The sequence below is a fragment of the Borostomias antarcticus genome (genome assembly GCF_949987555.1).
Source record: "Borostomias antarcticus genome assembly, chromosome: 6".
In the NCBI taxonomy this organism is placed as follows: domain Eukaryota; kingdom Metazoa; phylum Chordata; class Actinopteri; order Stomiiformes; family Stomiidae; genus Borostomias; species Borostomias antarcticus.
Window position 1 is genome coordinate 509,254 of NC_140239.1, and position 72,089 is coordinate 581,342.

Here is a 72,089-nt window from a genome sequence, read left to right on the forward strand (position 1 = left end):
TTGTGGCGTGTGTATGTGTGCGTGTGTGTGTGTGTGTGTGTGTGTGTGTGTGTGTATGTGTGTGTATGTGTGTGTATGTGTGTGTGTGTGTGTATGTGTGTGTATGTGTGTGTGTGGTGGTAATTATTATATCCCAGGCTAAGTAAATAGGGGTGAAGGTTGTCCCACATTCAGTGGGCTTGTGTTTGTAGTGGATTCTGACAGGCCTGCTGTGTTGGTTCTGTGTGTGTTCACCGTGCGCGCGGTCAGTGGGAGGCCATGTTCTGAGCTGGCAGAGCAGCTCGGTGGATAGAAAGAGGAGGTGGATAGACAGGCAGCCCTGGTTGGTGGACAGCGCCCGTCACACACCCACGCCAGCACTCACACTCAGATCTCTGTCGGTTAACGGCCAGTGAATTTTTACATGTGATGTATTTATAGGATACTTTTATGAGTGCCCAGTGCGGCCTTGTAACTCATTTATTTTACAGTAGGCATGTACACCTACTGAGTAGAATCGCTAGTGCAGTCCTCTCCGGTTACTCATCTCCTGTCTCATAGCCAGGCCTTCCTCACCTCTAGTCTCATAGCCAGGCCTTCCTCACACTCCTGCTCTCACAGACAGACCTTCCTCACACTCCTGCTCTCATAGCCAGGCCTTCCTCACCTCTAGTCTCATAGCCAGGCCTTCCTCACCTCTAGTCTCATAGCCAGGCCTTCCTCACACTCCTGCTCTCACAGACAGACCTTCCTCACACTCCTGCTCTCATAGCCAGGCCTTCCTCACCTCTAGTCTCATAGCCAGGCCTTCCTCACCTCTAGTCTCATAGCCAGGCCTTCCTCACCTCTAGTCTCATAGCCAGGCCTTCCTCACCTCTAGTCTCATAGCCAGGCCTTCCTCACCTCTAGTCTCATAGCCAGGCCTTCCTCACCTCTAGTCTCATAGCCAGGCCTTCCTCACACTCCTGCTCTCATAGCCAGACCTTCCTCACACTCCTGCTCTCATAGCCAGGCCTTCCTCACCTCTAGTCTCATAGCCAGGCCTTCCTCACACTCCTGCTCTCATAGCCAGGCCTTCCTCACACTCCTGCTCTCATAGCCAGACCTTCCTCACACTCTGTGTAGCAGCGTTAGAGGTCTGGCAACACCTGATTATCATTGTGAGATTGGGGGAAAAAACATTGTATTTCTTTAAGCCAATCACAATCGTCTTGGGCGGCGCTAAGCTTGCTTTTTTCCAACAGGGCCCATGTAAAATAGCATTTGCTGGCGGGTTGGGTTGGGTTAGGGCCGCGATGCTGGCGGATTGGGTTGGGTTGGGGTTGGGTTGGATTAGGGCTGCGGTGCTGGCGTGTTGGGTTGGGTTGGGTTAGGGCCGTGGTGCTGGCAGGTTGGGTTGGGTTAGGGCGGTGGTGCTGGCGTGTTGGGTTGGGTTGGGTTGGGGCCGTGGTGGTGCTGGCAGGTTGGGTTGGGTTGGGTTAGGGCCATGGTGGTTCTGGCAGGTTGGGTTGGGTTGGGTTGGGGCCGTGGTGGTTCTGGCGTGTTGGGTTGGGTTGGGTTGGGTTGGGTTGGGTTAGGGCCATGGTGGTTCTGGCAGGTTGGGTTGGGTTGGGTTGGGTTAGGGCCATGGTGGTTCTGGCAGGTTGGGTTGGGTTGGGTTGGGTTAGGGCCATGGTGGTTCTGGCAGGTTGGGTTGGGTTGGGTTGGGTTGGGTTGGTTTGGGGTCGTGGTGCTGGCAGGTTGGGTTGGGTTAGGGCTACTGTGGTGCTGGCGTGTTGGGTTGGGTTGGGTTGGGTTGGGTTAGGGCCAGGGTGGTTCTGGCAGGTTGGGTTGGGTTGGGTTGGGTTGGGTTAGGGCTACTGTGGTTCTGGCAGGTTGGGTTGGGTTGGGTTGGGTTAGGGCCATGGTGGTTCTGGCAGGTTGGGTTGGGTTGGGTTGGGGCCGTGGTGGTTCTGGCAGGTTGGGTTGGGTTGGGTTGGGTTGGGGCCGTGGTGGTTCTGGCAGGTTGGGTTGGGTTAGGGCCGCTGTTTGCCCAGCAGTCCCGTCTCGTAAACAGAGAGGGATTTTGCAAGCAGCTGCAGAAATTCCAGGCTTGTGTGATTAAAATGTAACACCCACATTGAGCAGGGAGGGAGGGTGTTTGAACAAGTCGGGCTGCTCTTCTGTTTTAATGAAAGAGAGAAGCCATTTTGCAAAGAAAGCAAGCACACTTTAATGGCACATCGTGCCCCCATCGAGCCCACTTTTATTGGGCACTCTATTATTTCTTTATTTTGTGTGTGTGTGGGGGGGGGGGGGCTGGAATTATAGACGCTCCCCCCCAAAGAGAAGAACATACAAGAGAAAGAGTTCCCTACATACCTCCACCATCACAGCTCAGAAGGGCAAGGAAGAGCTGGAGTCTTGAGCAAACATAGCATTAAAACAAAACACCATGAGAGCTAGTATCCTCCCCCTCTCCTCTCCTCTCCTCTCCTCTCCTCTCCTCTCCTCTCCTCTCCTCTCCTCTCCTCTCCTCTCCTCTCCTCTCCTCTCCTCTCCTCTCCTCTCCTCTTTTCTCCTCTTTTCTCCTCTCCTCTCCTCTTTTCTCCTCCCCTCTCCTCTCCACCCCCAAACTTCAGATCTGAGTCCCTTTCTCTCTTTTCTTTATTTCTATATATGTTTTAGTTTTTTTACAGCCCCAGCCTTCCCCTCTGTGCGTGTGGCTCCATCATATAACAGTAACGGTGCACAGTGAAAGAATCCAGGAATGCTATTAAAGCATTTCCAGTGACGGAGCACATTTGTGAGTGAAGTGCAGCTGTCGGATGTTGCTATGTGGCTCCTGTCTTGGGGAAGGGCCCCGGGTGGGGGGGGGGCTATGGGGGGGGGCCCTAGGAGGGGGGCACTATAGCTGAGCACGGGGGCCCTGCATCAATGAAGCTGGGGAGGAAGGGGTGTGTGTGTGTGTGAGCGTGTGCATGTGTGTGTGTGTGTGTGCGTGAGGGGGGGGGGGGGGGTGTTTGGAGAAATCAAGCTCTTTGCCATATGGAGAATTTTACCTCATGCATGTGTTCTAACTTCACAGGGATACTACATGCTGGGGGTTATTGGATTTCCAGCCCCCAGAATGCAACACTGTGTAATCATGGGGGGGTGGGGTGAAGGGGCGGGGTCTTGTTGCAGCTAGTAAAGAGAGGAAATAGCATTCCTTGTGTTGACACAGGAGTTGCAGTGTGCTAGCATGTGTCTCTCTCAGAGCCGGAGTCCCTTGTTGTTTTTTGGGCTCACGTTAAGGGGGGAACAGGGAAGGAGAATTGTGGATGTTATTGGAGACAAGGTCTGGGACAGGGTCTGGGGGACAGGGTCTGGGGGACAGGGTCTGGGACAGGGTCTGGACAGGGTCTGGGGGACAGGGTCTGGGGGACAGGGTCTGGGCGCTGGTTTATAAATACAGCTCATACTTCCAGCTCACAATGCTCTGACTCAGTCAGGGCTTCTCCCAGACACTGGTCACACTGGTTCACTTAGCGATACTGTTTGACATCAGAAACAGCTTGTGAAAACACAGAGAATTTGAGACTGTGTGTGTGTGTGTGTGTGTGTGTGTGTGTGTGTGTGTGTGTGTGTGTGTGTGTGTGTGTGTGTTTGTTTGCATGCAAACATTTGTGTGTAAGTGTGTGTGTGTGTTTGCCTTCCTGGTAGTAATCCTGAGCGCTGTTCTTCCTTTCTGTGATTTCACAATCGCCTCGTTTCCCTCTTCTCTTCTCACGGCCGTGTTTTCCCTTCTCCCCCACCCCCCTCCACATTAAATTAGGTCACTTGTGTTAGGCTAGTGTCCTTGGCTAGTGTTAGGCTAGTGTCCTTGGCTAGTGTTAGGCTAGTGTCCTTGGCTAGTGTTAGGCTAGTGTCCTTGGCTAGTGTTAGGCTAGTGTCCTTGGCTAGTGTTGGGCTAGTGTCCTTGGCTAGTGTTAGGCTAGTGTCCTAAGGTTTCCACCAGCGTATCTGTGCAGCTCGAAACACTGAACATTGTCTTCACACGCTGAACGTCTCGGGGGAACTCCCACCGTCTTTGTTTTGCGCTCAGAAAGATAACTGGGAAAGAAGAGTGTGAGGGGAGGAGCACAGAAATGGCTTCATTGAGGCCTGGAGAGTGAAATCATACACCAGGAGCTATAAACCCCCCTCTTCCCTTCTCCCTCCCCTCATCCCTCCAACTACCCCCCCCCTTCCCTTCTCCCTCCCCTCATCCCCCTACAACTACCCCCCCCCCCTTCCCTTCTCCCTCCCCTCATCCCCCTCCAACTACCCCCCCCCCCCTCTTCCCTTCTCCCTCCCCTCATCCCCCCTCCAACTACCCCCCCCCCTTCCCTTCTCCCTCCCCTCATCCCCCTCCAACTACCCCCCCCCTCTTCCCTTCTCCCTCCCTCATCCCCCTCCAACTACCCCCCCCCCCTTCCCTTCTCCCTCCCCTCATCCCCCTCCAACTACCCCCCCCCCCCCCCCTCTTCCCTTCTCCCTCCCCTCATCCCCCTCCAACTACCCCCCCCCCCTCTTCCCTTCTCCCTCCCCCTCATCCCCCTCCAACTACCCCCCCCCCCCCTCTCCCTTCTCCCTCCCCTCATCCCCCTCCCCCGGGGCTCAGTACGAGGCCTGTTATGGGAGAGAAGTCCGTCTGGGAAGCTCCTCTCATACAGTAGCTGTTGGCTAAACAAGGCAAGTCAGCGGGAGAGAGAGAGGCTCATCTAACGGATCTCCTCTGAGACCAGCAGTGGGCCAGGGTGGATCTGAGACCAGGTGGATCTGAGACCAGCAGTGGGCCAGGGTGGATCTGAGACCAGCAGTGGCCAGGGTGGATCTGAGACCAGCAGTGGGCCAGGGTGGATCTGAGACCAGCAGTGGGCCAGGGTGGATCTGAGACCAGGTGGATCTGAGACCAGCAGTGGGCCAGGGTGGATCTGAGACCAGGTGGATCTCAGACCAGGTGGATCTGAGCCCAGGTGGATCTCAGACCAGGTGGATCTCAGACCAGGTGGATCTCAGACCAGGTGGATCTCAGACCAGGTGGATCTCTACTGGTGGGTCTATAGTAGCCCTGGTCCAGACCTTTATTGACCGTAATGGTGGGTCTATAGTAGCCCCGGTCCAGACCTTTGACCTTTGACCTTTGACTCTGCCCACTCCACCGAGTTGACAGAGTCTTGTTCCGGCACTGCCACATGAAACACGGTTTCTCTGGTTAAAAAATGACCGGTCCAATGAGGGCCTCAGGGCAACTGACCATTAGCCAGTCGGCGCCACGGGCAGGACTAATGGCGTTGTCACGGCGTTAGTCACTGGTCTCTAGTGTCGTTGGTCTCTAGTGATTGGTTGGGGAGAATCAAATCTCCTCCCCCACGGGAATCGGTCAGAGTGGAGGCAGCGTCAGACGGAAGATCACTATGGAGCAACGCGCTGACGATCCTGCCTGATCTCAGGTCTGTGGTCCCATTCAGCAACGCGCTGCCGATCCTGCCTGATCTCAGGTCTGTGGTCCCATTCAGCAACGCGCTGACGATCCTGCCTGATCTCAGGTCTGTGGTCCCATTCAGCAACGCGCTGACGATCCTGCCTGATCTCAGGTCTGTGGTCCCATTCAGCAACGCGCTGACGATCCTGCCTGATCTCAGGTCTGTGGTCCCATTCAGCAACGCGCTGACGATCCTGCCTGATCTCAGGTCTGTGGTCCCATTCAGCAGCGGCCCGGCGCTGAGAGCACAATCCTGCGGCTTTGCTTCCCATTATGTGAGGATGCCAGATCAGTGTTTTAATTAAAAGGGCCCTTTAGTGAAAGGTGGCCATTTTGTTGCAACAAAGCAAAGTCCAAAGTATATTCTACAGCTGCGCTTTATCAACATGGGGCCTATATGTCACCGTACACACTGGAAGAGCAGCGAGGAGAGCAGGAATAATGACAGAGCAGTGGCCTTTAAAACAAACACCCAAACAACAGCCGGTTGGAACCAATGTCGGTTACAGGCTACCAAGAAAAACATGTCATTTGTTATGTATATTCTTTTTTTTTCACAAATTCCATTCTATAGCTGTTTTCTGTATCAGTAAATGTGTGCATGCATGTGTGTGTGTGTGTGTGTGTGTGTGTGTGCGCATGTGTGTAAGAGCACGCGATTGTGTTTCCGTTTGGTAATAGTTTGGCGGCGCGCCGGCGCTCACACGCTGCCAGGGAGGGAGATCCCAGGATTGTTGGGTGTGCGCCAGGCTGGAGGCTGGAATGACACCAGGTCTAGTTTCCCACATTTCCTGAGTTCCTGCCAAAACTCTACGCAACTTCTTGGTGTTTTTTTTCTCTCTCTCCCTCACGCGTTCCTAAGCCTTGTCCTGGTCTCTCACTCACTCGCTTGTTTTGTGAGAGAGGCCTGGAAGAAATATTGCAGAGTTTCGTTTCTTTAGAGACTGTACATTCTCTCACTGAGACTTTCACTGGAATAGTATTAAATCTCGTCACGCAACTGTCACAAGATATTAAGGGGGACATTCCTAATCGCTGTACCCACAGATTTGAATCTACTTATTAAAAAGGAAGAAAAAAGGACAGTTATAATTAAAGCTCCAATTAAAAAGCTCAGATTTCTTACTCTGTATGCACACAATTAAGGTCCACCCTGTGCAAAAATGCACCACTAAGATCTGCCTTCAAAAGAATATCTCCTGCGTGTTTACAAAAGATACCAGCGTCTACTGCCCACTAATGAAGGAGATATAGTAAAGGCTCTTTGGTTAGGATCAGATGAAAACGTCTTGGTCTTAGAGGGTCTCTGTATTTAACCCCCATAACACCACATCTTGTTCTTATTTCAGAGATGCATTTACGGCCTTTAAATGTGGTTTTGTTTTGCAACTTTGAACATGCTTAGTATTCCGGCTCCGCTCTGTCTGACTGGCCGCCATAAGCATCCTTTTATTGTCCTGTGACCATTAGAGCCAATGACTGCATACAAATGACCCCACGCTAGCGCCACGTCCTGAGGACTCTGCACGCACACGGGGGAACTCCATACTAATACACTGGGTCTCTCTAAAAATGAAACATGAAAATGACCTTATATATTAAATTGTGAGCTATATATATATATATAGTACTGTACACAGATATTGATATAGTGTGTGTGAAATGTCTTTCTATGGTAAATTAAAAACCTGGAATTATCCACATGAAATTACACACACTATCAAGACTGATATGAGTATTAATATGAGTATTAATAAATTAGTGCTAGGTACATCCCTTCACACCCAGATGGTCATATAGCTGTGGGACATGCTCCCTGCCTGCTCCGAGCCCTGGAGGGGCAGGGTTAGGGTTAGGGTAAACCCTGGGTGGACAGCAGCTCTCTGGGTCTGGGAGAGCAGCGCCGGGTTCTCTGGGTCTGGGAGACGACCCGGTTTCCTCTTCATCCCTCTCTATCAAGATCATTTGTTTTTCTTCCTATTGGAATTGCATTTCCATGCATTGGGTTCTTTAATGCATGTGCTAATGCAGCCTCTAATGTACACATGACTTTTAGGGGCTGTCTCTAAATGATCAGTCATAAATAAAGGATGACATCCATCCATGCACACTTAGAAAATATAGATCTGAGTCCACTTTGTAGCCGGTCCCTAGTGAATTAGAATAATCCAATACTATCTAGGATCAATTTATGTGTGTGAATACAATGTTATGGCAGTTGGAATTACAGATGGATGGGTCATTGAAGAGAAGGGCGTTTTGCTGATGTGCTGTGTCTCCTCCACCAATACACAACTGGGCTACCGTGAATACAAACTACTGTAAAGACCACGCAGTTCATTCTTCAATACTGGTTTCTACCAAGCGGGTATTTTAGTTATACTAAACAGCTCGTGGGCTTTAAGAATAATTTGCTCCATTCAAAATCAGTCCATCCAATCTCACTCTAACAACATATTTGGTTATTTACCAGTTCAATAATCAGTATTTTATGTAGAACTATACTATACTATACTATACTATATACTTGTACTTCTATATAATTTGTCAGCCTAATATTTAAGTGAGAACATCCAGAGAAAGCACACAGCCTATGCAGATGAAGTGCTTTTCTAGTGGTCTAAGAGCTTCTATCAGACTGGGTATTCTGGGTTAAGGGACATATGAAAGCAGCTCTCTTGTGAAAGGGTCATGGCCAACATATGGGAGCCACATGGGAACTCAGAGAGACCAAATGGTGTCAACCATGCATCAGGAGACCATGGTGAGGGGGAGGGAGGGGGGGGCTCTGAGTTAGTGGACAGAACTCTGTCATGTTCCCATCATATCTACTTAGACAATAGTTTTAGTTGTCTCAAATGTAGGATTTAGGCAGCGAGTGTGTTCTATCACAAGCATATTTCTAAGAGAAGTAACTATGCCTGGTCTATTCTAGGACTGTAGGACTGTTCTAGGACTGTAGGACTGTCTAGGCTTGTAGGACTGTTCTAGTTCTAGGACTGTAGGACTGTTCTAGGACTGTAGGACTGTCTAGGCTTGTAGGACTGTTCTAGTTCTAGGACTGTAGGACTGTTCTAGGACTGTAGGACTGTCTAGGCTTGTAGGACTGTTCTAGGACTGTAGGACTGTTCTAGGCCTGTAGGACTGTTCTAGGGCTGTAGGACTGTTCTAGGCCTGTAGGACTGTTCTAGGACTGTAGGACTGTTCTAGGCCTGTAGGACTGTTCTAGGACTGTAGGACTGTTCTAGGACTGTAGGCCTGGACATGTAGCTCCAGGATAGTTTAGTGGTCACTATGACAGCAGGACACTCAACAAGCTCATTTGCTCCCATAGCCTACTTACTTTTGTGTAAAGGTGTTTTGGTTGTGTAAGTTTCAATCCCACACTACAAGGTGGTTATAGGTAGTAGTGTTTTAGTAGGTCTAGTAATACCAGGCTCTAATGCTAAATATTACCAAAACCAGCCTTACCTGTTTGAATTGCTCCTCGTAAGTCCATTCGTGGTGCTGAGACTGTGTGTGCGAGGCCATCCCACCCGGGGACTCTGGCTGCCGGGGCGCGCCGAAGGCTGTTGGGACCCGGGACAGCAGATGACCCGGGGTGCTCTTTGGAGAGTGTCCCGCGCTGGGATGCATCGAGTGGCGGGGCTGGTAGTGGCTCAAAGCACCCTCAATGTCCTCATCATCGTCATCATCACCATCATCATCATCGTCCACGACCCCCTCATTTTCCATGTCATCTCCCTCAAGGTCTCGGTCGTTATCATCCATGCCTCTGTTACCGTCTTCATCGTCCATGTCCGAGTCCTCGCGTCTCTCCGAGTGCCTGCGCGCGTCGAGGAGAGGGAGAGCGATCTGCCGCTCCGAGGAGGAGTTCGCAACTCCCGCGGCAAACGCGCCGCGCACCGCCGCCTGGTAGTGACGGAAAGCGAGGGCTTGTTGGTGTATCTGTGACTCCACCATGGAGCGGATATCCTTCTCCTTCTCCGCCTGCCGGAGCTTCTCTTCCAGCGCCAGGCGAGCCGCCTGTTGTCGCTGGAGGTTCTCCATGACCGCTTCGAGCTTCATTCCGCCGCCGCTGGGCTGGTGGGGCTGCGCGCCGGGGAAGGGGCTGTGGGTCGAGGCGGAGGAGAGGAGGGGAAGGCTGCTCGCAGAGGAGAACGCGGCTTGCTGTGGAGAACGACGAGACGCAAGGAAAGCATGTCAAAACTACCAACGAAAAGACGTTCCCAAAACTTTGCCACGAAAATATCGTATTATAACGCATGACCAAGCAGCTAAAGGCTAATTAATGATGTGGCCATTGCATGAGATCTCAGAAAACGTGGCTTCTCAGATGTACAGTAGATAGCTCAAAATAGAGCAGATAAGCTGAAAATGAATAAACTTAGTGATTTATCATAAGTAAGCTCAGAGCGTTTCAACTTGCCCAGTGCGCGCTATAGCGCATGGATTTGCCTAGACTACATTAATAGACCGAACATGTGAAAAAGTTGTAGAATGTGAAATAAGCGTGAATTATAGATACATAACCTCATTAAACGGAATAAACTTAAGAGCGCAATAACGTTATTAAAGCAGTTGATGAATTCAGAATGACAATGGAAATCCAAATGAAAGATTGGATACTTACCAAAGCAGATTTAGTTGCTATGCTGGTGTTATCAACCATGCTTCTCCCGTCAGATGGACCAAAATATCAAACAGTTCACAAGTATCTCCTTTCTATGTCAGATCTGGGAATATTCCTGATTCAACATCGAGATTTGCTTGTCAACTGCGAAGGAATAAACTCGTTTAAAATGTATTGGCGGTGATCTTGAAGCCCTGAAGCTTTTGGCAACAAGTGGCAACTGTAGGAGAATGACCTCTTCAGCGAGATCAGCCTTCTGCTCCCATTTGCTAACAACACGTCAATAGCCTGATAGATACGGAGGGCAGGGTCGAATGACAACCAAGGAAATACAGTTGAACATCCAGATAGGACGCGGGGCTGCAGATGACCAAATGTTGGACGTGATCCAAGACTATGTCGCCAACGTTCAGATAGCTTATAGGCTGTCACACTACATGTTGTACATTTAATTAATTGCAGTTGCAGTATTGTAGTCTATTGTAGTTGTACTAGTCATGGTGACACAGATGACTGCTGCGTAGTAGGCGAGTTGATGTTGTCAGTATGTTGGGAAATCAGCCCTCGGTGAAAAGCCTAATAGTGATGTTATTCCCTCGGTGAATATCCTAATAGTGATGTTAATGAGCAGCCTATATGTTTAATGAGTAGCATGTTGACGGATTAGTTCAGCAAACTGCGCAAACGGTTCTTCTCGCGCATGCATGGTCGAAGAACATCCCAACATCGCCTACGGTAATAATCCTGTAATAATGTAGCCTATTTATGGTCTTAATTGTAATAACGGATTTCTATTTCTAGGCCTTTCTGTTATCATAAACTACTGTAGCCTAAACATATTAATATAAACGCATCTATTCCGACGCAATGTGTTAGTTTCCGAGGGCAACATTTAGTTCAGAGGGAAATGGTATTTCATATGTCACTTAAATCACTCATGCTCTTAAATTGATCATCACTTTTACAGACCAGAAAAATAAATGAAAGGAGATACATACAGTATAAAGAAGATAATTTTAAACGAGAGATATGGTACCATTAACAGCTCATTATGGTCTAGATCATTTGGGCCTACAGTAGGCTATACAAGTCTTTCATATCCATGGTGGGAATAGCCTACATTTGAAATGACGCCCATTTAGGCAACTCTATTTAATTCTGCAGGGCCTTTCTATCCCTGTCTCCTGATATGAGCCCGGAGACGCAGAAACGTGAGGCTGCTGCGCGTCCCTGGATACCGGGTCCATGAAGGAATGAAGAGATGGCGTCACTGGGATGAAGTGATGTGTTTACGCAGCCGAGCACCATTTCTGTCACTGTGTTGATACTGCAGGCCTACTCTACTGACACAACCCTGCAGGCGGAACTCATATGAAGAGCAAAGATATGGATGAACATAATACAGGATTACAGTCTAATCCCATTTGGTTGATATGCAGAATTATCAAAATAAATGAAACTAGGCTTGGAATGGGAGAGACGCTCGAGTTGAACTGAAGACATTTATAGGACCTGAAAGACAGGATCAACTTTGAGATGGTCAGTTAGATGGAACATTTATAGGACCTGAAAGACAGGATCAACTTTGAGATGGTCAGTTAGTTAGAAACACTGCCAGTCATAAACTGAGCTAATGCCATCGCAGTATAAATGATCTACACTATCCCATATTTACTATGTTGCACAAGATACAGAGGAAATTACTTGAGTTAATGTGTGTAACTCACATCCGCAATCCTTGATGTATAGTATAATTTTCATAATAAAATGGCTCATGTTCCACAAACCATGAATTTATTCAGACCTCATTATCCAGTGAGCTCCTTTGAGAGACTAAATTAGTTTCCATCAGGCACATCTGAAAATCAAAGGAACTGCACTTTAAGATCTCTCTCTCTCTCTCATGCAATATCAAACAAACTATGAATTCAAGAATGAATTGGCTGTTGTTTTGCCCAAGTACAATTTCAGTGTTTTCTGAGTGGACATGTCGAAATTCTGCACTTAAGGTGGTCGTCAGTTTTGAAACACACACTATAAAAATCCTAGTCACTGTTACTCAGAAGAGCAGATTCTAAGAAAATGGCATTTAAACGTTATGAAATTACCCTCTTTTGCACAGTAAGGCCTGGTGAGCTGGAGATATACATCTAGGACTCCGTGGGATATATAATTACTATAAACCCTGCAATTACCCTACATTTACCATAATGACTCCTCAATTAAATCTGGCTGTGATCTTCCATATATGATTTGGGTAGAGCAAATTGATTATCATCAAAATGGTTCTGTAATAACGTTGTGTTCTAATTTTAGACTTTTGAGAACCCCCACCTCTTCCCTTTCCAGAATATCTTAGACATGGCCCCCCCCCGAGACGGGCCATGTCTGCTCATCTCTGCTCAGGCCTGGGGTATCAGGGTCTCTGCTCAGGCCTGGGGTATCAGGGTCTCTGCTCAGGCCTGGGGTATCAGGGTCTCTGCTCAGGCCTGGGGTATCAGGGACCCCAGCCCAACCCAACACGCATGTGTGAGTGTGATAAAACCAGCAGAAACTGAACACATTATATCTCTCAACATCTGTGAATCATGGGGGTGTTTGAATCCTACAGATGATCGACTGAGGAGGCTGAGCTGAATGAAAACATGACAGTATTAGAACAGCGTGTTCATTCATTCACAACCTCAGATCAGGCAGAATGAAACCATGACAGTATTAGAACAGCGTGTTCATTCATTAACAACCTCAGATCAGCGTGTTCATTCATTCACAATCTCAGATCAGCGTGTTCATTCATTCACAACCTCAGATCAGCGTGTTCATTCATTCACAACCACAGAACAGGCAGATTCCTACCAACAGAAGCCTCTAAAAACTGTTAAGGCAGCTGCTCTCACACAACCCAAATTACTTTATCCCCCCCTCCCCCCCCCCCGCTCCACACACACACACACACACACACACACGCACACACACACACACACACACACACACACACACACACACACACACACACACACTTTAAGGAGGATTCTCCACCATGTCATGTGTTGGGGTGAGTATTTCCATTAAGTTATTAGTATCCATTGTGCAGTCAGCCATAAATATGTCTGCAGCTCATGTGATCGTGCGCTAGGGGCCATCTTCTTCCTGACCCCTGTGATGTCAGACCATCAAACACGGACCATCAGAACCCCAGGGCCCACATGAAGATCTACGGCCATTTTATATCTAACCTCTGGAGTTAAAATTGATTATCAGTCTCAGTATATAATCAAGCCAGACAGGAAGTGAAGGACGCTGAAGGGAAATTAGTGGATGGTGAATTACATCCCAATGATAGATCATAAATCATATTTAATCCATGTCAGATAGTGTACATTTTGTCCTCATAACGTGCCTGCTTGTACATTCACTTTTAGTAAAAGCTACTACAACATTTGATCAAGTCCAGTACTTTGACCCCAAATGTCATCTATAAACTGTTGAACAAGTTGCATTTGCAGCCTGTCCCGTTCATGTGGAAGTATTACATAATCCTCCATTACCCAGCTCTGACCGGCTGGTCCAGAGAGCCACCAGGTGGTCAAACTACCTCCTCGCTGCACAGAATAGAAACAGAAGTCAGTGTTGGGCATCATTGGGTTTTACACAGAAATAGGAATAACTCGGCACAGAAAAAAAAATATTCCACTTGAATTTGGTGTATTCTATAAATAGTGTTTATTTGAGGCACTATTAACATGGACGACAGCCCCCAACAGCGATGAGTAACAAAGAAACATGAGTGACATTAGTGAAGCAGTTTCATTGGATTGTAACTGAAATATTTACAAGGAAATTATGATTTACATGAAGATGAAGCGTATTTTCCTCAGAAGATAGTGCGCACTCCACACTATGAAAACACTTCATCTAAACCTATGACATGCAAATGTATATTTTCTATTATTTGATCTAATTCATCCTCACAAAACAGTTATTCATTTTACTTAAATTATTACATTTATTACATTAATAAATTACAGGTAACTTACTTTCCACTGACTTAAGTGCTACAGACAGTAATCAGCTCTCAAATGAAGTGTTATATATTTTTTATAATTTCAGTCATCCTCATTGTCTTTATAGGAAATCAGTCAGAGGCCTTTTCCTTCTGCCGTGTAAACAAATAACATCAAATATTATTGAAATCTGATGAATTAACAATTCTAATGCTGGATTCCGGGTCATTTCAGGGGCCAGGGAGGACATTGCAGGACAACATATATATATACACACTATATGTTTAGATATATATTAGTATATATAATATGAGTATGCTTATAAAGTACTGTCTACCGACTGTGTGTCTGAATATGGACGAGGTGTTGGTGCAGCCAGGGTCCAGTAATGTAGACCACACATAGGCTTGAGAGCGTGGGGGGGAACTACATCCAAGGGTGCAAAGCAAGAAAGCTTATTAGGTGTTAACAGCTTACATCATCTACATCTGACTGTGCTGCAGACTTGCTGTTTACAGGGAAACAGCGCTCCCTAGTGTCCAGCCCGCGCCAGTCCATCAGACCAGTCTAAACTAGGATCTTGTTGTGGTCTAAACATCATAGGGGGGTCGAAATGCTCAGCTCAATAGTTTAGGCCACTGATGAGACGCTGTGAGCTCAACTAAGAGAAAGAGAGGAAAACACTGAATGATGATAAAATGTCCAGGAACTGGACGAGGAGGCGGAGGAACTGGATGAGGAGGCGGAGGAACTGGACGAGGAGGCGGAGGAACTGGACGAGGAGGCGGAGGAACTGGACGAGGAGGCGGAGGAACTGGACGAGGAGGCGGAGGAACTGGACGAGGAGGAGGAGGAACTGGACGAGGAGGCGGAGGAACTGGACGAGGAGGCGGAGGAACTGGACGAGGAGGCGGAGGAACTGGACGAGGAGGCGGAGGAACTGGACGAGGAGGCGGAGGAACTGGATGAGGAGGCGGAGGAACTGGATGAGGAGGCGGAGGAACTGGACGAGGAGGCGGAGGAACACGACGAGGAGGCGGAGGAACTGGACGAGGAGGCGGAGGAACTGGACGAGGAGGCGGAGGAACTGGACGAGGAGGCGGAGGAACTGGACGAGGAGGCGGAGGAACTGGACGAGGAGGCGGAGGAACTGGATGAGGAGGTGGAGGAACTGGATGAGGAGGCGGAGGAACTGGACGAGGAGGCGGAGGAACTGGATGAGGAGGCGGAGGAACTTGTCCGCCTCAGAGTTTGCTGGACAGCTCGATGGAGCCTCCTTCTCCAGCAGCGCTTGCGACAGAGGAGAGGGCACAGCTGGGCGTGGTTCTGAACTGGGCGTGGTTCTGAACTGGGCGTGGTTCTGAACTCGGCTGGGTTCTGAACTGGGCGGGGTTCTGAACTGGGCGGGGTTCTGAACTGGGCGTGGTTCTGAACTCGGCTGGGTTCTGAACTGGGCGGGGTTCTGAACTGGGCGGGGTTCTGAACTGGGCGGGGTTCTGAACTGTGCGTAGTACTATTTTATCAGTATAAGTATGTGTAGCTCCTAGTATAACGTGCATAGTTCCTAGCCTAGTGTTGTTAGTGTAGCACTCCTAGTTAGGGTGCAGTCGCCCCCCTAGCTTCATATGAGGCCCATAGTTGAGGCAAAGCACAGGCATCATTTCATAAGCTGCTTTGGCCTGTGTATAGTGTGTTTCGTGTGTGTGTAAATGTTTATATACAGACCCATATAATATTGTCTACTTAATAAACATTGGTATATCTTTTCTAACTGATTGCCTGGACCGTGACATTGTTGCTCAAACCTCCTCAGTTTCCTGAGTAACGGCTTGTTATATGATTATTCATCATCATCATCATCATCATCATCATCAATATTCATTAATAGTAACCTGCTTCCAACGCTATCGGAGTAGGCTAGGGCCTGTGGTCCGAGACCAAGCAATGCACATTGAACCTGGAAACAGTTAAAGTCATGGTCCAATCCTGCTGGTCAGAGTACGGTCTTCACAGCAGCCCTCATCCAGACACACATTGAGCAGTTGACTTGATTAGGCTGCTTATGTAACCCAGCTGAATTGGTTAAACTCACTCCTCAGTATGAATCCCGCCCACCTGCGCCACCGAGCTGCTGTCTTTTCCGTGGCGTAACTGATAGTGGTGTTTGAGTGTTTGAGAGAGGCGTGTGTTTGTAAGTCAGAGGACCCGAGTGGGAACGCAGAGCAGGGAGGGGAGGGTTGAACCTACAGTACTGATGAGCAGCGCAGGGACAGCTGATACTCTTCTGAGCCATACTGACTCAGCAGATCTGCTCCAGGGCACACTGGTGGATGACATCAGTCAACAGGACAGTGATTGGACTAAAGTCCTGCTTGAGCTGTCATGTCTAAACAAAGATACTGGACTGATGTCCAAATCAAGGCATGATTACAGCTTTTACTACAACATATCATGTACCCCATCTTACTGTAAACAGTATCACAAAACTCCTGAGCTTTCAGACAAGATTCAAGATTATTTTTATTCGTCACATAATGTTCGGTGTCGTCACAGTGAAATGTTGCTGCCGGCTCTGTGCGTTTCCACAGCAACGATAAGCAATTACGTCACCCGGACAGATTCTGGCCTGACAGCTCCAAGATTATGCTACAGATAAACTCTAATACTCAATTTCAAATTACAAATTTACAAGTTTACAAATTAAAATTGTAAAAATTAGAAGACATCAGTGCAGTGAGTGTTCTACACAGTACACACTCACTACAGTAGGCCTGGACATCAAGCTTGGTATTCTAGTTGTAGCATTTAGCCTAGCTGGATTGCAGAAATGTAAATTAAAATATGTGAATGTTTCAGTCAGACTATGAGCCATCCTGTAGGTTAAAATGAACAGATTAATATGTGAATGTTCTAGTCTATGAGCCATCCTGTAGGTTAAGATGAGCAGATTAATATGTGAATGTTCTAGTCTATGAGCCATCCTGTAGGTTAAGATGAGCAGATTAATATGTGAATGTTCTAGTCTATGAGCCATCCTGTAGGTTAAGATGAGCAGATTAATATGTGAATGTTCTAGTCTATGAGCCATCCTGTAGGTTAAAATGAGCAGATTAATATGTGAATGTTCTAGTCTATGAGCCATCCTGTAGGTTAAAATGAGCAGATTAATATGTGAATGTTCTAGTCTATGAGCCATCCTGTAGGTTAAGATGAGCAGATTTATTGGAGGAGAAGGAGAGAAATAGACCTGGGAAAGAACTCGTCCGACAGACGGCTCAGTCAATAATGATCAGGGATATCGATCACCCAGTTGGAAATGGAAACATGTAAAATTGATTGGCCAACAGACTTTTAGAGGTTTTCCTCATAAGTGTGTGTGTGTGTGTGTGTGTGTGCGCGCCTGCGTGTGTGTATGCGCGTGTCTGTGTGCATGGTGCACGCGTGCACAATGCTAGTCCATAGTCCATATCAAAGAATGCATAGCCTAGGTCCTACTGTGCATCTATGACTCTGTACAGCTCAGATCATCTAACTGAACCCATTCCAAGGCTCAGTTGAAGCTGACGCGTGACTCAACTATCCGTCTCTGGTCTGTGCTCGTTATTTTTTCATAATTATCTTTGACATGTACATCAAAGGTGTCCAGTCTCGTTAAATCGTGGGTCTGGACAGAATTATGTCTTTTCTAATCCTCCCTTCCCCTCTTCTCTGAAAGACCGACTGCCCACCAGACAGGCCTGGCCTTCTCTCTGTTAGAACGTTATTCACAAAACAATCACAAAATCTCACATTACCCAGGCAAGTTTAATGTCTTAAATATCACACTGGATGCTTTGGCCCACCCCCAGTAATAAAGCAAGTAGCTTCCAGTTTATTTCATCATGTTTACCTCAATCTGCAGCCGACATCTGGTTGATAGATTGATATCCTTCACCATGATGCTCATCCCTTTCCTGAAGCTGTAAGTAATAAGCATGATGTGGAGCAGCATCTTACCTGAATCTGACAAACGAGATTCTTACTGAGTTGCAGATGAGGAGATATCGACTGTGGCGTTGCGAGCGCTGCTCTGACCCTCCGTGCTGCTGACCCAACCTTCTACTGCACCTCCATGATTAACCTCCGGGGACCCATCGCTCACACCGCTGAGAGGAATCAATTATCACACAGCTGTCACACGCTGACCACTTCCTCTGCTGATCATGACAAACTAATTAGCTGCATGGGTCATCTCTTCAATAATACATTCCGTTGTGTTCTGTTGAAGAAACCATATTGTTGTGTGGCCTGTGAGGTAATACTGAACGTTTCTTCCTATAGATTGCCATGATTATGTTGCACCTCCTAAAGAGGCCACAGGTTAATTATACCGGATGATTTATCCATGTATGGACGGATCTGATCTAACCTGGAAGAGATCAACTAGGTTCAAGGTTCAAGGGTCAAGGTAGTTCTATTTGTCACACGCACAGAAACACGGGGTTGAACATGCAGGGAAATGGAAGGAGGAGCTCAATCATTGTGCTAAAAACAATAAATACAATAGAGACAATAAAGACAGTAGATTAGACAATAGGAGAATAAAGACAGTAGATTAGACAATAGGAGAATAAAGACAGTAGATTAGACAATAGGAGAATAAAGACAGTAGATTAGACAATAGGACAATAAAGACAGTAGATTAGACAATAGGACAATAAAGACAGTAGATTAGACAATAAGACAATGACAGTAGATCAGAAAATAGGAGAATAAAGACAGTAGATTAGACAATAGGACAATAAAGACAGTAGATTAGACATTAATCTTTATATCTACATAGGGAGCAGGTTCTTCCACGTTCTTCACATGTAATTGTATTCAGTTGGTTGTAATCTGCAACCTCACCACTAGATGCCAGCAAAAATCACACAATGCACCAATCACAGAGCAATGTGTTTCAATCTAGATTATCTGCTTTAGGGGCGTTTCAATAGCAGAGGTATAGCAGAGGCTGTTTGGAGTCCTCGAGTGAGTAGCCTTGACTGTCTCCTCCTGAGAAAATAGATCTGTTGAAGTTTCATGGTTCGTATGCGTGTGAACCCAGTTGGCCGGTCTGACAGGGAATACTGGTGTCATTTAAGATCTCGCCTGCAGATGTCACTAGAGCAACATAAACATATGAACTTCTATTCTATGTTTTGCCATCCAATTCAGATAGGCCTCCTTACATCATGAAGAATACAGTCATTAATATATATATATATATATATATATATTGCATTATAACTATAACATTCATCTCGGGTGTGATAGTCTCCATTGAGTTCGATGTCATTTCTGAATTCACTGACACAATGCTGTTTCATTTGGGTGTTCCAGTCCCATAGAGATAACTCAGTCTTCCCTTCCTCTGGCTGTCGCCATCCATCAAACACCGAGTCATTCACAGACTCCTTTGCCCTTCACTTTCCAGTCCTTCACCATCCTCCTCCTCCTCCTGCACCCCCCACCATCCCCTCAGCTCCTCCTCCTCCTGCACCCCCACCATCCCCTCAGCTCCTCCTCCTCCCGCACCCCCACCATCCCCTCAGCTCCTCCTCCTCCTCCTCCTGCACCCCCCACCATCCCCTCAGCTCCTCCTCCTCCTCCTGCACCCCCACCATCCCCTCAGCTCCTCCTCCTCCTCCTCCTGCACCCCCCACCATCCCCTCAGCTCCTCCTCCTCCTGCACCCCCCACCATCCCCTCAGCTCCTCCTCCTCCTCCTCCTGCACCCCCCACCATCCCCTCAGCTCCTCCTCCTCCCGCACCCCCCACCATCCCCTCAGCTCCTCCTCCTCCTGCACCCCCCACCATCCCCTCAGCTCCTCCTCCTCCTGCACCCCCCACCATCCCCTCAGCTCCTCCTCCTCCTCCTGCACCCCCACCATCCCCTCAGCTCCTCCTCCTCCTCCTGCACCCCCCACCATCCCCTCAGCTCCTCCTCCTCCTGCACCCCCCACCATCCCCTCAGCTCCTCCTCCTCCTGCACCCCCCACCATCCCCTCAGCTCCTCCTCCTCCTCCTGCACCCCCACAATCCCCTCAGCTCCTCCTCCTCCTGCACCCCCCACCATCCCCTCAGCTCCTCCTCCTCCTCCTGCACCCCCCACCATCCCCTCAGCTCCTCCTCCTCCTGCACCCCCACCATCCCCTCAGCTCCTCCTCCTCCTGAACCCCCCACCATCCCCTCAGCTCCTCCTCCTCCTGCACCCCCCACCATCCCCTCAGCTCCTCCTCCTGCACCCCCCACCATCCCCTCAGCTCCTCCTCCTCCTGCACCCCCCACCATCCCCTCAGCTCCTCCTCCTCCTGAACCCCCCACCATCCCCTCAGCTCCTCCTCCTCCGCCTGCACCCCCCACCATCCCCTCAGCTCCTCCTCCTCCTGCACCCCCCACCATCCCCTCAGCTCCTCCTCCTCCTCCTGCACCCCCCACCATCCCCTCAGCTCCTCCTCCTCCTCCTGCACCCCCCACCATCCCCTCAGCTCCTCCTCCTCCTCCTGCACCCCCCACCATCCCCTCAGCTCCTCCTCCTCCTGCACCCCCACCATCCCCTCAGCTCCTCCTCCTCCTGAACCCCCCACCATCCCCTCAGCTCCTCCTCCTCCTGAACCCCCCACCATCCCCTCAGCTCCTCCTCCTCCGCCTGCACCCCCCACCATCCCCTCAGCTCCTCCTCCTCCTGCACCCCCCACCATCCCCTCAGCTCCTCCTCCTCCTCCTGCACCCCCACCATCCCCTCAGCTCCTCCTCCTCCTGCACCCCCCACCATCCCCTCAGCTCCTCCTCCTCCTGCACCCCCCACCATCCCCTCAGCTCCTCCTCCTCCTCCTCCTGCACCCCCCACCATCCCCTCAGCTCCTCCTCCTCCTGCACCCCCCACCATCCCCTCAGCTCCTCCTCCTCCTGCACCCCCCACCATCCCCTCAGCTCCTCCTCCTCCTCCTCCTGCACCCCCCACCATCCCCTCAGCTCCTCCTCCTCCTGCACCCCCCACCATCCCCTCAGCTCCTCCTCCTCCTGCACCCCCCACCATCCCCTCAGCTCCTCCTCCTCCTCCTCCTGCACCCCCCACCATCCCCTCAGCTCCTCCTCCTCCTCCCGCACCCCCACCATCCCCTCAGCTCCTCCTCCTCCTGCACCCCCCACCATCCCCTCAGCTCCTCCTCCTCCTCCTCCTGCACCCCCCACCATCCCCTCAGCTCCTCCTCCTCCTCCTGCACCCCCCACCATCCCCTCAGCTCCTCCTCCTCCTCCTGCACCCCCACCATCCCCTCAGCTCCTCCTCCTCCTCCTGCACCCCCCACCATCCCCTCAGCTCCTCCTCCTCCTCCTGCACCCCCCACCATCCCCTCAGCTCCTCCTCCTCCTCCTGCACCCCCCACCATCCCCTCAGCTCCTCCTCCTCCTGCACCCCCCACCATCCCCTCAGCTCCTCCTCCTCCTGCACCCCCCACCATCCCCTCAGCTCCTCCTCCTCCTCCTCCTGCACCCCCCACCATCCCCTCAGCTCCTCCTCCTCCTGCACCCCCCCCATCCCCTCAGCTCGCCAGCTCCTCCTCCTCCTGCACCCCCCACCATCCCCTCAGCTCCTCCTCCTCCTGCACCCCCACCATCCCCTCAGCTCCTCCTCCTGCACCCCCCACCATCCCCTCAGCTCCTCCTCCTCCTGCACCATCCCCTCAGCTCCTCCTCCTCCTCCTGCACCCCCACCATCCCCTCAGCTCCTCCTCCTGCACCCCCCACCATCCCCTCAGCTCCTCCTCCTGCACCCCCCACCATCCCCTCAGCTCCTCCTCCTCCTGCACCCCCCACCATCCCCTCAGCTCCTCCTCCTCCCCCCCCCCCCCTCTCGGCAGCGTCGTGGTGTTTGAACTAATCGTGGGGTGGGGAGGTGATCTGGGTGGTAATTCATCAAGGGTTTCCTGAGGGTCAGAGCCTCCGTCTGGATGTTTAATAAGCGGGAGTGCTGCTGTCCTCCTGGGCCGTCCCCCCCGTCACCCTCCGTCAGAGGGGACATTGAGAGCCGCCCCCCCCCCCCGTCAACCTCCGTCAGAGGGGACATTGAGAGCCGTCCCCCCCCCCGTCCACCTCCGTCAGAGGGGACATTGAGAGCCGTCCCCCCCCCCCGTCCACCTCCGTCAGAGGGGACATTGAGAGCCGTCCCCCCCCCCGTCCACCTCCGTCAGAGGGGACATTGAGAGCCGTCCCCCCCCCCGTCCCCCTCCGTCAGAGGGGACATTGAGAGCCGTCCCCCCCCCCGTCCCCCTCCGTCAGAGGGGACATTGAGAGCCGCCCCCCCGTCCACCTCCGTCAGAGGGGACATTGAGAGCCGTCCCCCCCCCGTCCACCTCCGTCAGAGGGGACATTGAGAGCCGTCCCCCCCCCGTCCACCTCCGTCAGAGGGGACATTGAGAGCCGTCCCCCCCCCGTCCACCTCCGTCAGAGGGGACATTGAGAGCCGTCCCCCCCCCATCCACCTCCGTCAGAGGGGACATTGAGAGCCGTCCCCCCCCCCCGTCCACCTCCGTCAGAGGGGACATTGAGAGTGTAATCAGCCTGATCTCAGTCAGCGTCTGAGAGGAGGGAAAACTCACAACACAATACACACAATACACACTCACAACACACACTCTGAATGATGTCCTGTCGGCTAACAACCACTAAATCACTGTCTTTTGTTGCAGCTTTTTGTGCTACATTACAGTTTTGTAGTGGTATTACGGCATAGTATTTACCCATTTCAATTGTGTTTTTCAATAGCAACATGTGCAATATGAATATACCATGATGTATTTTACACTGTAATGTACATATAATGATCGAATTCTCGGAGGTGTAACAATCTAGATGGTTTGTAAAGCACCTGCATGTGACACCATGACTGTAACTTCAGTTTAGTTGATGAAATGAGGATATTATTCCTGGACAGGAAATTATTCAGAAAATGCCTTTAAATACTGTTTTGGAACTACAGCGTTATTTCAACAGCAACCGTACGCTATGCAACCACACAGTGAGACCCAGTTGCTGGAATACATGGACATTTTCGGAATAATTTCCTGTCCAGGAATCATTTCCTTATTTCATCTTGGGATGCTGTCAATCAATCAATCAATCAATCAATCTATCAATCAAAGCTGTATTTGTATAGCGCATTTCATACCCAGAGGCAACCCAATGCGCTTTACAGAGAACAAGGGACTGGGCACTAGGGGGCGAGTTCTCTCCAGGGCTGTAGGTGCTCAGGTGGGGTATCTCCAGGGCTGTCAAGCACTCAGGTGGGGTATCTCCAGGGCTGTCAAGCACTCAGGTGAGGTATCTCCAGGGCTGTCAAGCACTCAGGTGAGGTATCTCCAGGGCTGTCAAGCACTCAGGTGGGGTATCTCCAGGGCTGTCAAGCACTCAGGTGAGGTATCTCCAGGGCTGTCAAGCACTCAGGTGAGGTATCTCCAGGGCTGTCAAGCACTCAGGTGGGGTATCTCCAGGGCTGTCAAGCACTCAGGTGGGGTATCTCCAGGGCTGTCAAGCACTCAGGTGGGGTATCTCCAGGGCTGTAGGTGCTCAGGTGAGGTATCTCCAGGGCTGTCAAGCACTCAGGTGGGGTATCTCCAGGGCTGTCAAGCACTCAGGTGGGGTATCTCCGGGGCTGTAGGTGCTCAGGTGGGGTATCTCCAGGGCTGTAGGTTCTCAGGTGGGGTATCTCCAGGGCTGTAGGTGCTCAGGTGGGGTATCTCCAGGGCTGTAGGTGCTCAGGTGGGGTATCTCCGGGGCTGTAGGTGCTCAGGTGGGGTATCTCCAGGGCTGTAGGTGCTCAGGTGGGGTATCTCCAGGGCTGTAGGTTCTCAGGTGGGGTATCTCCGGGGCTGTAGGTGCTCAGGTGGGGTATCTCCAGGGCTGTAGGTTCTCAGGTGGGGTATCTCCGGGGCTGTAGTTGCTCAGGTGGGGTATCTCCAGGGCTGTCGGTACTCAGGTGAGGTATCTCCAGGGCTGTAGGTTCTTCTCAGGTGGGGTATCTCCAGGGCTGTCAAGATCTCAGGTGGGGTATCTCCAGGGCTGTCGGTTCTTCTCAGGTGGGGTATCTCCAGGGCTGTCGGTTCTTCTCAGGTGGGGTATCTCCAGGGCTGTAGGTTCTTCTCAGGTGGGGTATCTCCAGGGCTGTCAAGATCTCAGGTGGGGTATCTCCAGGGCTGTAGGTTCTTCTCAGGTGGGGTATCTCCAGGGCTGTAGGTTCTCAGGTGGGGTATCTCCAGGGCTGTAGGTTCTCAGGTGGGGTATCTCCAGGGCTGTAGGTGCTCAGGTGGGGTATCTCCAGGGCTGTAGGTACTCAGGTGGGGTATCTCTGGGGCTGAAGTTGCTCAGGTGGGGTATCTCCAGGGCTGTAGGTACTCAGGTGGGGTATCTCCAGGGCTGTAGGTTCTCAGGTGGGGTATCTCCAGGGCTGTAGGTTCTCAGGTGGGGTATCTCCAGGGCTGTAGGTGCTCAGGTGGGGTATCTCCAGGGCTGTAGGTACTCAGGTGGGGTATCTCCAGGGCTGTAGGTGCTCAGGTGGGGTATCTCCAGGGCTGTAGGTTCTCAGGTGAGGTATCTCCAGGGCTGTAGGTTCTCAGGTGAGGTATCTCCAGGGCTGTAGGTGCTCAGGTGGGGTATCTCCAGGGCTGTAGGTGCTCAGGTGAGGTATCTCCAGGGCTGTAGGTTCTCAGGTGGGGTATCTCTGGGGCTGAAGTTGCTCAGGTGGGGTATCTCCAGGGCTGTAGGTTCTCAGGTGGGGTATCTCCGGGGCTGTAGGTTCTCAGGTGGGGTATCTCCGGGGTCTTCCTGTGTGGAGTTCACATGTTCTCCCCATCTTCAGGGTTTCCTCCACAAAGAACCCCAAGATAAAACCATGCAGGAGAACAGAGCGCTCTCCAGAGATGGACGGAGCGCTGTGATTGGTCAGCTGAAAGCTGCCCACTGTCCTTGGCTGCCCAGGACGTACAGTAAAGACGGGTCATTGGCCCAGAACCCATTTCACCAGCGACAGCCTCATATGTGAGCGTGTGTTTGTGTGTGTGTGTGTGTGTGTGTGTATCTGTGTTGCCCCCTCATCACTGTGTGCTGTGTCTAATTTATATGACAACAAAAGTGTTTTTTTGGTAGTATAATTATTACTTTCTCCACCACTTGTTAAAAATTGCTGTGTTTACAAGTTACTAGTTTCCAGCATGATGAATCTGTGGTCCAGCGTGTGTCAGATCTCTACATACTGTAGACAAGAACACCGCCACCACGTTTGCATTGATGCAGGTGTGCTGCGTGGGAGTGACCCCTGACCCCTGACCCTAACCCCGGGGGTGACAGGACTGGACGGGTCTTGACAAGACCACAGCATTCCACCAGGCCAATCAGAGGGAGAGAAGGAGAAGCCTCCATCTTGGTCAGATCAAACCAGCCCTAGGTTTGTAGGGAAGGGTCCATAGGCCCTCAGCAGGGCTGTGTGTTGGGGGTCTTTAGGCCCTCAGCAGGGCTGTGTGTTGGGGGTCCTAGGCCCTCAGCAGGGCTGTGTGTTGGGGGTCTTTAGGCCCTCAGCAGGGCTGTGTTGGGGGTCTTTAGGCCCTCAGCAGGGCTGTGTGTTGGGGGTCTTTAGGCCCTCAGCAGGGATGTGTGTTGGGGGTCTTTAGGCCCTCAGCAGGGCTGTGTTGGGGGTCTGTAGGCCCTCAGCAGGGCTGTGTTGGGGGTCTTTAGGCCCTCAGCAGGGCTGTGTGTTGGGGGTCTTTAGGCCCTCAGCAGGGATGTGTGTTGGGGGTCTTTAGGCCCTCAGCAGGGCTGTGTTGGGGGTCTGTAGGCCCTCAGCAGGGCTGTGTGTTGGGGGTCTGTAGGCCCTCAGCAGGGCTGTGTGTTGGGGGTCTTTAGGCCCTCAGCAGGGCTGTGTTGGGGGTCTTTAGGCCCTCAGCAGGGCTGTGTTGGGGGTCTTTAGGCCCTCAGCAGGGCTGTGTGGGGGTCTTTAGGTCCTCAGCAGGGCTGTGTGTTGGGGGTCCTAGGCCCTCAGCAGGGCTGTGTGTTGGGGGTCTTTAGGTCCTCAGCAGGGCTGTGTGTTGGGGGTCCTAGGCCCTCAGCAGGGCTGTGTGTTGGGGGTCTTTAGGCCCTCAGCAGGGCTGTGTGTTGGGGGGTCTTTAGGCCCTCAGCAGGGCTGTGTGTTGGGGGGTCTTTAGGCCCTCAGCAGGGCTGTGTGTTGGGGGGTCTTTAGGCCCTCAGCAGGGCTGTGTTGGGGGTCTTTAGGTCCTCAGCAGGGCTGTGTTGGGGGTCTTTAGGCCCTCAGCAGGGCTGTGTGGGGGTCTTTAGGTCCTCAGCAGGGCTGTGTGTTGGGGGTCTGTAGGCCCTCAGCAGGGCTGTGTGTTGGGGGTCTGTAGGCCCTCAGCAGGGCTGTGTGTTGGGGGTCTGTAGGCCCTCAGCAGGGCTGTGTGTTGGGGGTCTGTAGGCCCTCAGCAGGGCTGTGTGTTGGGGGTCCTAGGCCCTCAGCAGGGCTGTGTTGGGGGTCCTAGGCCCTCAGCAGGGCTGTGTGTTGGGGGTCTTTAGGCCCTCAGCAGGGCTGTGTGGGGGTCTTTAGGTCCTCAGCAGGGCTGTGTGTTGGGGGGTCTTTAGGCTCTCAGCAGGGCTGTGTGTTGGGGGGTCTTTAGGCCCTCAGCAGGGCTGTGTTGGGGGTCCTAGGCCCTCAGCAGGGCTGTGTTGGGGGGTCTTTAGGCCCTCAGCAGGGCTGTGTGGGGGTCTTTAGGTCCTCAGCAGGGCTGTGTTGGGGGTCCTAGGCCCTCAGCAGGGCTGTGTGTTGGGGGTCTGTAGGCCCTCAGTAGGGCTGTGTGTTGGGGGTCTGTAGGCCCTCAGCAGGGCTGTGTGTTGGGGGTCTTTAGGCCCTCAGCAGGGCTGTGTGTTGGGGGTCTTTAGGCCCTCAGCAGGGCTGTGTGTTGGGGGTCTTTAGGCCCTCAGCAGGGCTGTGTGTTGGGGGTCTTTAGGCCCTCAGCAGGGCTGTGTGTTGGGGGTCTGTAGGCCCTCAGCAGGGCTGTGTGTTGGGGGTCTGTAGGCCCTCAGCAGGGCTGTGTGTTGGGGGTCTTTAGGCCCTCAGCAGGGCTGTGTTGGGGGTTTCTTGGTGACAGAGCGGTCGTCCTCCTGGCTGTAAATGGTGCTGATAGAGCCGTGGGTCCGGTCGTGTCTCAGACAGAGCGTTTGTGTTGAGGTCACAGACAGAGGGGTTGGGTTGAGGGTTTCAGAGGGGTTGGGTTGAGGTCACAGACAGAGGGGCTGGGTTGAGGTCACAGACAGAGGGGTTGGGTTGAGGGTTTCAGAGGGGTTGGGGTCACAGAGGGGTTGGGTTGAGGTCACAGAGAGCGGCTGGGTTGAGGTCACAGAGGGGTTGGGTTGAGGTCACAGAGGGGTTGGGTTGAGGTCACAGAGCGGCTGGGTTGAGGTCACAGAGGGGTTGGGTTGAGGGTTTCAGAGGGGTTGGGTTGAGGTCACAGACAGAGCGGCTGGGTTGAGGTCACAGAGGGGTTGGGTTGAGGGTCTCAGCCTATGAACGAGCTGATCCAGAACCATGACTCGGCAGGCTCCAGGCCACGGGGACATTAAGAGAGCACACAGCATTAATAACACACACCCTCCCTCTGCTCAGGACAGATGGCCTCAATTACATGAGCTCTCCGTTAGATTCAACAGAGCGCCAGTCAGAACACCAGACCCGTTATTGCATTAACAAACACAAAACAGCTACCTGCTTTCTGTGAGGAGAATTATGAAACACGCACGAGCCCAGGAGTCCAGCGTCACCCGCAGGGCCCAGGAGTCCAGCGTCACCCGCAGGGCCCAGGCCGGGGGGACCGTGGGTGGATTTGGCTCCAGGGATCAGCCGTCACCCGCAGGGCCCAGGCCGGGGGGCCCAGGCCGGGGGGACCGTGGGTGGATTTGGCTCCAGGGATTATCAGGGGCATCAAATGACTCAGCACCCCCAGAGAGACCCAGACCCAGAGAGACCCAGACCCAGAGAGACCCAGACCCAGAGAGACCCAGACCCAGAGAGACCCAGACCCAGAGAGACCTACACCCTCCAACTACAGGACGCTTTAAAAGTAGACAACAAGCTGTCTAGTTAAGGTGAACGACCTCGTTTGCAAAATGTCTCTGAATCGCACCCATAGCAGTTCTGGACCGGCTGAACACAGAGCAGTTGTGCCCAACATTACGTCAACGCCCCCTTTTTTCATGTCCCCTTAATTATTTAATGGTTTTAAGTGCAATGGGAGTTCTGGAGAAGGTTGTCCTGTATGTCAATGAATAGGTATATCCGCAGACCAAGTGGCCCATTTAAAAGTGACGTGAATGAGAGGTTCTGACTGGCCCAGGGTCTGTTGTTAGGTGAGTCATTTGCAAGCCGGTCTAATGAGCCATGAGAAACACCGCCTTCTTGGCTAATTTCCCCTCTCCATTAGTTTGCTGTCCATTCAGTGCAACAAAGTCGTAGCAAGTTGTTTCAGTCATTTCTGTTTCAATCAGCAAGTTGTACTCGACCTGTGAGGAGGATAGTGCAGGTGAAGAGGATAGTGCAGGTGAAGAGGATAGTGCAGGTCTAGTTACAGTAGGAGCCATTCAGTAGCAGAATCACTATCCTGTATACTGTTCAGCGTTTGCTTGATCACTTGCTAGAATGTTAGATGGTTGAACTTTGCACTTGCACTTTTAGGGGCTTTTCCACTGGTGCCATTCTGCCAGATGAGCCCACTCAAGCACATCGTAAGTATTTGAAACGATATCAATCAGTAATTGAAGCAGTCCTGATCAGTACCGTGCTGTGTCCTCAGCCAGTACCTCATACCTCCACCAGATGGCACTCTGTCAAAGCCCTTTCTGCACGCAGGACCAGTTCGATCCATTTGGTTCATCTTGGCACTTTGCACCTCAGGTTACATCCACTTGAATAGCTTGTTTCATGTATATTATCTGTAAGAAAGCTGATTTATAGTCAATGGGGTGAGATTTCTAGTTGATATGGAGTCAGACTGAATAACTTAATGTATCACTCTTAAGTATGAGAATCAATGATGGTTAATCAAAATAGTGTATATGGTTGCCTAACCCAAGCACAAGAAATATAGGCTACTTTAGGCTACATTATAAGCAATATTTCCTTTTATTGGTTTGGAAATGAATGCATTATTGCAAAAACGAAGCCACTCATGTTGTCTCTGAGCTGGCCTATAGTTGGCCTGTCCCGGTGTCTGGCCGTGGGGTAAAACACGCTTATCCCAGTACAGTGGGTAAAACACGCTCTTATCCCAGTACAGTGGATAAAACACGCTCTTATCCCAGTACAGTGGAGCAGCAGCACAATTCCGGACTTTGTCTGCAAAGCGACCCTGCAGCTTTAAGAAGGAGGTGGGCCGCGCTGATGACGCAGGAATACTAATGAAGAGATGCTTCTGAGTCCACCCCGGAGCCAGCGTGTGGGGGTCGGGTCCCATATTTAAACAAGAGGAATTACCAGGGAAACAGAATTAGCAGGGAAAATAGAGGGGGATTTTGAACAAGTTGAGAAGGCTACAGAGGACTCCACATGCAGGATAAAATACTCCATATATTTTGACATTTTCATTTAGACAAAGAGAAACAGACAATTCAATTTAGATTTTTACATCGGGAGTCTTCCCATTTACCTGTGAACTCCGGAGAAGCAGTTCACCTGGAAAAAGAGAACGAATTGCATATCCAATATTGCATTATTGTTAATTAGGGTCGAGCCTACTAGAAACTTAAAACCGCATCATGTCATGTTTCATGTCATTCTGTTTGTACCTCTGGTTGGTTTCACTACCTGTTAGGACAAGTACAATAACTGAAGACATAGAAGTATTGGTGCTGTTGCCAAAAAATAACACCCACATATTCTCTATTCCAAGAGTCGCACCAGCCATAGAGTACGCCAGAGAGAGACTGAGGATGAGCGGAGGGCAGTTTTCTGGACTCAATTTCAATATCCACTATGAAAACTCTGACTGTGGCAATGATGCTCTCTTCACGCTGGTGGATCAGTCTTGCGAGAAAAAGCCGGATTTGATCCTCGGTCCCGTGTGCGAGTACGCGGCCGCGCAAGTGGTGAGGATGGCGTCCCACTGGGACATCCCGCTGATCACCGCCGGCGCCCTGGCCACCGGCTACAGCAATAAGAGTGGAGAATACTCTCACCTGACCAGGGTGTCCCCTCCTTACCTGAAGATGGCAGAAACCTTCTCCGCTATGTTCCATCACTTCAGCTGGAAGGACGCGCTCCTGATCCTGCAGGACGACCGGGAGGAGCGCAACTGCTACTTCACCCTGGAAGGGGTGCACAGCGTCCTGCAGATGGAGGAATATAACATGAACATCTTTTCCTTTTTCCCCAAAGAAGTGAATATAGACGAGATTATCAATTCAATCCACGACAATGAAGGTGAGCAAAACTCTACTTTTACAGTGTTTTTTCTAGGTAGCTTGTCTACACACACAACAACCTAAATTAATGTTAATCTCTATCCTTCCTTGACCACAACACGTAGGGAACTTGTTTAACGCCTCGTTGAAGTGGAAACATTTTGGTGAAATATGTATTCTGGCCAAATAATTACAAGTATGTCCAGATACCAGCCAAACATTCGTGGCATGTGAGGAATCCATGTGGAAATGTTATATTATATATATATATATATTAGCTCCGTCAGCTCCCATCCTATATTCTCAAGTTAAGGTTCCTATATTCTCAAGTTAAGGTTCCTATATTCTCAAGTTAAGGTTCCTATATTCTCAAGTTAAGGTGTCCTGACTGTTTTTCCTACGCGTCCATCCTGAGAAACTAAAGAGCCGGTAACATCTCTGCCCGGTGTGATTTGAAGCTGCTGGTCACAGCTGCTGCCTGCTCATTCACATGCACGGGGTCTAAACGGCAGGTGCTTAAACAGCTCATTAGATATCTGCCTAATTAATGCTGTCAGTGGGAAATTGCACGTTGTGCCGAAAACAGGTGCATCTAGACCGTTGCCATAGTTACTCATGGCTATGGAGGATAACCTGTCTTGACGTGTTAATCGGTCAGATGTAGCAGAAGTTCAGAAGCTGTCTGAACTGATCAGGTAGTGCAGCTGATAGTGTTGTGATGGGTCTGATAGTGTTGTGATGGGTCTGATAGTGTTGTGATGGGTCTGATAGTGTTGTGATGGGTCTGATAGTGTTGTGATGGGTCTGATAGTGTTGTGATGGGTCTGATAGTGTTGTGATGGGTCTGATAGTGTTGTGATGGGTCTGATAGTGTTGTGATGGGTCTGATAGTGTTGTGATGGGTCTGATAGTGTTGTGATGGGTCTGATAGTGTTGTGATGGGTCTGATAGTGTTGTGATGGGTCTGATAGTGTTGTGATGGGTCTCATGCATGGAAAACCTTCACACCTGCAAACTCTGGTCCTAAGCTGCATGTTCCTGTATTAGATGTTCTAGAGGTTTGGACTACAGCGTTGGACACTCTCCCCTGGTCCAGACCCATCTAGTCCAGACCCCATCTAGTCCAGACCCCATCTAGTCCAGACCCGTCTAGTCCAGACCCATCTAGTCCAGACCTGTCTAGTCCAGACCCATCTAGTCCAGACCCATCTAGTCCAGACCTGTCTAGTCCAGACCTGTCTAGTCCACCGTCTAGTCCAGACCCATCTAGTCCAGACCTGTCTAGTCCAGACCCATCTAGTCCAGACCCATCTAGTCCAGACCCATCTAGTCCAGACCCATCTAGTCCAGACCTGTCTAGTCCAGACCCATCTAGTCCAGACCTTTCTAGTCCACCGTCTAGTCCAGACCCCCTCTAGCCCAAAAGCCCTCTAGCCCAGAACCCCTCTAGCCCAGAACCCGTCTAGTCCGCCCGTCTAGTCCAGACCTGTTTATTCCAGACCTCCTCCTCCTCCTCCTCCTCCTCCTGCCCTCTCTGTCTTTGTGAGCGAGAAGCTGAGTGCTGATTTGAGCGCTCTCAGGTCCCCCTCATGCCCCCCATGCCCCCTCATACCCCCCCATACCCCCTCATACCCCCCCATGCCCCCTCATACCCCCCCATGCCCCCTCATACCCCCCCATGCCCCCCCTGCCACCCCATGCCCCCTCATGCCCCCTGGAAGCCACAGACCAGTGGCTGCGCCCACACAAACAATCGCCTGTCTCTCCCATGCCAGTCCCTCTCTGGTGTGGTGAGACTGTCCCCGTCACGGTCGTCCCTCTCTGGTGTGGTGAGACTGTCCCCGTCACGGTCGTCCCTCTCTGGTGTGGTGAGACTGTCCCCGTCACGGTCGTCCCTCTCTGGTGTGGTGAGACTGTCCCCGTCACGGTCGTCCCTCTCTGGTGTGGTGAGCCTGTCCCCGTCACGGTCGTCCCTCTCTGGTGTGGTGAGACTGTCCCCGTCACGGTCGTCCCTCTCTGGTGTGGTGAGACTGTCCCCGTCACGGTCGTCCCTCTCTGGTGTGGTGAGACTGTCCCCGTCACGGTCGTCCCTCTCTGGTGTGGTGAAACTGTCCCCGTCACGGTCGTCCCTCTCTGGTGTGGTGAGACTGTCCCCGTCACGGTCGTCCCTCTCTGGTGTGGTGAGCCTGTCCCCGTCACGGTCGTCCCTCTCTGGTGTGGTGAGCCTGTCCCCGTCACGGTCGTCCCTCTCTGGTGTGGTGAGACTGTCCCCGTCACGGTCGTCCCTCTCTGGTGTGGTGAGACTGTCCCCGTCACGGTCGTCCCTCTCTGGTGTGGTGAGACTGTCCCCGTCACGGTCGTCTGGCCTGAGAAGATGCCTGCGCCGGGAGGGGGAGGGGGGGGGTAGCTCCCCCCATGTGTGTCAGTATTGATGTTGGCGCTGCCCAGGTGTCCTGCCCCTGCCTGCTGCCCCCTGCCCCTGCCTGCTGCCCCCTGCCCCTGCCTGCTGTCCAGCCCGGCCTGGTCTCCTGCGTCCGCGGGCCTCCAGCCCAGCCCGACGTTCCGTCCATCCGTTAAATAACCAGCCTTCACTTCAGACCTCACGCCTTGGCGCTGGAGCGCTGGCGTCGGACCGGGCCTGAGGAGGAAGCTCTGATGGGCATCCTCTTCCTCCTGACCCCCCCACGCCCGCCCCCACCTCCCCCAGTCAGACAGAGTTGCGTAACTCGTCCATGTCTGCCGTTTGCTCTGAGCCGTCCTGTGTTCAGGCGGTCAGAGGAGCCCCCAGCGCTCGTGGCTTGGCAGGACAGCCGGCTCTGGCGTGGAGGCCGTCCAAGACCCCTCTGACCGACAGACCGGACCAGACCGGGCCAGGCCGGGCCAGACACACCCCTCCCTATATTTACTGACGTGACCCGGCTTCAACTGAGAGAGCGTTGGGAGTCAGAGAGATCACTGTGAGTCACTATGAGTCATGTGGTCTCAGTATGGCAGTGTTTACCTGACCAGCAGGTGGGATCATGGCCTCCCCCTAACCTTAACCCTAACCCCCCCTAACCTAACCTAACCCTCCCCCTAACCTTAACCCTAACCCCCCCTAACCTAACCTAACCCTCCCCCTAACCTTAACCCTAACCCCCCCTAACCTAACCTAACCTAACCCCCCCCTAACCTTAACCCTAACCCCCCCTAACCTAACCTAACCCTCCCCCTAACCTAACCCTCCCCCTGCGAAGCTGTTTATTGACATCATGTGATTAACTGGACATTCTCGCCACATCTTGCAACAAGTGTCCGTGTTTTAATCCTCACCTCTGGGCTGTATGTATATGTATAATATCATAGTTTTGAAGGGTGCATGTTACTGAATGAATGGAGCCTTCGTGAATTCTTCATAAGCAAATCGTTGCACGTAAAGGCTAAATTCTCCGATGGCCTTTCATAATCATTTAATGTTGGCTTTATGCCAGTCACTTGTTGAAGTGTTGTGTTCTGAAGTGTGTACTGTGTGTGTATGAAGCTATGTGTGTATGTGAGCTGCCCTGATCACGCTAGCTCACATTCCATCTCTCTCAGGTCAGTCTGGCTCAACATTCATCCGCTTGCGCTCCCAGTTAAATTGACTCGGGCCAATCAGCGTCCCGTGAGGAGGAGCTACGGGCAGTCGCGGGCGTGGCCGTGTGGGCGTGGCCGTGTGGGCGTGGTTTAGGCATGGCGACAGCGAGAAGCACTGATACCATACGGCACCGTGATAGACAGATGGTTCATCCAATCACCTGCCAAGTATTTTTGATACTGTGCCCGCCCTTTTCAGACAGGTTCCAACGACGCCCTCCCAGTTGGTTCTGTGTAACAGACCGTCAGGTTCCTACATTATTACTGTATGAACAGGAATCACATTCAAAGCAGCACATATGCCTGTTCTGGTCTGGACACACTGATTTACTGTCAATACTAAACTCCACTGTTACAATGTAAACAACTATACTACTTCAGCACTTAGACCATGATACTGTCCCCTGCATGTCCCTTCATCCTCAGTTATACAGACTCAACGTGCTGGATATGGAACGTCCATTTGCACGCTGTCAGGGTGACGTTTAAGAGCTTAGTCGGCTTGAAGTCGGGCCTCTGGATGTGATGCAACATGGCTTTTTTTTTTTTTTTTTTTTTACCTCAGGCAGGATAATGCACCTCGTCTGCAGTTCTTCTTGTTCTTGTTCTTGTTCTTGTTCTTGTTCTTGTTCTTGTTCTTGTTCTTGTTCTTGTTCTTGTTCTTGTTCTTGTTCTTCTTCTTCTTCTTCTTCTTCTTCTTCTTCTTCTTCTTCTTCTTCGACTTGTTCTTCTTCTTGTTCTTCTCTTCTTCTTCTTCTTCGGGTTAGGTGTTTGGGGTTAGGTGTTATGTTCTCCTCTCCTCCCCAGAGAGTTGAGGCAGTGAAGTGTTCTCAGTGGATCATCAGGACCGATGAGCAGCTTGTTGGCAGCAATCCCATGCTCTTAACAGCTACCGTTTACATTACCATACATTACAGACATAGTTGTTGGATACATTTGCATATATATTATATAAATGGTGCAGTGCCACGGAAGCTGCCTGCTTGGTATTTGAATTAGTATTCTAAGCATGTTGGGCACTTGGCTGTGGGGTTTGCAGGGTTTTGGCCTCAGAGCTTTTACTGAAGGGCTCTCTGCAGAGCAGGATTGAGCAACTGAGGGAGGAGAGGAGAGGAGAGGAGAGGAGAGGAGAGGAGAGGAGAGGAGAGGAGAGGAGAGGAGAGGAGAGGAGAGGAGAGGAGAGGAGAGGAGAGGAGAGGAGAGGAGAGGAGAGGAGAGGAGAGGAGAAGGTATTCACCTGCTTCAGCACATATTTAATGGGCCTTTCTGAATTTTATTCAAGGACCAGTGACAAGTCTCAGTTTTATTAGTGATCATCCCTTCAATCCCCTTCAGCTCCCCATGCGTCTCAGACTGGCAGGTGCGCAGGAACCTGGCGTTCCTTCATGTTTACTGACCCAAGCAGTCACAGGTCAAGAGAAACGTCCACTCATCTGCACTGACGAGTCTGTTCATTATGACGCGATCGTTATTGTGTTACTACACTGTGTTTTTTGTGTCCCGTGTTTCAAAAAACAGTGTAACATTTCTTGAACAGTTAAACGTGGTCATCCATGTGGCCTCATGAACGGATTGAGTTGCTGCATGTCGTCAATCAGTCTCTCACTTGCACTTGAGCACTAAAGCCACAAATGCTTACAGTATACCCAAGAGCATATAAGATAACTATACATGTTCAAAAACTGTCCAATAATATATATATATATATATATGTCTCACTATACATTATGGTGTGATCGAGGTGTGTTGCTGTATCTCTGAGGGAGCTCTGGAACTAGAGAATATGAGAGAAACCCTAAAGCCAAAAGCATTAAGACATCCAGATTGATGTTTCAAGGAAAATGTGAATCTTCTTGTGCTTGTTTTGGAAAAGCTAAATCAGTCTTTACAGGTGTTCTCTCCAATTAATGGAACCTATTACATCCTGGGAGTGCTGTTCCACCACCAAAGGGCTCGGGTGCCAAGTGGTTCTCCTGTAGCCTCAGGACTTAGTCAGGATCCTCAGGACAAGTGGTTCTCCTGTAGCCTCAGGACTTAGTCAGGATCCTCAGGACTAGTGGTTCTCCTGTAGCCTCAGGACTGAGTCAGGATCCTCAGGACAAGTGGTTCTCCTGTAGCCTCAGGACTGAGTCAGGATCCTCAGCGTGAGGCTGGAAGACGTCATTGGGACAGTTTCCAGCGCTGCTGTCGTGGTTGTGATTCCTCCCCTGCTGACAGGGTCTGGGTTATTACCTGCTGACAGGGTCTGGGTTATTACCAGAGCTGGCTTGTTTCTCAACTGTGAAGGCGCTGTGCAGGCCGGGGCTTATCCACCAACGCACATGAGATTCATGGAATGAAAAAACAACCGGCTACATGGTCCCACTGGCCCTGAGTCAGCTGATCACTTGAATAATTGATTGGGAGTTCTCTCTTGTTCTGTTTCAGATAGTCAACCATGTCGTTGTCCATGGAAGAGAGGACACTGTTTGATACCCCAAGACCTTGTCTCCCTGTCCTGCACCATTAGCTCCCACTGGTCGGTTATCATGATGATTATCAAATAAGCTCGTATTTAAAGCCATGTTATATAAAACCGTATTAGTTAAGCTCATCTCAGCTCATCTCTTCCAAAAGTGTATATCTTTACAAACATAACAAGACCATAGACTTGAATCCCAACAAGAATCCCAACAAAACAGAAGGGAGGTGATTAGCTGCTCCCGAACACTTTCAACTTGTTTAACCCTTCGTGTTTTGGAGAGAACTGGTTTTACTGTCAGGGGGCTGTCCCCAGACCCTGCCTAGCAGTTGTCATTCATAACTTTGAGAATCTGGACGTGGCTCCTCTCCTGATGGGTCGGAGAGGTCATGAGAGATTGACCAGCCTGGCCAGCCCTGTCGGTAGGTAGCTGCCCCTCTCCCACTCTGCTGCCAAACTGGACAAAGTCCATAAATCCTCGCTTCAGTAGCGACGGCATTACAAGTTGGCACAACGGCCCCCCTATTTTGCATATGCACTCGCGCTGCAGTTTTACAGCGAGCCCCGGGCACATAAAACGCACTGTGAGCCCTCGATAAGTGCGGCCGTGTGTTGCCCCCTGTGGCATTCCTGAGCTTCTCTGTAACTATCGTCAGCGTAGCAGCGAGAGGGAAAATCCAGGATTTGTGAGATATTGCTGGCGGGGAGCGCGGCGCGGGGAGTGGCGGAGGGAGCACGCACAGGGCCGGTAGTGTGTGCGCAGGGCCCTAATTAAAGGGTGCTACAGTGCTGCCAGTACTGAGGTGAAGTTTGTCCCACTGACTCGGGGGATATTTCAGGAGGCGCGCTACAGTGACAGAGTTGTGGGGAATGTTCCAGCGAGCCTCTGAATCTGCCCTATTAACGGGACACTCGGGGTTATTTCCAAATGCCCCCAGTTTGTTTGTTTGCCTGTTTTGTTGGTTTATTTATTTTTAACCCTCTCCGGTGCACCATGGGAAGGTATTTGATCGCCTCATGCCCTCGTACACGGCTGAGGAGCAGGACGGCGTTGCTCGCTACTCTGCTCCTGGGTTTATGAAGTGGTCCTCACAGAGATTGCTTACATTCGACATGGCAGCCGTGTAAGGGAGAGGTATCTCCTACCCCTGCTGTGTAAGGGAGAGGTATCTCCTACCCCTGCTGTGTAAGGGATGGTATCTCCTACCCCTGCTGTGTAAGGGATGGTATCTCCTACCCCTGCTGTGTAAGGGATGGTATCTCCTACCCCTGCTGTGTAAGGGATGGTATCTCCTACCCCTGCTGTGTAAGGGATGGTATCTCCTACCCCTGCTGTGTAAGGGATACTATGTGTAAGGGATACTTGACCTTCTTTTGTTTTGCCTCCAAATAGTTTCAGGTAAATTGGCTCTTCTTCTGAGCTGAGATGGAATCATTTTTTCTTTCATGTGTTCCTGGTTCGGTGTAATTCCAGGCGAGTGGGTGGAGTGTGGGTTGTGTTTACAGCGGGGATCTGCAGGGTCAGCACAAAACAGGCTTCAATGCACGTTGTTTATCGAGTTGAAACATTGACCTTTGAACCGTTACGGCAAAGGTCACAGCAGGTCATCATGTTGAAGACGTACATAGAATGTAGGAGGGCCTCAGGGTGTGCAAGCGTTCATGTCTACCCCGAAAACACAACTCCGAGTTTTGAACCGAGTGAAGAAATATTGTCAGTGCTGTCATCTATTAAGAGAAGCACATCATATATCGCTCAATGATGGTGTGTTTTAGTGCAGAGCATCAGAAAGCCTATAGACCCAGAAATGTTCTGTCCTTCTGTAGTCATGGGATACATTGGAATTAGTTGTCACAAATGCCGTCATACTGAGATGCACCAGGTGTCCTGGGAGATCAGAGATGACCCCTGACCCCTGCAGGCCCAGTCTGGCCTGGTTCTCTCAGGTGAAACAGGAGAGAGGGTTGAAGTGCTATAGGCTATCTGACTGACCGAGCGAGGTGGTGAGCAAACATTACCTAACGTGTGTGTGTGTGTGTGTGTGTGTGTGTGTGTGTGTATGTGTGTGTTTCATGGTGCCTTGTAAAGGTTTTAGTACAGCATGCTTTCTCTATTTCCAAGTATTCTGGAAACATGATCTGTGAAACATGTTCAAACTATTTATTTTCCCTCAGTGGACCAGAAGAACAACAAATAAATACAAACATTAATGCAATTCTCAGTCCAGTAACGTGTTTAAGATCCACTGCTTTGTAATGCCATTAGAAATGTTGGATTTGGCATTCTTGTTCAAAAGCAATAATGATGAAATATGGTAATTCTGTATTTATTTTGTTAACAGGGACAGTGAATGAAGTGTGTTCTCTTGCGTCTGTCAGTGTTATACAGTGGGTAGGTAGGTTCATGCTGTATGTACATTAGTAACATGGCGTGTTTGCGTGTGTTTCAGTCGTGATCATGTGTGCCGGAGCAGATCTGGTCCGAGAGATCATGCTAGCCGCCCACCGAAGGAAACTGACCAACGGCAGCTACATCTTCTTCAACATCGAGCTCTTCAACTCCTCGTCTTACGGTAGAGCTACTGTCCTCCACAGAACAAACTTAAACCATACATGATTTCATCGTGTTTCACTTCAAAATTAATAGATTTTGCAAATGATCACTTTTGGCCCAATTTGGGAATTGACAGCGGGTCTTTGGTGACGAACCGCCGACATTGATGGAGTTGAATCAGATGTTATTGGGATAATAAGAGATTAGACTCACCATACAGTACAGTAGCTTCTCAACACCAGGCTGGAGGAGTCACCCCACAGTCAGAACTGGACAGAATATGCCCACATTTTTCTTTCCCATCATTTTTCTAGGCAACGGCTCCTGGAAGCGAGGAGATAAATACGATTCGGAGGCACGCCAGGCCTACGCCTCCCTCAACAGCGTGACCCTGCTACGCTCCGTCAAGCCCGAGTTTGAGAACTTCTCCATGGAAGTGAAGAAGTCCATCCAGAAAGCAGGCTTCCACGACTGCAAAGATTGTGACGATGTACGTAAGTTTGTAAAAGTGCATCCTGGCATCTGGTCTGAAATCGTGCTACCACAGTATGAATACTCAGAGCCATATAGCATGTAATACTACTTCATCAGGTTCCGGACAAGAGCCAAATGACTGGATAACGGTCCAGTTGAGTGACTTATGACCCTTGGCACAGTGCAAGATGATAGCTATTCCTCGAATACCGTTGTTTCACACATGATTATGATGAGCACAGTGTTTGCGTGATTACGGTCGGGTCAGCGTGTCGGTGTGAGGCGTGTCGGTGTGAGGCGTGTCGGGGTGAGGCCTGTCGGTCCGGACTGCGTGATGACGGTCGGGTCAGCGTGTCGGTGTGAGGCCTGTCGGTCCGGACTGCTACTGTAGGTTCCAGTTGTGTGTTGGAACACTGCAAAGCCTCTGTGGTGATTGGGTAAACACAGCTCGCTGAGTCGGGGTAAACAGTTGCATAACCCACTTGGACGTACTGTAACATTACGGACCTAGATGATGTTGAAGGGGAACCTTGTCTTCCTCTCATAATCCTAATCTCATCATCCAGCTCGACAGACTGACAAGCATTCACTAGGTTACAGGGGATTTCTCACTGTGTTGGTGAGAATAAGCTCCCCATCTTGCACACACACATGCACACGCACGCACAGATACACACACGCGCGCGCACAGACACACACACGCACACACGCGCACAGGCATGCACGTGCACACACACAAACCTGCCTCATAATTCTCCATTGCGTTCTTTATTCTTGTTAACTGTCTCCGGCCCATATACAGCATGAACACAGAATATAAAATCTGTTCAACAGTTAAACTCTGTCTCTAAACCTGCCAACGCGTCTCTAAACCTGCCAACGCGTCTCTAAACCTAGTCTCTACACCTGCCAACGCGTCTCTAAATCTAGTCTCTACACCTGCCAACGCGTCTCTAAATCTAGTCTCTACACCTGCCAACGCGTCTCTAAATCTAGTCTCTAAACCTCTAAACATCATCTCTAAATCTCTAAACCTGCCAACGCATCTCTAAATCTCTAAACCTGCCAACGCATCTCTAAATCTCTAAACCTGCCAACGCGTTCACCAGGACACCTCACAGAGTGATCCTGTAATTCTCCGAGGCTAATCGATTAGTTTCAGGCACGGCCTCATTTAGCCCCGGAGTCAGGGACCAGCGCGCTGCTGTGTGAGGCATGCTGAAAGGGGCTGCCCAGGGAGTCGAACCCGTCTGGAGGCAGCCCCCCGGGGGAAGGAGGTGGAGGCGTGGCTGCTGGTTTTGTCCTCAGCCCTGCATGTCAGCTCGTATTGAACAGTCATCAAAGCCTTTGTAAACCAGAGCAGCAGGGGCTGTCATGTCGGAACAAACAGTTGTTGACGATTGGAGCAGGCAAGGTTAACGAGGCCTGACGGGAGGGCCTGACTGATGCGGCTGACCGGCTCAATGCCAGACTAAAAAGCACTCAGAGTCCACAAAGGACCGGGATGGTGGGCTGTGTTCTGTAAGGAGCCCGTGGGCAGGGATGTGTCAGAACTGGTGAGCGGTCCGTATGGCCGGTGACAGCTCTCAGAAACAAAGAACATCCTCATCTCAGATATGAATGTGTGGCTGGCTGTGAGGGTGGCAGGGTTCACACAAGTCTCGCATTGTGCCACCCCCTTAACAGTTAACGGACTTCAGTACAAAAAGATCACTCTAAACTTTGTGTTCACGCTTCAAGTTTAACCCATCAATCAATTTCTATCAAAATACTTTAATCAAGTACTTTTTGTCTTTTGTCACAAACCAGCCCATAGAGCAGAGAATGGTCATTTTGTTCTGTAGGTGTAAATGTACTCCCTCACAAATGTACTTAGGTTGGTGATACCCACTGAATCAGTGACTATCTAGGAGATAATAGTTGTGTTATTGGTTAGAGAAGGTGATACAATTTGGGGGGTTTGACTACTACCCTATTATCCAGAATACTACCCTGTTATCCAGCCTACTACCCTATTATCCAGAATACTATCCTATTATCCACACTACTACCCTGTTATCCAGACTACTACCCTATTATCCAGAATACTACCCTATTATCCACACTACTACCCTGTTATCCAGCCTACTACCCTATTATCCAGAATACTATCCTATTATCCACACTACTACCCTGTTATCCAGACTACTACCCTATTATCCAGAATACTACCCTATTATCCACACTACTACCCTGTTATCCAGACTACTACCCTATTATCCAGACTACTATCCTATTATCCACACTACTACCCTATTATCCAGACTACTACCCTGTCATCCACACTACTACCCTGTTATCCAGACTACTACCCTATTATCCAGAATACTACCCTGTTATCCACAGTACTACCCTGTTATCCACACTACTACCCTATTATCCACACTACTACCCTATTATCCACACTACTACCATATTATCCACACTACTACCCTATTATCCACACTACTACCCTGTTATCCACACTACTACCCTGTTATCCACACTACTACCCTGTTATCCACACTACTACACCATTATCAGAATACTACTCCATTATCAGACTACTACCCTGTTATCCACACTACTACCCTGTTATCCAGACTACTACCCTATTATCCACACTACTACACCATTATCAGAATACTACTCCATTATCAGACTACTACCCTGTTATCCACACTACTACCCTGTTATCCAGACTACTACCCTATTATCCAGACTACTACCCTATTATCCACACTACTACCCTGTTATCCAGACTACTACCCTATTATCCACACTACTACCCTATTATCCAGACTACTACCCTATTATCCACACTACTACCCTGTTATCCACACTACTACCCTATTATCCACACTACTACCCTATTATCCACACTACTACCCTATTATCCACACTACTACCCTATTATCCACACTACTACCCTGTTATCCAGACTACTACCCTATTATCCAGACTACTACCCTATTATGAGAATACTACTCTATTATCCACACTACTACCCTGTTATCCACACTACTACCCTATTATGCACACTACTACCCTATTATCCACACTACTACTCTATTATCCACACTACTACCCTATTATCCACACTACTACCCTGTTATCCAGACTACTACCCTATTATGAGAATACTACCCTATTATCCAGACTACTATCCTATTATCAGAATACTACCCTATTATCCAGACTACTACCCTGTTATCCACACTACTACCCTGTTATCCAGACTACTACCCTATTATCCAGAATACTACCCTATTATCCACACTACTACCCTATTATCCACACTACTACCCTGTTATCCACACTACTACCCTGTTATCCAGACTACAATCAAATAGCCAACTAAACTCATATAGCCTAGCCTATAATAGACCTACAGTAGCCTATAATAAAATAACCGAATTTCCACTTGAGTGCGTGCTTTGATCAAATACAGTAGCCTACTTTATTCTCAAATGAGGCGTACGCTGCATCGATAGACTACTGTATTCGCAGAACAAAATGGTATAGCCTAAAAACAACCCAACATTAGAACAATTAGAGCAAATGATAATCAATAAATAAATAAATGAAATGACAGACAAGTTGTCGTGTCTTAGGCTATTGTAGCCTAAAAGAAAGTCTCTAAAACAACCGATGTAGGCTAACGTGGCCTAGGCTGTAGGCTATTATTTAACAAATACAGTAGGTCTAGTAGGCTAATCTACATGCCCACAACACGTCTGTGTTCCTGAAGTCCATTAACTGGGAACGAAAAATGACTCGATGCTGCTCTGCTTCAGGTTGCTGACGCGCTTTCTGGCTACCAAGGAATGCAGCTCTCGCGCAGCAGACTCGTTTGCGTTTTGCGCTCAACATTAGAAGAAATGAAACGTGACAGTAGGCTACAGCCTACAGGCAACATGTAGGTCTACATACAGTTCTGTTTTTATTCACAGTAGGATACAGTACTGTAATGAAAATCCCACCAGTAACCAGATAGCAGGCTAAAAAAAAGCCTGTCCGGTAGACCGGGAGGTTCGGATCTCTAAAGTTCGGATGAGTGGGGTCCTACTGTACTGACTGCTGAACTACTGACCTACTGACCTACTGATCTACTGACCTACTGACCTACTGACCTACTGACTACTGACCTACTGAACTACTGACTACTGACCTACTGACTACTGACCTACTGAACTACTGACTACTGACTACTGACCTACTGACTACTGAACTACTGAACTACTGAACTACTGACCTACTGACTACTGACCTACTGAACTACTGACTAATGACCTACTGACTACTGACCTACTGAACTACTGACTACTGACTACTGACCTACTGACTACTGAACTACTGACCTACTGATCTACTGACTACTGACTACTGACCTACTGAACTACTGACTACTGACCTACTGACCTACTGACTACTGAGCTACTGACTACTGACCTACTGACATACTGAACTACTGACCTACTGACATACTGAACTACTGACCTACTGAACTACTGACCTACTGAACTACTGACTATTGAACTACTGACCTACTGACCTACTGACCTACTGACCTACTGACCTACTGACCTACTGACCTACTGAACTACTGACTATTGCACTACTGACTATTGAACTACTGAACTACTGAACTACTGAACTACTGAACTACTGAACTACTGACCTACTGACATACTGAACTACTGACATACTGAACTACTGACCTACTGACTACTGAGCTACTGACCTACTGACCTACTGACTATTGAACTGTTGAACTACTGAACTACTGAACTACTGACTACTGAACTACTGACTATTGAACTACTGAACTACTGACTACTGAACTACTGAACTACTGAACTACTGAACTACTGACCTACTGACCTACTGACCTACTGACTATTGAACTATTGAACTACTGAACTACTGACTACTGAACTACTGACTATTGAACTACTGAACTACTGACTACTGACCTACTGACTATTGAACTACTGAACTACTGAACGACTGAACTACTGGTACTGAACTACTGGTACTGAACTTCTGACTACTGAACTACTGACTACTGAACTACTGACCTACTGACTACTGAACTACTGAACTACTGAACTACTGAACTACTGAACTACTGAACTACTGACCTACTGACTACTGACCTACTGACTACTGACCTTCCTGCTGATCAGGAGCAGAGTGAACGGTGCCTCTGGGAAGCTCCTGTATGCATCAGGCCTGACAGGCTAGGAGAGGAGAGACTGAGTTAAGGACCCTGGAAAAGCCACTTGTGTTCTCACTCCCACAAACACACAACCACACACTCCCACAAACACACAACCACACACAACCACACACAACCACACACAACCACACACTCCCCCAAACTCCCCTCTGCCTACAATACAGCACAGTTGTCCTCTGCCTTCAATACAGCACAGTTATCCTCTTCTACAATACAGCACAGTTGTCCCCTGCCTACAATACAGCACAGTTCCCCTCTGCCTACAATACAGCACAGTTGTCCTCTGCCTACAATACAGCACAGTTGTCCTCTTCTACAATACAGCACAGTTCCCCTCTGCCTACAATACAGCACAGTTGTCCAGCAGTAAAAATTAACCTTGTTTCCACGGTGAGAAGGAAAATCACTGACCTAAAAGTCCAGATGTGATCAGACAGCAGAGCTTCCCGACCATATGCTTAATTGAGTGTATTTCCATATCCCAAATATTGATATGCTATCCCAACCAGTAGGTGGGTGTGTTGGATTACAGCACTGCTATAAGACTCAGTACATGACATGCTTTATAAAACGGGAGCAAGACTGAATCACTGAATCTGAAATCAATCATTGATTTCAGTCAGGAATGCAAACATGAATCAGACTGCTTCAACATCCACAACTGACACCTTCCCAGAGAATAATAAGTGAACAACGCGTTCTCCTCTAATCCTAATGGAAAGATTATGAAAGGGTTTTTTTTTTTACAGAGCTTAGCCAGCTACAAACACTTGATGCAAATCCCATTTCCAAGAGTGGAAAAAGCAGGGCATGGCATAGCTGTAGATTATATCACGAAGGAATGCTTGACAACTTGACGGCGGCCATAAAGTCAGAGCTGTTGAGGTACACTACAATATATCATCCCAGCAGTCAGGGAATGTTTCATCTCTGGATTAATTAGACACCATAGTTGTGGTTTGGCGCTCCTGGTCCGTACAGGTTGATGACGCTGCTCGGCGCCGGCGTGTTTAGCTTGGGGTCGGGTTTCTCCCGACGCCGCGGCCCGGCTCCCCTCGCGTGCGTCATCAGGACGCCGGCAGGACGCGTTGAGGCTTGAAAAAAAGCCCTCAGAGGCCAAATTAATCTCCAGTAATTAGACTTATTAACAGAAACTTTGTCACTCTTGACAGCATGATTGTTGAAGCTGAAGTACCTCCAAGCCTTGGCCTGCATAAGAACAGGGGAATAAAGTCTTCTGGTGCATTAGACAGACCTCACAGAGCTGACCTGTATCAACTGTGCTGGAGCATTAGACAGACCTCACAGAGCTGACCTGTATCAACTGTGCTGGAGCATTAGACAGACCTCACAGAGCTGACCTGTATCAACTGTGCTGGAGCATTAGACAGACCTCACAGAGCTGACCTGTATCAACTGTGCTGGAGCATTAGACAGACCTCACAGAGCTGACCTGTATCAACTGTGCTGGAGCATTAGACAGACCTCACAGAGCTGACCTGTATCAACTGTGCTGGAGCATTAGACAGACCTCACAGAGCTGACCTGTATCAACTGTGCTGGAGCATTAGGCCTCAGCGCAGACGTCTCAGAGCGGTGGGCTAGTTAGGAGAAATAGACTACAGAGGGGGGAAGCTAACATGACTAGACACATGGGTTGACAAAGACAGCTGGTTCTGATCTGAAGTATTAGCTGATTTATTTCAGTGTTTTTCTTAATTTTGCTCTTGATTCACACCAGAAGGCCTCTGACAGAGAGAAGCAGACCTCCGGTGAAGAGCACCAGGGCAGAATAGAGGCTTTAATCCCCGCTGAGAGAGACCAACGCTTTAGTACAGCGCCCTGCGCATCCAAGTACACTTCAGCAGATGTGTGTGTGTGTGTGTGTGTGTTAGAGAGAGAGAGAGAGAGAGAGAGAGAGATGACAGAAGGCAGTATTATCACACATGGTTGTTTAGACAGACAGAGCTCAGTCTCTCAGTGTCCAGACCAGATGAAGAGGACGGATCCTCTCATGACTAAACCCATCAAGTAAACCCATCAACAAACCTCAATCCGTTAGTCTCAGCTTGTTCCTAAACAGCTAATAGTGAATTTCTTCATCTTCGTCTGTTTTTAAGTGCTTCATGACAAAGTACACCAGCATTTAATCTCAGCCAATTGAGAAAGGAGAAAATGTCCCATGACATTTTGAGGGTTTGTTAAGCATTTATAAATGATTATGTTCTTAGGTGCGTCTCCAGCTGTCATATTGTTTAATCATGCGTGTTGGGGCTCTTATGTAAGACGCCACATTATCCATTCTGATTGGTCATTCAGCTCTGCTCTTTTGAGGGCGCACAATGCGAGGAACACTGTACTTAAATCTTCCACTGTCATCTCCAGGTCATGTGCCAAACCTGACATCACCCTCTGGCCCATAATCCCCTTCTGATTGACACATGAAGTTGTTCCCTAATGTTCAGGGTCCTGCCAGACAGCTCTTCTACCCCTCTTGACGCATAAAACAAGTTGCTGCATTGCTAATAGTCACATTACACAGTAGGTCAACATGGAAAGGATCTCTAGAATATGGCCAAGTTAGCAAGTTAACATTTATTTGTTAGTCTCATCCGGAAAAGAGACCTGTCCATGATAGCACCAATATGCATATAATTTATACACTGATAAATTACACTGATACACACAACAGTCAACAACGTGCACCACAATGCATTACATAATTACGTTTTTAATAATCATAAACAGGAATTCATCATTCAAAGGAAGTCGTAGAGGCTGTTACGTGTGTGTGTGTGTGTGTGTGTGTGTGTGTGTGTGTGTGTGTGTGTGTGTGTGTGTGTGTGTGTGTGTGTGTGTGTGTAAATGAAGCCATCCGAGGCTGCTCAAAAAGACAGAACTGACTTCAGCAACCCCTGTGTGTCTGTCCCAAAAGGACGTGTGTGTGTGTGCGTGTGTGCGTGTGTGTGTGCGTGCGTGCGTGTGTCTGTGTGGGAGTAATTAGTCTCTGAATAGGTCTTTTCTTCTACGGCAACACTTCAACACACCCAGAGGAGAGGGTGAAATCCCTGTGAGGTCAGAGGTCCCTGAACCACCCATCAGACAGTTGCTGTACATGGTGACCTTTGAGCTGTACATGGTGACCTTTGAGCTGTACATGGTGACCTTTGAGCCAGAGTTACTGTACATGGTGACCTTTGAGCCAGAGTGCAGATAATAGTTAGTCATGTCTTGTCTCCAAGAGTCCATTGTGTTGTGTAAAATTACAATACAACTGTCATACTGTCTTGATGGGATGCAGACATTGTGTTGAAGGCGGGCGGTTTGCGTGGCGGTGTGTTTCCGTGGTTTCCGTGGCGATGTGGTGTCATACTTACGTTTCAGTTGTAGTGGTTTGTCACACTACTGGATGTGTGCATGTATACAGTAAGTCATCTATGCAATACATTAGAATTCTGTCATGTAATTGGACACGTGTGATACTGTTCGCTAGGCGGGGGCGGGGTCAGGTGAGGGGCTGAAGTTAGGGGCCCTGCGTTAGGGTTAGGGTTAGTGGGTTAGGGTTAGTGGGTTAGGGTTAGGGTTAGTGGGTTAGGGTTAGTGGGTTAGGGTTAGGGTTAGTGGGTTAGGGTTAGTGGGTTAGGGTTAGGGTTAGTGGGTTAGGGGGTTAGGGTTAGTGGGTTAGGGTTAGGGTTAGTGGGTTAGGGGGTTAGGGTTAGTGGGTTAGGGTTAGGGTTAGGGTTAGTGGGTTAGGGTTAGTGGGTTAGGGTTAGTGGGTTAGGGTTAGTGGGTTAGTGGGTTAGGGGGTTAGTGGGTTAGTGGGTTAGGGTTAGGGTTAGTGGGTTAGGGTTAGTGGGTTAGGGTTAGGGTTAGTGGGTTAGGGGGTTAGGGTTAGTGGGTTAGGGTTAGGGTTAGTGGGTTAGGGGGTTAGGGTTAGTGGGTTAGGGTTAGTGGGTTAGGGTTAGAGGGTTAGGGTTAGTGGGTTAGGGGGTTAGGCTTAGTGGGTTAGGGTTAGGGTTAGTGGGTTAGGGTTAGTGGGTTAGGCTTAGTGGGTTAGGGTTAGGGTTAGTGGGTTAGGGTTAGTGGGTTAGGGTTAGGGTTAGGGTTAGTGGGTTAGGGTTAGTGGGTTAGGGTTAGTGGGTTAGGGTTAGGGTTAGTGGGTTAGTGGGTTAGGGGTTAGGGTTAGTGGGTTAGGGTTAGTGGGTTAGGGTTAGTGGGTTAGTGGGTTAGTGGGTTAGGGTTAGTGTCCCAGGGTGGACACCAGCCAAGTCCACTTTCCTCTAATGCTCATACAACCCCATACAACTATGCCTGAACCCAACCACAAGATGAACCACCTGGATTTGCTACTTGACTCAGAACCTTGCTGGTAGTGGACCTCTCACCCTGGTACTGAACTGTACTTACTGGGTGACCGTGAATCTGGTCCGGAAAAAAAGCAGTGAGAATAACCCTAACCCAGGATGTATTGAAATGTGTATTTCTAAAACAACTAAATGTACAGATGAATCTGTCAAAGTACAGTATTCCACATAATACAACTATTATGTCTAAAATGTGACATCATGCAGTTAGAACATGTTGGCTGGAACAACATCTTGACAAAGACTTTGACTTTGGCTACGGCCAAAACGTCCACGAAACCTTTTTTGCATCTAGACCCGAGTGTGCGGTTTCTGGTTTCCTGCGCTTTGCTCAGGACAGAACCTGACCAATGAGCACGTTATCTTCTGTAGTAAACAGGTAGTCCTCTGGGCTCTAGTTTTTCACTTCAAAATGGATCAAGTAAGCATTTTGTGTTGCTGAACTGTTGTATAATAATCTTTATCCTATATGTGGTTATTTTTGGAAAACTGCAATCCCCCACCTTTATTTAAACGGTTTTACCATATGTTTGGAGGGAGTGAAGGTATGTCCACAGTGCAGTCCATTGTGTTGTCAGTGTTGAGAAAGCAAACGGACTCTGATATGAACCCACAGCAGGGTTTGTACTATCAGCATGCTCAAATATGTTTTTGTATTTTCTTTTTTTTTTTTACATCCCCCTACCTAGGAATGAGCCGTAGCTCAAGTTCCAAATAAGAAAATATATATATATTTGAAAAAAAGGAGTTCCACAGCTATCGCCCTCTCCCGGCTCCGACGCTGCTAATAGGCTGTCGAAGGTGAATGTAAATATACAGACATCACCTCCTCAGTTATTGAATTCCCCCTGAGCTGCAGTCCCGTGTTGCACTGGGATTTGGGCCTGTTTGGATTGGGCTGTGCGCTGGGGGTCGATGCTGGAAGAGACATGGAATGGGACATGGATCCCAATCATAACATTAGCATGTATTAGTGTTAGTCTTTTGGTATCCACGGCTCTTGTGGGTATCACTATTGGCAGCACGCTAGTCATCGTGCCATTACGCCAATGGAGAGCCTCGGGAATATTCCAAGATCCGTTCAACAATGTTTGATCATTAATTTCTGGGAAAAACTGTTACAAGAATTTCAAATGGGTTGTCACAATGTTATGTTTTGAAAGGAACCACAATGATCACTATTTGGGAAAATGGATGTGGGATTTACCTTAGTTACACCACGAATCAATCAGGACGGCGCGAGACGTAATTGAGGCTTGATTTGCATCATTAAAATATCAAGCAGGTCCAGCGATCATGCAATAACCATCACACAATGACACGCTGTACTGGGTGTAAGTGTGGGAAAACTATTTGATAATCCTTGCCGGTTTCATGGTTACTTGTGAAAACAAATAATGTTGAAATTGTTTAATAAGGGACTGTGGACAAACTCATTATTTTCCTGGTAGTCAGGTTGGAAAGTGTGGGTGAGACCGTTGGACTGGGCTGTTCTCTATGGTATTGTTTCTATGGTAAACACTATAAGAGGCTAGTTTCAACATGGGGAGATTAGGTAAGGTAGTGAACCACACAGAAACGCGTCTTTACTTTAGATAAAGCTGCTTTGTGTTAGCCTGAAGTAGCTGTCACGTGGCACTTTATCTTAAGGGTCTTGTGATAGATTGTTGCATGCAGTATTCAACATGGTTGCAGTTCAGTCTGTTGAGGGCATGAGTGTCTGTAGATCAAATAAATCCTCATGTTAACCCTAGCCTGTTGCCACGACTATACCACCTCATAAAGTTTACATCGAATATAATATTCTGAATGTAGGTGTAGGATACAGTGAGTGTCCATGTTCAGTGAGTGGAGATGACCCCTGAACCTTGGTGATTGGTGGGTCTGGACTCTCTTGCAGATCAACATGTTTGTGGAGGGCTTCCACGACGCCCTGCTGCTGTATGCGCTGGCCCTGCAGGACACCATGACCAACGGCTCCAGCAAGAAGGAGGGCGCCGACATCACCAGCCGCATGAGGAACCGCAGATTCGAAGGTCAATATCCTACCCTCACCCTCTAACACCCTCACCAACACAGCTAACGCTCTCACCCTCTAACACCCTCACCAACACAGCTAACACCCTCACCAACACAGCTAATACCCTCACCAACACAGCTAACACCCTCACCCACACAGCTAACACCCTCACCAACACAGCTAACGCTCTCACCCTCTAACACCCTCACCAACACAGCTAACACCCTCACCAACACAGCTAACACCCTCACCAACACAGCTAACGCTCTCACCCTCTAACACCCTCACCAACACAGCTAACACCCTCACCAACACAGCTAACACCCTCACCAACACAGCTAACACCCTCACCAACACAGCTAACACCCTCACCAACACAGCTAACACCCTCACCCACTAAACCCTCACCAACACAGCTAACACCCTCACCAACACAGCATCATCTCTGGCCTTTGACACTTTTACCACATCTCCAGTCTCACTGTCTTATCAAATGTAAATTGACATTTTTACGAAGGGATGGATCGTTTTGTTCTTGGTCAAAGACTTTTGGAGTGCGATCAGAAGCAAGAGCAGAGTTCTGGCTCACAGCTAGCCAATCCATTACCTGAACTGGACCGGTGTTGTCAATTACTGGCTTGTTTATTCCTACAGTATTTAGACCTTTCTAGCAGTTAAGCAGTGGCCAGACTACTTCGCTTATTCTTCATCTCATGGGTTTAGTCATTGCAGGCGATACATCACATGTACTGGGTAATCCTCCAAAGACAGGTTACGCCAGGAAGCTTGTCACAGCTGTCATCATAGAGTAACAAGGACTTCTATGACCCTGGTTTCCTATCAGTCCTATACCTATCTTCTCCTACTGTATGTGGCCCTCATTACCATACTGTGAAAATGCTGTCTAATGTGAGTAAGACAAGTCAACAGTAGGTAGGCCATTTTCATCTGCAGTCATTAGAATCCTGTTACAAAACGGATGTTCACTGCCGAAGCCAGTTAAAAGGCCAGAGCTCCACATTGCCAGCTCTCAACCTGAAATAACAATGTTTTGTTCAGCAGGAGTTGTGAAGAATGGGGTCATATTTTCTTGTTAAAAGAAATAATATTTTAAAAATGCCAAGAATTTAGGAACACAGGCACAGGGATGAAATTACAATTCTTGGAGAGCTTGCCAACAAAAATGGCGGGGGGCGGATGAGATTTCCTGTTATATTGGCTGGAATTCCTGTCTCTCTCGGACCCCCCCTCGTCCCAACATCTCTCTCTCTCTCTCTCTCTCTCTCTCTCTCTCTCTCTCTCTCTCTCTCTCTCTCTCTGTCTGTGTGTCTCACTCTTGTTTTCATTGAAATGTCCAGGTGTTCTTCGGTCACTAATTGATTCCCTCATTCCCTAAACGCTGTCGGACAGGGATTGCCGGCCAGGTGTCCATCGATGCCAATGGTGACAGAGATGGGGATTTCTCTGTGATGGCCATGACAAACCCCGAGGCAGGCACGTATGAGGTAAGAACACACCAAAGCACCACAGCTCCGCCCTCTCTGTCTGATCAGAAATATGTGGACACTTCCCTATGTGGACACTTCCCTCAGCCCTGAATCCACAGGAAACACTGTGGTGTAGCAGATCTATTGGACTATTGGGGGGTTTTCTGCGGTTGTCCTATGATGCTCTATTCCTTCTTGCATCTGTTATGTGCAAGGAGAGGGACAACTAGGATGCTTAAGGTTTGATCAAAGAAAGACGGGTAATATCATATCAGTATCAAAGAGTAACATGAGGCAAACTTACATTTCCAGGTGGTATGCAACTATTTTGGCATTAACGGAAGCTTCCAGATGCTGCCTGCCTTCGACAGTGAGCACTTCACGTTGAAGGGAAGACACCGAAGTGCTCAAACACAGCTGCCAGACAAATCATGTAAATTATCTCCACTGCTTTTCCCCTTATTGCAAACCCAGTAATGGACCCATGCTGTACCACTGTATAGGATGTTCTCATACTGTACTGTGTGATATGTAGTGGAGAGAAAACCGTATCTGTACCTCAACAGACGGTTATTGGCTCATTATTTACTTCCTAATGGCCTGCCTTGCTCTCCCAAGCAGGTGGACTCGGGGTCTCGGCTGTGACTGGGATCATCGTCGGGGCCCTTCTAGGAACTGCACTTCTTATGGCGTTCTACTTTTTCAGGTAAGAGATTGTTTCTGGACCAGAGGACTGTGTTCTCTGTGTTGTTCCCTGCCTGTTCATTTAAACCCATTTAAAACCATTTAAAAAGTTTGTCAGAGAGACCCAATCTGCCCATTCATAATTCCTGCATATTCGGGAGACCGTCAGTTTGAAATTCTACTCTTGGTATCTGTTATTTCTTGTGAGGCCATAGGGGGTTCTGATGGACTGGGGGGGTGATTGTTCTTCTGAGGCCATAGGGGGTTCTGATGGACTGGTTCTGATGGTTCTGATGGTTCTGATGGACTGGGGTGGTGATTGTTCTTCTGAGGCCATAGGGGGTTCTGATGGACTGGGGTGGTGATTGTTCTTGTGAGGCCATAGGGGGTTCTGATGGGTTCTGATGGTTCTGATGGTTCTGATGGACTGGGTGGGGATTGTTCTTGTGAGGCCATAGGGGGTTCTGATGGACTGGGTGGGGATTGTTCTATCCACTCCAGACAGTCCAAGTTGTTGAACAGGTTTTTCAGGGGGTGTCAGTCTGGGACCTCCAGTAGAACTGGGAGCATGGAGGAGATCAGGTCATGTGCACGAGACAGAGGATGGTCAATTCTTCTTGGTTTAGGGTTCCTCATCAATTGCTTGGTGGATTTTGGTTTGTGTTTGCTATTCTTGTTAGGGTTAGGGTTATGTTCTCATCCACATAAATAATAACACGTTCAATTGATTTATTGATTGATTGATTGGTTTGTTAGTGGCATTGTTGATTGATCGTTGTGATGATGCTGTAGATGTGTTCTTATCTTGATTGGAAGGATGTAGAGAGAGTAGGCCAGCATCTCTCATGAATGGGTTGGGGCCGTGCCGTGAGTTGCAAGATTAAAAAAGAATTCTGAGGTGCAAGTGTAATGGAGTACATGAAAAAGCATGTTTTGATGGCATGGCCCCTTTATGAGACTAGAGACAGACAGACATGAGGACTCTTCTAATTGCTGGCGCCACGATGTATTCTAGCTTACAGTCAACTAAACCAAACTATAAATGATTCATTCACAACAGCCCCTGCCATTACACCAGGGCCCTGTACTATGACGCTACTTCAACAAATCCAGGATAACCTTTTGCTAGCTCGCTCGAGTACACCAAACAACAACAATCACAGATGAACGGTACCACAACGGTGGCTATCAACTCATTAAGTCTACCCAGCTGGTCCAATCTAGCTACGAGCATGTTCACGGTAAAAGGGGAGGTATTTGCACGAAATGAGCAATCGCAACCTTAGTATGGGTATTTGGACACGGCCATGCTCCATGCTCCGTCCACCACATTTTACACAAGAGGAGCAATATTATAGAAATATGAACTATATTATCCAGGCGCAACACAGTCGCTGCTGTCAAAGGCAGTAAGGAAAGTTGACAAAATATTGCCTTTAGTGTGAATGTGTTTTATCAATATCCTCATGAACACAAGTAATCTATCTCTATAATTGGGTTATATATATTTTTATGCTGTGTAAAGCAATTGTAGCCTATGCCTATATCTTATTCTTTCAGCTGCAGACGCACAATTTCGGGCAAAACATCATCTGACAAAGCCATTCCACAACAAAGCCAAACCTTCATATCAAATCAGAAAAAGCCCAAGAGGGCTTTGTCGGTCTCTAAAAGAACCTCTCACTATTTGCGAGATTATTTTTTTATTAACACCCAGAAGTTCCAAATGGGATCTTAACGTCCAATGCCATTTTCAAAGTGAATTGATCAGTCAACAGGAAGTCCTTCATACGTTTTGATCTGTATTCTTAACTTAACCTGCCAGCATAAATTACCATGGCGATATAGCACGGTGAAAGTGGAAGGACAAACATAATGCCTACAACATTCTGTTCTAATGGATATGGAACATATTCTGTTTGTTAGGTATGTTGACCTTTATTTATTCCTACAGTAAGCTAGAATGCCAATGACAGGCTCTGTTGCTAGCTAGCCCCTGGTAGCATTGTAAGTCACACCTTGGTTTACAGGGTGGGGTTGACAGTGGCACTGGAGTGGATCGTATCCTTCCGCGTGGCGGAACTACTTTTTATCGCCACAGCGGCCTCAATTCCTGCTTCCTACTTCACACGGGCACATGCACATCTCTGGGTCCTGAGCAATAGACCTACTGAAGTTCAAATTCATACATTGCTCTGTGGTCCAGCAAGTCGAGATACAGACATGCACGCAGACAGACTTCCTGCCTTCATTAGGGAGATGGCACCAGACAAGCAAAAGGAAACGAGGGCGTGACCATTGCAGTTGCTACCCCTTTAAAACGTCATTTGTGCACACCATAATTACATGAACAAAATAGTAGTCTATTATACGTTTGTACCTCTTTATTGCTTAGTATCTTGGAGCTTTCGGAAGAACATTTCACTACTCGCTCATGTACAGTATGATAGTAGTAGTACTAATAGTAGTATTTGACTTGTGACCTCCTGACCTCGTCTGGACTTGAGCCAGCAACCTTTCGCTCACTGGTCAGATACTGTACCCACCTGAGATGAATTCAAACCCCTGTGGCTTTGCTGTTGTGTAGGAAGAACTACAGGATCACCATTGAGCGGCGGACGCAGAGGGAGGAGTGTGACATCGGGAAGCATCGCCAGCTACGCGAGGACTCCATCAGATCCAACTTCTCAGCGGCGTAGAGAGTCGTGAGACCGAGCTGCTCCTTGACATTCCCGTTCCAGGGAAGCAAGCGTCAGAATGGGACCAAAGACTATACAGGCTGTCAAAAGGAGTCATGTTATTTAAAAGACATACTGTAGTTTTGTGTTTTTATTTTTTATTATTTCATGTCTTTTGACTTTCATAAACTCAGGAAAGTTGTATCAATCACACAGCACCACTTACATTGCATTTCATCTCTGTTGAAAAGATACAGGCACGTTTCCTCATTAATAGCCATTACTGCAAAATTCTGATTTGGAGATAAAGATGTTATCAAAATATTTGGCATGTGTACCAATTAAGAGTTTGTTTCATCCTGAAGAAATTGTCCCATTTCTAAAGCCAGTTGGTCCCTAATTGAAAAGCATTTGCACTCCATGCTGGTTTAATAAGATACAACTGACCAGCCTGCGACCTGCCTGGGATACTCACACCAGAAAGAGGGGTTGGATGTGTAGAACATCTCATCACCAAGACTGCAGAGTTAAGATGGTGGGTATGGAATGGGCTAGTAGGGGCAGTATGTTTCCTCATTGGTCTGGGTTAAAGGTCATGACCCAGCCTTTAAATCAGGAGTCATGTCTTTAAAACATTGTTTAAACTCAGCACAGCCGTTCTATCTTTAATCAACCAAGGCTTCTCAAGTCAATCCTCAAGAGTTTCACCTGCTAGCGTAATATAAAGAGAGCTTTCTAAGAATAAAATATACATCCTCTCTAGAACGCAAATATGCAAAGGTTATTCGGTATAACTCGGTATAACTTGACACTTATTCGGTATATTTTGACACTAAGTACGCTTGCAGTATTGTGTAAAGCCGGTTTCACATACGACAGCTGTGTACGCTAGTTTTAGTTGAACTTGGTTGAATCTTGAATTATGGCAGTTGTAGAACTTTCCACATTCCAAATTTGTAGTCACAAAACTACAATTTCATTCTAAAACAGCTTAAAAGTGTCTGGGCTGTTGTAGGTGAACCCAGTTTAACAGACTGAACAGTGTTCCTCACATACTGTATATCTCACCAAGAGTTTTCAGACCTCTTATTGATTTGACAAAGTATAAGTGGGGATACTATAGAACACTGTAGACTGATCCACTTAGTATGTGTAAATTAGAGTTATATATTTATGTATTTTAATACAGTAATGGAAACGAGATGAAAACCGATAGTTACTTATTTTGTAAATAGTTGACATAGAGAACACTAGGCTATACAAATACTAACAGTGCAGTATTAAGTGAACATTTGTGTAAAACTGTAATATGTCATGCTACTTCTGTGTCTCCTTTATCTCTGGCTTATCCCCAACATGCTGTACATATATATTTTGAAACGTATGGTGTTTTTCAAATCTCTGTTTAGAATCTTCTGAAGTAAATAATGTGCTCAATCAACATTGTAATTGGTTTCTAGGCAACAACAGAGTTGTTAATGAATGTGAGATGCCTCCCCTACGTTTCTCTGCTCAGTCATCTGTTGAACACCGTCCATTCATTAAATGTGCCTTGATCTAAGGTGGTGACACAAACAAGAATAAAACTGCTCAGAACATCAATGGTGGAGCCTATTTTAGAATTGAGGTTATATTAGTAGAGCATCAGAATGTCATAGGTAAATGTTCATATACTGTAAAGTGTATGGGTAGATTTAACTGTCATGTTATTACAGATCTATTTATCCTATATCTAACATGATGGCATTCAGAGAATCACCTTTGCCAATTGTTTGCTCAACGTTTAATGTCAGGAGGCATTTTAATGAGAAAATATGTAGGCTAGTGTCAGTTGGAAAAATAATAATTTGAAAAGTCCCAAGGTTTACCTGCCAAAAGTAACCTGGCAAGACTGCAGTGAGGGAACACAGAAGCCAGTCATCGCATGCCCCACAGAAAGTCAATACATTTACAGAGGTCATTGGCATTCTAGTGGTATACGTGTGCCAATGACTGTGATTAATAAGATAATGCGGATCTGATTGAGGTCCTTTAAATGTTTTATAGTGCTTGGAATTCCTTATCAATTATTGCAACACCCCATCAGTAATGTTTTGTACAGTATGTTTCAAACCGTTTCCTGTCAAATGTATACTATCAGCAAGTCTCTTATAAAGTTTATATTGGCCTATTTCAAACTCCATTGCAAAAGTAATAATTACTTACTTACTCCAAAGCTGTCGGGGATAAATGAAACTAATGAAGTTGTCCATGTTGTTGTGCATGTTTAACCCCCTAAACACACATCGTTTTGAATGTATTATTTTCTGAGACATTGGATGTAGTAGATGTACTGTAGGCCAGGATGTCACATTAAAAGTCTGTTGCCCACATGTTGTCTGCTGCTCACCCATCTCACACTGATCATATCGACGGGGAGAGTCGTTCTATGGGGCATTTTGAAATCATGCTTAAATTGATCTGATTGTTCCTAGTCTTCTGCAGCACATATTGTAACCTCTCAATAACTTTGGTGGTTATCTCCATATCTACAGTGCCCACTGACATGATTCATTCACTAAAATTACAAAAGAAACCCAGTTAGGATATAAATGATGTCCCAGCTAATGCATGCTCTAAATAGTCCACAAAGATTTCATTTTTGTGTAGATATATGAGAAAAGGGAACCACTATTTCTTTATATCTATATATCTCAGTGTTCAACCTCTCTTAATAAGAGACTTCACATTTCAACACGATTTGTTTGTATGATTTCAAGTTCTCAATGAAGCTAGTGATGGGGAAACCGTGCTGATTTAGCTGCACATAAAACTATCAGAATATATAATGTGATGTTATTTATTGATACCTTTTGTAGAAATGTAATATTTGAGTGTTTATTTAACCTCCTGTTTTTGTGTAATTCTGTATTCTTATTGAAATGACATTCTTTGAAAATATCTTCCTTTTACAAACTATAGCTTGATAAATATGTTGACATGGCTTTTTTAAGACATGGCAGAAATGTAACTTATTTAGATTATATATATATATATATATATATATATATATATATATATATATATATATATATATATATTTGTACGGTGCAAAAGGCTTAGACCACCCAAGAAAATTGTTTCAAGCTATTTATCTGGGCAGTAAGTGTTTATTTGCTTGTAAAACAAACAATCAAACAAACAAAATTATAATATTACAATAAATACAAATAAACATTAATACAATAAAAAGTAACAAGAATTTCTTGTATTTTTCAAAAGGTGATTGATATCTTGTAATGGCTGGAAGAACAGGTTTGGTTCCCAGAGGCAGAAATCCCACCAGCAGCGCACCTGATCAATAAATACATGGGTGTCTGGTCACTACAAATATGATGGTGCCTTGAGGACAGGTTTGGAGAGGCTAAGCTAACACACTTTAACAGTCATACAATCCTGGTTTTGTATCAGCAAGGCAACACGACTACAGTCAGAAGGCAACAACCCAACAAACTGGACTTTCAAGATGAAGTGTTCAAGCTGTCATAAATAAATTACAATCCATTTTTCATTCTTATGAATACCACACAAAATACTGACTTGATTTTAAAATGTTGCCTGGCAAAATTAAACCAACGTAGGACACAAAACGATGTCTGGGGTCTTTTATTTGAGCCCTTTGAGGAGTGTGGTCAAACGGGTGTGATTGCGCTAGAGTGGTCTCTCTCTCGGGAGTCCTGTAAAACGGGTGTGATTTCGCTAGAGTGGTCTCTCTCTCGGGAGGCCTGTAAAACGTGGGTGATTTGGCTAGAGTGGTCTCTCTCTCGGGAGGCCTGTAAAACCTGTGTGATTTGGCTAGAGTGGTCTCTCTCTCGGGAGGCCTGTAAAACGGGTGTGATTTCCAACACTTGATTAGAACGTCTACAATTGACGTAACAATTAGCGTTTGCATTAAGCACAAAGTCTTATGCATATGAAATAAGTCGTTATAGCTGTTCTTGTGTCCTCAATATGAACAGTTTATTTTTTGTGCAAATAGTCAGACATTTCACAATAGCTAACAGGAACAGCATACGAAAAAGTTTAATCACAGCCGAGTTGGAAAAAATAGCTAGCTAGACAGAAATTATATAATACAATTTAGAGTGTCTTACATAATGTACTCCCCAGTGATTGAAATAATTGACAAACACTTTTGTGAAGTTATAACTATACAAGCACATTGTAATGTTACGTTCATGCACTGTGTAACTCTGACAGAAGGCCTTTTGGGTAGTGAAATACGTCTCCAGCTCTTGACTGACCGCACAACATCTTCTCTCCCTGTTTGGGAGACTAACGCGCCCGAGGGTCAGGAGCAAGCAGCCGTTCAGTTCAGATCCTATTTGATCTCATGTGTTTAACATGGTCAGAGTGTATCAGGTCAATTCAGCAAAACACAAGGTCAGAGCAGAGGTATTCCAATCTGATGTGAGAAGAAAGTGTCAAGAAGATGTCAAGAAGATGCACCTTGTAGCAAGTACTAAAGGTGATCCAACGGTCCTGAAAACCAGAGCTGAGCAGCAGTCAAACATTCCTCATGGACTGATAGAGCAGGGGTCAAACATTCCTCATGGACTGATAGAGCAGGGGTCAAACATCCCTCATGGACTGAGAGAGCAACCATCTAACATTCCTCATGGACTGATAGAGCAGCGGTCAAACATTCCTCATGGACTGATAGAGCAGCGGTCAAACATTCCTCATGGACTGATAGAGCAACCATCTAACATCCCTCATGGACTGATAGAGCAGCGGTCAAACATTCCTCATGGACTGATAGAGCAGTGGTCAAACATTCCTCATGGACTGATAGAGCAGCGGTCAAACATCCCTCATGGACTGATAGAGCAGCGGTCAAACATTCCTCATGGACTGATAGAGCAGCGGTCAAACATCCCTCATGGACTGATAGAGCAGCGGTCAAACATTCCTCATGGACGTCCCAGATGCTGGGCAAACACGCCTGGGTTGAGAGGTTGCCGTGGGAACACAGGTCACTCTGCCAGTCCAAACGATGACTCACCCACTCTGTCCCCCTCAGGACTAATGCATCTTAGGACTGAATGGAACAAGGAATTGACCAACAATGCTCAATAAATGAGAATTATTTACATGTAATAGATTTTCTGTTTGGTTTACCTCTATCCATGAAATCATTATTAAGTTACATGACATTCACGCTAGTAATGTTTACTACCAAAATGCTAGACAGAGATCAATATTGGCTTATGGGGGAGTTTTTAAGGCTTCTCGACGTGCCGTTATTTGTCATCTTAGTCCAGAGGCAGTCCGTTACTTTAAACCCCTCCACAGAACCAGGGAGCATGAATATCAACATAAGAAAGTTTGGGAAAAAGCTGTCAGTGAATAAGCAGAAAAAAATGTACTTTAACACACAACACTTTGCCAACTAAAGGTGTTTTCTCTCGAATTCTTCCAATGGCAGCAATATGAAAGATGTTGAAATGCAGGTTAAATTAAGTTATTGTATGTCCCTGTTCCTCTATTGACTTCCCTCAGTGCTTCTTCAGCTAACTGCTGCCATCTGTGGATAGTAGGACTATGGTGCCCCACAGTTACAGTAGTTACAGTAGTAGATAGTAGGACTATGGTGCCCCACAGTTACACTAAATACTACATTGTACACCCTTAAGGAAAGAGTGACAAAAACAAAACCAACACACATCTTTATTTGTCATACAGTGACACAGCACACGTTGTAGGGAGGCGGAGACAGCGAAACACACACACACACACACACACAAACACACACACACTCGAATGACTGAAGCGTCCACAGATGAAATTCTTCTCCTGCTCTTCACCCATCCCGTGGTCCTTCCCCCAAGGGCAGCGGGGAGCAGACAGTAGACAGCGTGCAGGGGGGCGCGCCCGGGGAGCGTTCCAAGCGCTCCCGTCTGTCTTCATCAGGGACAGACAGCGTTAGCGATCTGTTCTTCTGCCTGTGTTTTGTATTGGGTTCTTTAGGAGGAAACCCTAGCCAACGCGGGGAGAACATGCACATTCCACACAGAAAGGCCCTCATGCTGTGAGGTGATGGGGTAACGAGCCACCATGCCACCCGTGAGCAAACTGGGGTTCAGTGTCTTGCTCAAGGACAAAGGACACTTCAGCACACTGCCGGGAGCTGGGATCGAACCGGGGACCTCCCAATCCCCAGTGGCCCACTCTACCTCCCAACTACAGGGTGAGGGTTGGGGTTAACCCTCCCCGAACCCTCTGCTGCCCTTCTCACCGTAGCGCTGCCCGCTGCTCCTGGCTGCCCTGGAGGAGGACAGCTTGGAGGGGTCAAATGCAGAGGAAAAATTCCACTGGAGACCACTGAAGGTGCGTGCGTGCGTGCGTGTGTGTGTGTGTGTTTGTGTGTGTCACTTGTCGTGTGGCAAATAAAGATTCTCGAGGTCCTGGAATTATTATTAATTATTCTTTTAAATAACCTGCTGTTGCATGTAGAGGGACTGGAGGTTATATCATGCATGTAGTGGGATGTAGGTTATATCATGCATGTAGTGGGACTGTAGGTTATATCATGCATGTAGTGGGACTGTAGGTTATATCATGCATGTAGAGACTGTAGGTTCTATCATGCATGTAGGGGGACTGTAGGTTCTATCATGCATGTAGGGGGACTGTAGGTTCTATCATGCATGTAGGGGGACTGTAGGTTCTATCATGCATGTAGGGACTGTAGGTTCTATCATGCATGTAGTGGGACTGGAGGTTATATCATGCATGTAGTGGGACTGGAGGTTCTATCAAATAGTATTGCATAGTCCATATCCACACGTATAATGTGAGGCAATGGTAATGTTTGCATTAAAGAATAATTCAGAGCAACTTCAACTCAACATTCATTCTCAGTAAACAGTATGGAGATGATCTGCATACGTTAGCAAGCTCTAATGTTGGATGTCCCAGACCTGCGGCTCATCACGTAATCTCCCTAGTTTAGTCAGTGTAGGCTATTCCTGACATCTAGTCATTTTCTAAAGCCCATTTTTTTAAAAATCTTCCATTTGATTGGTGCCAATTGTCCAATCAGTGAGTATCTGCATTGTGAATGTGTTAGTTGTGTTGCTGTTCTCCACATTCTAACTTACTTTTCATCCTGAAGTCCATAAGCATCTCCACTGTGTCTCCGTCAGAGACGAGTCTGATGAGGATGGTGTCGTCCACAGACCTCAGTAGCCAGACAGACTGGAGGCTGCAGGAGCAGCTGGGGAGAGATCTGGCTCCCTGCTGGGGCTGGGGCACGCTGCTACCAAATCACACCTAAAATGGCCACTAACACATTCATCTGTCCCTATGTGTCATACAGAACATGTCCATGTGTAAACAGTCAAATTAACCAACATCTTTTGTACTGCCAGGAGGCATCTCAACCTACCTAGCAGTCTGTAATTACAGCACAATACTTTCCTGCTGTGCCATAGATTACAGTACCATGCATGTAGCAGAAATGTGATTTCTTGCAGTTAGCGTTTAAGGCGAACCTGGTCTTAATTACTGCAGAGGCAGCATAGACTGTAGTTCCTAGTGTTTAATGCAAAACATTACAATGTCAATCAACATATTGTTCACAAATGACACTCGAATGATTATCCACAGGGATGCTTGCAATTTAGGCTGCACTGTTCTCTGTAATTATAGACTTTTCTACAACAGTATGCAGGGGCCACTGGAGAATTAGAGGCCCTAAAATTCAAATCCCTCAGGAACTCCATGCTCTTTTACACTCTCAAGGGAAGGTACACTTCCCCAATAAAACCCAACATCATGGGAAATTAATAAAGATCACAGTTTAATTGTTGGTATCTTTCAACAGCAACATTTAACATGAGTTGTCTATTGTCCATTCTTGTTTCTTAAAGTGGCAGAAGGTTCATAGTCAAATCAACCCAGACAGAGATGGGAACAGTCAAACACCTTTATCCTCTGGACAGCTGACTGACTCAAGCATGCTCAGGTGAATCAGTACACACCCCCTCTGTTGAACTGGTCCTGCTGTAGGCTCTGAGCTTGGTAGTGGCTTAAATATTGCATTCTTCCTGAGGACCCATGTAGCTTCATTGTAAGCAACTTGCTCTTTGTTTCCATTAAGATTTTTTCTCTCCATAAATATGTTGAATGTATTTCCTATCTGATCATTTGTTAGGAAAGTGTTCTTTTTGAATGTTTAGAATGCGAGTAGCAAGTTAGGTTGCATCCCACTGCACAAAACAATGGCTCCAATTGGCTCGTCGATATAGAAACCTGGTTGGTCTAGAAACGGAGTGGGTTCTACTTCTAGCTACAAGGCTCGGCTTCACATGTGCAGCATATGTGTGAAACGTTGACACAATGCTCGCACGTCTTTGTGCGTCCTCGTGCGCGTTGTGACAAGCCTGGGACTTTTGCTCCCCAAAATGTCTGACCTAGAACTACAGCTAAGAAAATGGACGCCACCCTGGAACTACAGCTCCCAGGACCCCTCAGGCTGTTGTTTGGGAGCTGAGCGCTTGCACCTGGCTGATCATATGCACCTGAGCTCAATAAGCAATCAGCCAGGCCAAGCCAGTGACTGATTAAAACTCAAGCCAGAAGAGCTTAGGGGGAGGAGAGGGGCAGCTGCTGAGGTACTCTGGGCCATCTGTTATGCTGGGGTCACGCTACAGGATTTTTGGGCCGATTTATCCCCGATTCACCCCTCCCAACAATAGGAGGAGAAATCCGGGGTGCGTTTCCCAGAGGCACCGTAGCGCTACGTTCATCGTAAGATACGTTGTGAGGTCCCCCTCTAGGTGGCGCGTCGTTTCCCAGAGCCTTCTTAGGGTTAGGGCTAGACCTCTGGGAAACAGCTCCACCCAAGGTACATCGTAAATCAACCTTACTATGTACCTTCCGAAGATACATCGTTAGCTCTCCCTGGAGCCGGAGCGCTGTTTCCCAGAGCCTTCTTAGCCAAGGTATACCTTAGCCAAGGGATACTTTCTGAAGGGCGGTCTGAACCCATCGTAAGCTGTCCCTTAGTGATGCGCTCCGTTCATCCCGTCATAGTTTTAGCATGATCAGAGCAAAATTATATTTTAAAAAGGAGAGTTGCAATAAAGCAATAAAGCGCATCTATCTACCCTACCTGTGAGAGTCGCAATCATGGGAATCACGGCAAATAAAATATAGGGACTATCCATAATATAAATTCAACACTTTTTCTATGTTTAAGGAGCAATGTTTTCTTATGTTAAGGAGCAATTTGATGGCATGTCTTTTCTGGCTGTCTGTAGGCTACCCCACCACTATATAGGATACCAACAGATATATGGCGAATTGATTAATCCAATGAGGCCTTCTAGACCCATAGTAGCCTATGGTACAGGTAAATAATCAAGGTCCCCTTCTATTTAGTGTGTCACAGCCAACTCGTGCTTCATGTAGGCCTATAGGCCTACATCATGGCTGCATTAAAACAATATTGTGTTTAATTTATGAGTAGTGTATTGTGTCATGTAGGAAATTTTGAAATGCCCATCAACATTCCTTACCTGACAGGATGTGCTACCCATGAATTGAACATAACATAATGTGTGGTAGGTCATCCTGAGGAGGTCGGCTATATGACAACTTTTCAGAACACACAGTGAACAAAATCAGTCACTTATTTAGCTATCATCATCATTCTAGCTCCTTCCCACTCTGTGTCGTCAGCTGTCCCTACCCAGACACCCCTACCCATTTTTTTAACCTTTGGCTCTCTGCTTTCTGTTTCCCCACCTCAGCCTTGCGGCATTCTGCTAAGTGCTTACTGTGCTTTGTTATATGATTCACTCAAATATCATATTAGAGACTACAGGGATAGCTAACACATAATGGCCGACCATGTAGGCAACTTCTCTGTAACTATTTGAGCACTCTCCTGTTAGTCACGTCTCTCTTATGAAGTATCTAGCCCATGTTTACTGCTCTGTAAATGTTCTTAGCCAATAGACAAACATTTTCCAGGAGCTTGCTCGATCGTCTCGTTGAGAGAGGTCAGGGAAGAATTATTACAGCTCACTTTTCTGGCCCCCGGGTGAAACAGTTTTTGCTTCCCTCTGGAATATGTAGGGGTGGGTCATATGCCCACCCTCCCATTTCTCTCTGTAAAGCGCATTGTGTTGCTTCTGTGTATGAAATGCGCTATATAAATAAAGTTTTGATTGATTGATCATTAGCCATCATCCTTATCGTATTTTTCCTGGGCTTTCAATAAGTCCCAGGCTAGGTGTATATGTCCCAATGAATGCTCTTTATTTTATATTTTGTAGACTATAATGTATGAATTGGAACTATCACGAGGTCTCGCCTCGACTCTTTAATAGATGCAGATGAGCTTTAGTAGTCATAGCTTCCCTTTTGTTAATATTAGATTGGGGTAAAATCAAAATGATTATGAGAACGCTTGAAAACATCATCAACAAGGGACAACGATGTACCTTACGATGTATCTTCAGGCGCCCACTAAGGGATAGTCTGGGAAACACTCGTAGGAAAAACTGTGGCCATGTCCGAAATGCGTGCTACCTAATATTTAGTATGCGAGAAGTAGTATTCTACTAAGTACCTACTAGGCTACTCCACGAAAACGATATAGCAGGCGAGAAAATGTAGCATGCTACTCGAGTCAGGTGACGGGAATACGTGGGTTATGGCCACTCTATCATGGCCCTCATGTGTTCCTCACTCCCTGTAATACATCCGAAAGTATTATGAGACATATTATACATGAACTGTTCGTCTGTTTGTCTTGATTTGAGCCATCTATATGTCCCAGATGTGAACACAACTGCTCCACTGGCTGGCTTTGCCGGTAACATTGCATTTCCATGGCTACAGGGCTACTAGTTAGCTACGACATTGTGAGTTCTTGAAATCAAATTTTTACCTCACATATAAACACAAAAACTCCTTCGCTCTGCCCAGCCTGACAATCACCGGCGTCGGCCATGACAGCTGTCCTGAAAATTTCGCTGAACAGTGACGTAGCATGCTCCGATTTCCAGAATAGCCTGCTCTGAACTATGCTACGTTTTTCGCCGTTTTTTTCGCCAATATAGCAGGCGAGGTAGCAGGCGAGAATAGCAGGCGAGAGGTAGCAGGCACAGTTTTGATGTAGCATGCTACATTTCGCCTGCTATATACCTTGAGAAGCGTCGTAGAGCGCCAAGTTACAGCAAATCTGGGAAACGCAGCCCTGGTCTGGAACGTTGGTCGGTACCGATGTTCGGCCCAGATTATCTTGTAATGTGAGGGGTTTACAGATCTAATCTTATACCTGCTGATCGGCTCGCAGACCCATCTGGGCGGCCCTGATAATATCAAACATGTTTGATATTTAGATTATTACTACTTAGATTGTCATTACTTTACAAGCGAGAGGCAATGGTTCGCTCCCTTGGGCACGATAATATCCTGTAGAGTGTGATGAGACTTTATTTTCAAATCTTGTAGTGTGTGCTTGTTTGAGATTCTCGCTAGTGTGAGTCCAGCATTATGCTAAGATTTCTGTTTTGTTAAAGGATGTTTGATTTGTACTTGATTTATTGCATTAAAGAGCCAAACCTTGTTAGCAGGTCCCGGGTCTCTGTGGGTGCTGCTGCCAGTGGAGGGTTTTGTGGTCAGCCCTTTCCACAGGGTCGCCACAGCTCACACACAACTATACACTACTATACACAACTATACACAACTATACACAACTATACACAACTACAGTATACACAACTATACACTATCTGCATCTGACAACTTCCTCCAGGGTCAAATTATAAACATTCCAAAAATCACTTCCCAAATGAATTATCAGATAGATAGATAGATAGATAGATAGATAGATAGATAGATAGATAGATAGATAGATAGATAGATAGATAGATAGATAGATAGATAATCCCTGTGGGGGAAATGTGGTGTTTCATCAGTGGGAACAAAGCGTAATACAGCGGAATAAAGAATATACATAGAATATACATAATAAATTACATTAAATTACAAGAAATACATGCATACAGTATGCATACATACTGTATAGGATACATACACACATACATACAGTAGATGTGTAAGGAAATAAATGTACAGTAGGAGATACATTCAACACATTCAACAACATACATTCATGTTTAGCAAACCACATCTGATTTTGAGTTCTAGGCTTGTGACAGTGGTAATGTAACTGGTGTAATTTATTTCCTTCTCCCTCTCCCTCCCTCTCTCTCGATCTCTCACTCTCAGACAAATTACTGGCCTTTGTTGACACATCAGTAAAGATAATTGGCTTAATGTGTCTTTCCTCTATGTTTTTTACATATGAAAACACCACTGCTCAAGAGCCCTTCTGGTGCCGGCAGACTCCGAAAAAATGTCCCGTTTTGCAAGTGTCTCCCACCCCTCCCCGAGCCACAGAGGGCCAACGCATGCTTCTGTCTGTGCTTACCTGCTATTTCTACCCACCAGAAGCCTCTGTATTTTAGATATTAACTTAACTTCGCACTGCAACCACCAGTGACTCTGTGTTTGCAGCACAACCAGAGTTACTGGAGCAAGTGAGGTGATCCTTCCAGACGCTGTTCCACTAACGTCTACTTGAGAAGAATACATACCTTTCAGAACCTGTTTTTTTTTTTTTTCTCAGAACAGGCTTCCAGAACAGTTTGATTTTGTTCGCGTCCTGTGTGTGTGTGTGTGTGTGTGTGTGTGTGTGTGTGTGTGTGTGTGTGTGTGTGTGTGTGTGTGTATGTGTGTGTGTGTGTGTGTGTGTGTGTGTGTGTGTGTGTGGCTTTCCACAGAATTCCTATCAGCCAAACGCATCTTCTGTTGCTCCCTGTCGTATCTGATGGGCCTGGGGAACTCTCTCTCCCAGGGCGCTCATCGAGGGAAGAGTTTACTTCCCATGAGCTTCCACGCGATCCTTTGAAAAACAAACCAAAATGTGAAATTGCTTTGCAAGCAGGACACTTTGGTTAACAAATGTGGGACTTAACTGAGGACTAGCACTCACAATACTTACTGTGAGTGTAACTTCTGCTAAGAATCTTACTAGTTCACTGAAGTACAGTATAATGGATTTGCCTTAGCCTTGCAGCAGTCCTTTGCTGCAGACACATTAAGGTCATGTGACTGGCCGTGTTTCAATTATGCATAATCATAATTTACCCTCAACCTTTTACCTTTTAACCAACACACTAGATAATCACTTGGGTTTATTTCAGGTCCATCATCTGTGGGATGGTGTAACGCGTGTCCTCTTTCCTACAGTATGTCCTCCGTGATGAGACACTATAAAATGTACAACTGCATAAAATTAAAAAGTTGAAATTGACAGAGCCTTTTGCTGTGTGTCCAAGAACCAGTTCAATGGGATTTCCAAGGCCCATAAAAAAGCAGTCGATTCAGAGTCACCCCTTTTATTTCACATCTGGCAATGGTAGCCCCAGTGGAAAAATTCCTTGGATTCTTTTTAATCAAAGGACTGAGAAGTATGAGGTTCAACCTGTTAGCTGTGTTCACCCTCCGAGCAGCGATGCTAAAGGGGAAAGCAGCGGGCTGTCCAGGCACTGACCTGCACCGTTTTACTTCCTTGGCCCTGAATCACATAGTGTGGCTTTTACCAGGGCACATTCTTCTACCTTATAGTGGACTGTTTTATGAGTTTGTGAGTGAATGTCCACTTTATGACTTTGGCATTTCTCCAAGAAGCGTAAATACTTTACTCAATAATTGATTTAAACCCTTTCGTACAATATTGAACCAAGTATGTTGCCAATACTATTGATAAAGATGACTATACAGATGTTTATAGTTTATTTTTCGTACAAAGTGCAGTGGCAAAAAGTTAAATGAACATTTCATGACCGTCATTTTATTAAGCCTTTCACACGAACAGCCAGGAGGCCTCGTTGAGCAAACAACCTCAAGAGGCAGCAGAACGCAAGACTGACAACCTGGTAGGTATGGAATCAAATTAGGGTCAAGGGTCTAGTAGCTGTGTATCACAACATCTGAATGTGTCAAAAATATTTTGTAAGTATATATTCTGATGTGTGAATGTACACAGTAGATAACATTTTTGAATCTGTAAGATTTTTGTAAGTCTCATCGTGACTTATGAAAGGACCAGATCAACTCATGCACATCATAAATTTACTCGGCTTGAAAAGTAAATTGTTCTTCCTGTGACAAAGACTGAGCTCCACTCCTAATGTTTACCCTATCATAACTAGCTATGCCATAGCCAACTGAAAAAATAAACCCTCTGCTGCTTCCGAACCTGAAGATTCCTTGATTTCTTACTAATGAGACCTCCGAAGCGGTCGAGGTCAGTGGCTTCATCCAAGATGGTGCAAAACCCTTCCACAGAGACCTTCCAAGAATCCTGGAGAGATCTGCACTGCGCCTGGAGGTTCTAGTCACCTCGTCTGAATCTACCCTCGCAGCTGTCCTGATCCACGGCACGTTCACCTGGGCTTCGGCTCGGAAACCCCTGTCACCGGCGTCCAAGGACGAGATCACGATGGCACTTGCTGAGAAGGGCTGCATGCCGGGAGTGCAAGTGACGCCACAGCCCCCTTGATCGCAATATTAAGGGCAGCGGCTCCCCTCCCAAGATGAAGTCACAGCAGGATCCAGTCTGCCGGTGCTGTACCGACCAAAAACCTTTCCGGTCCCATTGCGAGAACTCTTGTCTAGTACCTTGTTTGAGAGCGGCAGTGTCTACTTCCTCCTTGAAGGCGAGAGAAACAACAAACCGCAACATCGCAAAAATACGGGAATCTTGTCAGTGAGTCAGGCTGAGGCTCGGGTTATGATGAAGTAACCACCACCCTCGCTGCTCCTCACATCCTGAAGGAACATAGGGCTGAGGGAACATAGGTTTGAGAGAACATAGGGCTGATGGAACATAGGGCTGAGGGAACATAGGACTGAGGGAACATAGGGTTGAGGGAACATAGGACTGAGGGAACATAGGTTTGAGAGAACATAGGTTTGAGGGAACATAGAACTGAGGGAACATAGGGCTGAGGGAACATAGGTTTGAGAGAACATAGGGCTGAGGGAACATAGGGCTGAGGGAACATAGGTTTGAGGGAACATAGGACTGAGGGAACATAGGGTTGAGGGAACATAGGGTTGAGGGAACATAGGTTTGAGAGAACATAGGGCTGAGGGAACATAGGACGGAGGGAACATAGGACTGAGGGAACATAGGCTTGAGGGAACATAGGACTGAGAATATACAGGTAACAACTGTAAAGAACAGATACTCCCCCAAAATATTTAAGTATTACAATACACCACTGCTATGTGGACTGGAGAAAATGTGTCCACTCTTTATGGAAATGTGATAATTATTTTTTATCCGAATAGGCCTAATAGTCTATAATAGACAAATAATTGTTGTAGACAACACCGGAATGACTTGGTGGTCTAATTATTCCCGAACAAGCCTTGTGTTTATAAACACTCAAATTTACAATGGGCAAGATTTTGAATGTGTCCACAACACATTTTGTTACATTTAATGCCCAGTGAACGTGAGATGTCTACTCACAAGCACGAAGGCCGGGGCAGTAGACAGGGGCTAGAGATACAGTAGGGGCAGTTGATAGGGGCACTAGATGGGCCAGTGGTTAGAGCCTATGACTAGAAAGCAAAAGATCTCTGGTTTGAGACTGGCTGGGGGATAATACTGTGTATCGCTTTGAAAGGTCAGTTAGAATAACTGATTTTCCTAACTGCAGTGAAATGCGATAATAAATGTGCTAAGCCTGTCTAACTTGAGAGTGATGGCTGTGCGTCTGGGACATGAGTTCTGTGAAGCACCCCAGTGACCCAGTCCAACATATTTGTTCTAACATGGTTGAATGAATGAGCATGTTTC

The 72,089-nt window shown here is 47.7% G+C and overlaps 2 protein-coding genes across 2 annotated transcripts in view; one reads left to right on the plus strand and one right to left on the minus strand.

Moving 5' to 3' along the window:
* Positions 1 to 10,239, minus strand: part of arid3c (AT rich interactive domain 3C (BRIGHT-like)) — a 104,401-nt gene extending 94,162 nt beyond the window's left edge. Inside the window, exons 1-2 of the mRNA XM_084439292.1 lie at positions 10,101 to 10,239; positions 8,939 to 9,637 (exon numbers count right to left, since the gene is read on the minus strand). Of these exons, the coding sequence (XP_084295418.1) occupies positions 8,939 to 9,637; positions 10,101 to 10,139 (738 nt within the window). The 5' untranslated portion in view covers positions 10,140 to 10,239. The remainder of the gene's footprint in view (positions 1 to 8,938; positions 9,638 to 10,100) is intronic.
* Positions 10,240 to 29,913: 19,674 nt separating this feature from the next.
* On the plus strand, positions 29,914 to 56,435 carry npr3 (natriuretic peptide receptor 3; the record flags this gene model as incomplete). The annotated part of the gene is made up of 8 exons (XM_084439237.1): positions 29,914 to 30,577; positions 39,085 to 39,207; positions 39,503 to 39,678; positions 51,187 to 51,322; positions 52,717 to 52,811; positions 53,106 to 53,226; positions 53,415 to 53,499; positions 56,065 to 56,435. The coding sequence occupies 8 exons, from the start codon at positions 29,914 to 29,916 to the stop codon at positions 56,174 to 56,176; spliced, it is 1,512 nt and encodes a 503-aa protein (XP_084295363.1). The 3' UTR covers positions 56,177 to 56,435.
* Between the last annotated feature and the right edge of the window lie 15,654 nt (positions 56,436 to 72,089).